We start from the raw sequence: 70,426 nt of genomic DNA, 5'->3' as shown, positions 1-70,426 counted from the left end.
AGTCTCCCTTGGCTTGCATTGGTCGTCTTTCGTAGGGTGGGGCTTGTTGTTGACATGAGTGGGAACTGCTTAGGCTGAAGGCCTATCAGCACCCTTCCGAGATGTGTGCTTGAAGGTTTCACACTACTCCCAGCTCTGGAGCACTGGGTCCTGCCCTTCGATCCCACCCAAGATCAACTCCATGATGCACAGCTCAGGGATGGTGTACTTATTAGCTATTCTCAACCTTCTTCCGGAAACTACTGAGATGTTGATGGCGTACACAATGTTGATAGAAACATTAAAAAGGACCAAATCCGAGGCCTTCATTTAGTGACGCGGGTGAGTTTATCAAAGAATTAGGTGACATCACAAGATTAGTCTGGATTGGTTAAGTAATGTTGTCCTGTCTGAGAATGCAAGTCAAAGAGGAACTAGTTCATCAGTCTTGTTTTGCTACATTGTCCGGCTCTGGATTTTGCTGATAGCAAGATCATTAACCCTTTCATGACATACTTACACAGATGCCTGATTGTTGATGTCACACTCAGTCCAGGGATAAGCTGAATAAAAAGTTGTGAAGATGGACTTGAGAAAGTTGCTGCGTCTTCAGTACAGATGTAGATCAATTGTTGCAAGCAAAATTTTAAAACAAGCCTAGCTGCTGAAAGAAGTTCTTTTTTAAAAGACCTCAGGGGAATGGCAGTGATCTTGGTAGTTTATTGCTGATAAGTCAATGGTGTTTATTTGAAATCATCTCTCTTCCAAAATGCTTGTTGCCTTTGGGCACTGCTATGTAAACATGGTGTTTTTGCAAAGCGAACATGTTATTACTTCTCATTGCTTCAGGGTACAGCAGCAGGGCTGCTCAGAGGAGCAAGATCATGAGCACTGTGTTGAGTCAGTTACTTCTACACCACCTGCTCTTCTTGCTTTGATTTCCTTTCAGATCTTTGAATTAGACCGGCTATGGAACCACAGGCTCATTTTCTCAAACCTATGGGTCTGACCTTTGACCCTCTGTGTCCTGTTGTCCTGCCAGGAACCCCGAGCAGCTGAAGCATCTGCAGGAGCAGATCTTCTTGGAGAGACAGGGATTCACGGCCGATTGGCAGCCGCCACCGCAGCAGCACGCCGCCCAGCCGCCGTCACCTCCCCTTCCACCCCCACCGTCATACCAGGAGCTTGAGAGCAGCACGCAGGCTGTACCCCCCCTCAGCACCCCTGCCGGCATCATGCAGACGGCCAGCACCTTCAACTACGCCCGGCCCAAGCAGTTCATCGCAGCCCAGAGCCCTGGGACCTGTCAGTCGCCTTCCCCGGGCTCATCAAGCTCCACACTCTCCTCCCCGTTGTCCCCACCCCTCGGAAGGGTGGGGCCGCCCCTCTTCCAGCAGCCTCAGCAAAGCGGAAGTGATGCCGAGTCACCTGTCTCTCCCTCTTTCCCTCCCCCTCCCCCGCCCTTCCTTGGCCCCGCCCCCGTAATCTCCCCTGGCCAGGAATTTCCCCCACCACCACCTCCGCCCCCCCCTGCTCCATCTAGCGGGCCCATGTCCCCCACGCCTTCCGAAGGCTCTGTCTTCTCTGCCCCCCAGTCTCCAGCCGGCTTCCTGGTGTCAGTCCTGCCCTCCCAGCCGCAGACCCCCCCAGTCAATGCTCTGGGGCTGCCCAAAGGCAATGGAATTGCGTAAGTGCCTGGCAACCCCCTTCTCACTGGTTGATTGAGGAAGACTTTCATTGGTCCAAAAGCATCAGGTGGTGCAGGAGGGTCAATTTCATTATTTAAGCACATTGTAATATGACGTGCTTCTTTTGCAACAGAAGGGGGACTATGTGTGTAACGTGCTATTTGAACAAGAGCATCTGCTAAATAAAGTGAATATAATGTAAATGTAATTTATACACACACATATTTGCACAAAGGCAAACGTGTGTGAAAACAAACACATTATTATGGAAAGTCTTCCTTTTTGTCATGTGACCTAACCATGATGGGGGATTGATCACGTACAGGGGATTCCCTCGAAAGATGACAAGGACTCCTCGTATTGCCTCTGACTCTGAGATCCAGGGTTCGAAGGATGCGGTCATCCAGGACTTGGAGAGAAAGCTGCGCTTCAAGGAGGAGCGTATGAGTAATGGCCAGCAGGTGAGGTGTGTGAGTGACACATGTCATCTGTCTTTGGCGTGTGAATGTCACACCATCTCTTTTTGATGTGTGTGTGTGTGTGTGGGGGGGGGGGTTACATGTGTTACAATATCAAAAATATCATTAGCCAATGATATATTTTGAATTGTGAGTGACAGCGGAGTGGGCACTCCAGGGGCCAATCAGCATTACCCCCCCCCCCCCTCCCCGTGGCCCGACTCCAGAATACGCCCCTTGTGTGACTGCATGTGTGTGTTTCAGTAACATATCATTAACATATATTAACACTTGTTTTGTGAACTGATCACACTCTCCCAGTCTCATTGGATCCAGTTGTACGGGACCCATGGCATGTTGACTTTGCATGTGGGGATGTACATAAAAGTTCTGGCACTCCCCCATCCAATTTTTTCACATTCAATGGCCCCTATGCTGGGCTCCCTGATTCCACCAGGGTATCCCTGCCCCTCCCTGTCCACATGCCTGTGCGTGTGGGGGAGCTTATGCACTAACTGCTGTCTGACACTATTAATCCGCTTCCAGAAGCTAACCTACGAGGAGAAGATGGCCCGCAGGCTCCTGGGGGCCGACAACGCAGCAACTGTTTTTAACGTGCAGGAGCCAGAGGAAAATGTCACACAGGTAAGTGCCACAGAGAGACACACCTGCACAGGTATCACTTGTACACACAGGGATACACATGCACAGGTATCACCCGTACACACAGGAATACACATGCACAGGTATCACCCGTACACACAGGGATACACATGCACTGGTATCACCTGTGCACACAGGGACACATATGCGCACAGGTATCATCCGTACATATGGAGACACACCTGGACAGGTATCACCCGTACACACAGGGACACACATGTACGATTATAGTGAGACACACACAGATGCATCCCAACTATTGTTCCATTGATAGCTAAACCAGACCAGGCAGAATAGGCAACTGTGTAGGGCTCCCAAATTACCTGTTTTATGGAGGAAGTAAAATGATCATCCCAAGTAAAACTTTACCTATGGCCCCTGAACAGATAGAACTAGTCCGAGCTAAACCACATCTACAACCAAAACCTTGGAATTGTGGTCATATGGTATTGTTTTTAATTAAAATGGCAATCAATATTGAATTCAGCATAGCCATTTAGATTCTGAACATTAAAGTTCAAAATATAAAATATATAAAACCTGTATAATTATACATCCACTTTTGTTAGAAAATTCACCCTAATTGATGAGCAAATATCCAACACTCAGTCTGTTTTAGCTGTTTTTGAGGTTAATGAAAGTCAAGCTGGGAATTCACTCAGTCCTCATATAATCCAGACAAGAACTTTCATAAATAACCGAAATTCATTACTGAAATTCCACAGAAATTTTCTTAAAAATGTATCCTATGAGTTTTGGGAATTTGCTCTTCATTTCTAAAGTTGGTTGGGAAGTGAAGCAAAGTGAAGTGGATGAGTTGCTTTGATGATTTTCGTTGCCCTGTAAGTAGATGTCTGACACTATGGAATTGCTCCAGATCACTTCGAAGCATCATGTTGACTTTGTATTATTGGGTGTGAGTCTCATGACTGGTTGTGACATCCCAGATAATGCCTGCTCAGCATGTTTGATGCCTTGTGAACCCTGCCTGACATAGACCATGCCCTATTGTCTTTTTGCAGGAGGGCAGTCCATCAGACATAGACATTGTTCCTCAAAAGGTTAATCTCTTCCCTCTTCTGTGTGTGTTCTCTCCTTGTGTGACCACACCCACAGCCACAAAAGGACCATTCCAGAAGTGACCTAAACGAGAGGCCACGCCCCTCTTTGGTCCTGTTGTATGCTGGGAACTCGCACACTGTCTCAGACATCACAGTGTGACCACACGTGTGTTTATGACATGAGAATGGGGCACAGATGTTGCACTGAAGCACGCTTTGATTAACAAAATGTGTTGTCTGCCACATTCGCAGTGTGACAATGCCATTCATGAGCACGTCTTTAACAGATGGTGAGCTTAACTAAGCTCAGTCCTACAGCAGGTGCAGTTTCAGAAATCTGTACATCAAGGTGAGGTATTTGTGCACACTCAGTGTCACCGTTCAATGTCTCTGCTGTCCCTGACTCTAGATGGGATACATCTGTATGTAGTAACATATGGATTAGGCCTCTGCTGCATTACGTGATGTTTGTGGTCACCTTTGCAGAGGGTTTATGCAGTGTGTATGCTTGGGAGCAGTTTCAGGTCGTTAACCTCATTTGTGTTCTGTGGACTTTAAATATCTGAGCTGAAGATCATGTCTGGAGTGTGCTTTTTTGCCTGTTGAACATATGAACAAGTATAGTCAGAGTGATTTGAGCAGCTGTTGGGCTCTCACCTGTGAACTGAACTGGGTCAAGATCACTGTACATCAGCAAGAAGTTTATTCCGGTCTATCTGTGGGTGTGTGGTCATTTTTGTGTTCGTAAACATCTGAGAAACTTCCTGTTTTCTTTGTGACCTTTCTCCCCCAATCCTTCAGCGACTGGGTGACCAGTGTGTGAGTGATGCTCATAAATGGCCTCATTTGTTTGTCTACCTTTGTATGTACTTGGATGCAGGAGTACAAGGTATCCAGCTTCGAGCAGCGTCTGATCAGCGAGATCGAGTTCCGCCTGGAGCGCTCTCCCGTGGAAGAGTCGGACGAGGACATACAGCATGACGAGGATGCCCCTGGCCAGAGAGTGGCTCCATTCTTTGACCAGAAGCTCAAACATCTCAAGGTGTTTGAGGGGATGCCCGTCACCTTCACCTGCAAAGTCATCGGTGACCCCAAGCCAAAGGTCAGGACCTCAGCTGTTACCCTTAGTGTCACAATGATGGTGCTGTCCCATTTCTGTGTCCCATAAATGACTCTTTCATGTCCAAATCTTAACATTAAGCATTTTGATTGCGGTATTAACTTGATGTGCATTAAGCTTCTGTTGCTCATTAGAGCCTGTGTGTGAAGTGCGGTGTTGAGGCCGAAAGTTGAGTAAACTGCTTGGTACCTTCCTCTCATGCCCTGCAGATCTACTGGTTCAAAGATGGGAAGCAGATCTCCAAGCGCAGTGAGCACTACCGTATTGGGCGCGAGCCCGATGGCACCTGCACCCTGCATACCGCCGCCGCCCTGCTGGACGATGATGGAAACTACACTATTATGGCTAGCAACCCAGAGGTAGGAGGGCAGTGAGCTGTTACCTGGTGCTAAAATATCTGCTATAAAAAAATGAGTACTGTGTTTTCAAAGGAAGCATGTATCAAAAAAGAACCAACTTCCCAATAGCGATGAGTCGTTCTTCTTTCTAGTCTTACGGGAAGGATTAATAAAACATCAAAGCTGCTCATTTCCCAGCATGCTTTTGGATTGTGCTGCTGAGCAAACGTGCCCCGAGGCTTCTGATGCCGGTGTCGGTTTCGCGGGGCTGAGCTGTCCTGTTCCAGGGCGGACCTGTCACCGCCAGCAGTCATTAGTGACTGAATAATAGCGATGGAGGCAATGGTTTCCAGCCTAGAGGGGAAGCACAGGGCGTCAGGAATCAGAAACCTGCCGGGGCCAGGCCAGGTGTCAAGAGTTCACGCAGTTAAATGCTTTTCCCTGCCGGTCTGGACATCGCACATGGCCATGCAGCGGAAGCCGGGAACAGGCCGAGGCATGTAATTCCAGCTAGCTAGTCTGGTACATCTTTTTGCCTCAAAGAACAGGATGGGCCATGTCTGATTCAGAAACAAATGTGCAGACGAACACCAGCAAACAAAAGACAGGGAGGGAGTGCAACAGACACCCACACATACAATTCCTGTAACAACAATGCACTTAAGGTCACACTCAAGCTACAGATTATAGGGGTTTTTATGTGGGGGTGCTGTGTGGCTCACCAACGTAGGACACTGTGCCCGCGGTTGGATGGTTGCCAGTTCAACATGTATGTTACTTTGGATAAAATGTTAGGTATGGGTATAGCAGGAGAATCAGGAGATCGAATTCAGCCTCTTTTATAAAACACTCAGGGTGGAGGTTCATGGCTCTAACGAGTTTCAGGACCATCATGGAAAACCTGTCTGAGTCCATCAAGGCAGGCAAAGGACACAAGTCCAGCCTCCCCTGTCCAGGGTATGGTGGAAGGGGAGGTCAAAGGTCATGCAGAGATCCCAAGACGATTTCACATTTGGTTTTAGGTACCTCTGTCCCTTCACAGCATATGAAAAAAAGTGCACCACAGAGAACACAAAACCACTACTGCTGATTTCAGAAAACCTGGCATCTTCTTACAAGGGCCTCATTTTAAAGGTGGCTGATCAGAATTAACCTTGTCCCAGCTCTTATGAAATCCCACCAGCCTCAGCTAAGTAGATAAATTCAGGTCGGAATTTATTCCCTGGATGAATAGCAGAGAACAACAAAAAGTATGCTTATCATAAACCAGTATAACCACTGACCTGTTTTTCCACCTCTCTCCTAATGGCCTAGGGGAGGACCAGCTGTACGGGAAGGATGATGGTCCAGGCTGTCAACCAGAGGGGGCGAAGCCATCGAGCCACACCTGGACACATCCGCAGGTATGGGGACCAGCAACCATGTGTGAGTTGATGGAGGGGACGGCAGGGACAGAAGACAGAACAGACAGATGGAAAGAAACCTTGAGGTTCAAATTTCCACAGGAACTGGTTGTTGTGGCTTTGTATACCTGGCTTGAGCTGCCTCTGTAGATTTTGGATCACACAGTCGGTGGCTTTGAAGGACGTCCATGGGGACTGTGGTGTGATTGGTTTTTACCTAAATGGTGATGTCCCATTTCCTGTTGTATGATGACCCGTCTGACCAGTAGACTTGCAGAAATAGTGTGGTAGAGAAGGGTGTGACCTAAGCCAGAGATACACCCCTAGTCTGTAAATCAGGTTAGAACAGTGGGCTGGAGACATGGAGGGATTCTGTAGTGGTTAAGCAGCCGGATGACTGGGCTAGCTAAGAGAAGAAATGCCTTTGTACCCTTGAGCCGAGGATCTTAACCTGAAATCCTTCTGTAAATCTCTAACTGTGCAAGTCAGAATACTGGGATTATCATCTCCGATATCAGTGTGGTCGGAACGTCTGGGGTCATAACCCTATGAGCAGTCACGGGCGTCATGGAAACAGTGTCATGAATGGGTTCCACACACAAGGGTTTCTTTGTCTGAGTTTACTTTCCTTGACATAATTGGGGAAAATGTCTGTACAAGGTAAAGAAAACTCATACAGTTCTTTTGGTCAATGACCCCCACCCCCCTCTTAGGCCCCGCTCCAGGTCCCGCGACAGTGCTGAGGAGAACGACAACATCCAGGAGCGCCACTTCCGACCTCACTTCCTGCAGGCCCCTGGTGACCTCATTGTGCAGGAGGGAAAGCTGTGTCGGATGGATTGCAAGGTAATTTTCATACAGTATAAGCTGATGATATTTGGTCATCCTTCCACTAGGGGGCATTGCTGAGAAATGAAGCAATTGAAGGGTCATCCAGTTCAAATCTTGGGATGGAAGTGCTAACATACTTTAGCCTCGTCCATGATTGTAGATGTATGGGCCATTTCTGTTCTATCCAGTTGACAATTTTTGGATGGGAGAATCATTCCTGGAATGTTACAGGCCTCAATCTCTTAATTTAGGAATGTCACAGGTTTCAGGAATTGCTACAGTGGAGTGAGCCATTAGACTGGTCCTACATATGACCGTTAAAGCAAACAGCAGAACTGGCGTTCCTTGCTGTTTGTGTAAAAATCCTCTAGGGACCTGTTTCTATGCGACCGAGGCAAAACATTTATACTTTATAGGACACGTGAGCCACACGAGCAACTGAGGAAAAAAACGTTTAGACAGGCGTTTATACAATGTTTGCATGTCAGTATGAATTCTAAGGGCAGCAAAGCCTGACCCAGCCACGTCCCAGCAGGGTGGAGAGGAGAATTTTGGATTATGAATAGCTGTGCTCGAATCCCCCCAGAGCAGGACTCATGATTACCCACAATGCACCAAGGCTTCTGTAGGCCCCTCCACCCTAAACGGACAGGCCAAGCAAGTCTAAGAGCATGACTCCACGTGTTGATGAGCCAGGCTTTTCGTGGGGGTGCGTCTGGTCTGCCTGCAGTGGGGTGTGGTCGAGGAGGGCGTGTCTGCCACAATGTGATTAATGAGGGCCGGAAGTGGGTTGGTCACCTTATTAATGGCTGAACACAATGAAAGCTGTGGCTTGGACTTGAGACAAAGAAAACAAAAGAAGTGGAGGGTTTCTCACCACGGGTGCGGGTGACGAATGGTCCACTCCAGACGGGAAGCCTGGATCATGGAAGTCCTTTGAATTCCTTGGAAACGCCTCTTTTTCATCGCTTTTCTCACACTCTTTCCCTCCCCTGCCTCCAGCCCTCTTTGTGTTTAATGTCTTCCTTTGCTTTCTCGTTGAGACCCAAACTGTAGACCAGGAGCTGGAGGTCTACAGTAGTCCTCCCACTTACATTGTCCTGCCAAGAATCCTGCCAAAAATCACAGTACATGTGTCACTCTGGAAAAAAAAAAGTCTTTATTTCAGTGACATTTCTCAGCTGTCTTTAGTCCTGACAACCACTTCAATGCATCGTGAAACATTCTTGGCCAATTTTCTGAATTTCCATGCCAGTTCTGAGGGAGCCTTTTGGGTCTCGCTCTCATTCTGACTATATTATTTGCCAAGAATGTTCTGTTTAAGGCCTAGACTGTATGTTTTCTGGTGTTAATGATTTGACCGGAAATTCAAGTGTTCCACGTCATCCCCTGCAGGTCAGCGGCCTTCCAACACCAGACCTCATCTGGCAGCTTAACGGGCAGACAATCCGACCTGACAGTGCCCACAAAATGCTGGTGCGGGAGAATGGTGTCCATTCGCTGGTCATCGAGCCAGTCACCTCCCGCGACGCTGGCATTTATACCTGCATTGCCAGCAACCGTGCTGGCCAGAACTCCTTCAACCTGGAGCTCATCGTTGCAGGTAAGCAAGTTAACGCCTTGCATTCATTTCTTTCTTACCACATTGTTTCCTGTAACAGCTGAATAGGCTCAGTTATTGACCCCTAAAGCAGCCTCAACCCAGTCTTCTGGGGACCCTCAGACAGTCTGCATTTTTGCACCCTCCCAGCTCTCAGCAAACCTGAACCAAACAATCAAGAATGAATCAAACAATCAAAAACACAGAATACCTGGTTCAGGTGTGTTGAGAGGTGGATTGAACCAAAAATGTGGACTGTTCAGAAACACTGTTCTAGTCTATAATCTATAATAGTAGATACCTACCAAGCCCCGCTTTTTGAACTCCCCCTACCCTGTCTAACTGGCACCCAACCCGTCCTGCAGCCAAAGAGATGCACCAGGCTCCATCCTTCGTGGAGAAGCTGCAGAACACAAGTGTAGCCGAGGGGCACCCCGTGCGCCTGGAATGCCGCATTGCAGGCGTCCCTTTCCCCCAGATCTTCTGGAAGAAAGAGAATGAGTCACTCACTCACAACACTGAGAGGCTCAGGTAGGATGTGCCATGAAACTTGGAGTGCCCTCCAAGAAGCAGGCTGCTTTTACCCTAGAATGGGTCAGAAACTATACTAGGCCGATCTCCTGTCCTGATCTTTGAACCTGTTGACTATTCCTTGGTATCATGCTAGGGCAAAATAAGTTGCTGAAGTGGTCTTCCTCTGCTATTGGTAATTAACTCAGTGTCTGTTTGACTGCTATCCCAGCATGCACCAGGACAACCATGGTTACATCTGCATGATCATTCAGCCAGCATATAAGGAGGATGCGGGATGGTACACAGTCTCTGCCAAGAATGAGGCCGGCATTGTGTCCAACACGGCTCGCCTGGACATCCACAGTGAGTGTTGTGGGGTCATGTTGGGCTTGGGGAGTAGAGGACTATCTCAGTGGTCAACCTCATTCTTTACTGACATACCGGATGCATAGGGACCTCACAGAGGCCTTCAAATGAGCTTTTAATACGATAATTTTAACCAAAAGTCAAAAAGAGTTCTAGTCCTGTCTGTTAAAGCCTCTCATGTTGGGTTTTAGTCCTTATTTGGCCTCTTCTGACATCACTATCTGGTCAGTTAAGTATTCAGTTCAAAGGTTACTTTCATGGTCTTCAAAGTTGCCTTAGCATTCCTTCCTCGTGCCGCTCTAGGCCTGGCTCGCTCTCACTTTGTTAGAATTTGGATGCCGTCCCAAGGAACCCAATCAGCTCATTTCGGCTGAAATATTTACGGGAAGATAGCATGAGTTGGGAGTCTTCAATCTAATGCGGGTCAGGCCCCCAAGCTTTCAGATCCCTATCGTCACCATTTAACTGCGACGACCTGAGTTCCAGCCCGTCACCGGAATGCAGTTGGAAAAAGAAGGTCATGAATGTAGAATAAATTACTAGTAGCAACTCTTCCATTAGACTAAGTTTTGAAACATCAGAAGTCATTCATCAAATCAGCGTTAGACCGCCTTACCCCCTTTAGCGGCTGCCAGAGAAAGCACTCCTCCTTTGGCACCACCAGTGCGGCTTACAGTAACGGCTTATGGAAAGGGCTTGTTATTTTAGTGCCAAGAGCACAGCTCCTTATCTTTATTGGGGGGTGGTTAGGAAACTGAGTTGAGGCCTTTAATAAGAAGAATAGCCGTGCAAAGAAATGTTTGGGCTAGTTGCTTAGCAGAGGCATTCAGGCAAAGCAGCTTTGATGCTTCAAGTAGCTTTTTTTGTATTTACTGAAGCTATTCTGTAAAAGGAGCCTGTAAAGGGGTACGGTCTTTAAGCGCCTAACCTGCAGTGTCATTGGAGAAGTGTCTGTAAACAGCTATGATATGATGCAACATGCTCACTGATGTTGCAGAGCAAGGTTCATCCTCAGTTCACACGTAGCGGTGATACCCTTGGAAAGCGAGACCTCGGTGATTGGATAGCAGAGCCAGGTTGACGCCCACATCTGCTCTCCCTACAGCTCAGTGGCAGCAGACCCAAACCGCGAAGCCAAGGAAGGTGCGGCCATCAGCAAGCCGCTACGCCGCGCTGACGGAGAAGGGTCTGGACGTGAAGGCCGCCTTCTTCCCGGACTCTAGCCCGGTGCACCATCCTGGTGGCCTGGTGGAAAGCGACGATCTGTAGGTTCCAGATGCCCCCTTTTGAGGGGGGGAGGGGCGGAACATACCCCAGCACTCCTGGATGACACAGAACCCTCCCCTCGCCCCTACCAACCCCGACCATTTTGGAAGGAAGAATCAGGAAACAGAAAAATGGCCACTGTCTCCTAGACCTGCCCTGCATCATGTGACCTGAGCACATGACATGAATCAGCAGGACGCCTACAGGCTAAGACTCAAAGTGCATTTTTTTCTCCCCTTTAGATTTCTCTGCTCAGGTTAAACACAACCTATGCACCCATATTTTAACTTGAAGTTCCAAGACGCTATTGCATGGTCCCAGAAATAAAAGGCTGACTTTCATAGACATCTTATTTCATGAATCCTGAACCTTTCAAACCCTAAAGTGTCTTCAACAGAAGCAACAAGTCATGCCTTCTTTCAGACAACAGGGACATAAATCGAGCGGAATGACAAGGTCATTTACACACGTCTAGTAGATTCTGAAAGGAGGAAGAAGCAGGGGCAGGTGATTCTCTTAAGTGCCAGGGCACCTTCAGACTGTGGTGGGCCCCTCTTCCTATCTGCTAAAGTAGTATCTTGTTCAGCATGTTGGCAGAGTGCCTGTGTATGTATGAGTAGTGGTATATATATATTTATAGATGCTATGAACTTGCCTCATACCTTCTCCACGACAAGGAGGTGGATGTTGGGAGGGTGTGGCTCTATACCATTGTGCTAATCCCCGGCATCCAGGCAGTGGAAGATATGGTGCCTTTATGTTTCCAGAGACATGTCTTGGGTGGTTGGTTTTGCTGGGGAACTGTGGCTGGGCTGAACTGGGGGGTGTGTGGCAAACATCATTGCCATGGTAACAACAGTGCGGTCTGGGACATTTAGAAGTTTGGAGGGACTTTGAGTAGCTTTTGCATGTAGAAACCATTTATTTCAGCTCAAGACAGAATCCTGGCTACATCCTAAGATGCTGTACTTTTTACAGAATGTGACATACCTCTACCTATTTAACCACATGCTATGGTCATAGTGACCCAGAAGTGAAGAGTAAGACAAACGATTGGATGGATGGTGAAGAGTAAGGCAAACGACGATTGAATGGACAGTGAAGAGTAAGGCAAACTGTGATTGGATTGATGGTACGCTGTATCTGGATGGCATATGAAAAGTGAACCGGGTTATGATTGGAGGATAAAAATGAGGCAAGCTGTGATTCGACTCTTACATGTTCAGCATTTCAAGGATATCAGGAGAACACAAATATTGCACATTTATTAAAATCTATAAACTGGAGGAACTCCATGTTGTTTATGAATGTCATTAGGAAGACAAGCCTAGCATGAGGTGACAGAACCTGGTTCTGAGTGATGTGGTTCAGCCCAGTCACAATGTTCCCCATGTGTGAGCCAATGTGGTCCAACTTAATCTGGCATTGTTGAAATTCACAGCTTGCTGGGGGCATGCTGTCCGAACTGGAAGGAATGAAGTCGGAATGATAATGATGATCTTTCCAAGATGACCAGTCTCCTGCATTGTTTTCACACCTGGTCTGACAGCAGCAGTGATGAGCTGCTTTTGCATAACAGAAAATGACTCTCCTTTCTTTGTAGTGATAAGTTATGTCAGTGATCCTTTTCTCCTCTGTTGTCAATGTAACTTAAGCCTGGTCTGTATTTAAATTCTTTACACAAACTGCCTTTGCCACTGGCACATTTTAATTATTTATATCTGTGCGCATATTGCATTTTAGAGAACCTTGTATTTGAGTTTTTTTCTAAGCAAAATAAAACATAAAAAAGACTTGGGATACTTATAGGTTATATCAGAGGGTCACAATTATGTTCCTTATGAGCCAGAATGCTGCAGTGTTTACAAAAAGGCTTTTTTTAAAGCAACCAATCAGCACCAGGATCCTCCGGTCCAGTGACTGCTCACTTAAAACCTCCAGTAGCCTGGCTCTTAAGGACCAGGTTTGGGCCAACCAGGTTCTGTGTGCCTTTCAAAAGAAAAAGGGGGGGATCTTTGTACTTATGTAACTAAAACACACATATACATATGCTACACGCATGTAATATGTACCGGGTAACAAAGGCTTCTGTGCTCACCTGTCAACCTGCTTTTGGCACCTGTCAGTGAGACACAACACAGCAAGCACACTGACTTATTCTGACACCTTTTTTTTTTTAATAAACTCACATGACAATCTGTGCTTGTATAAGGATTGTCCTACAGATGGTATTCTTGACCTAAAATTACAATAAAAAGCTCTGGAAGTAACAGACCTTTGAGAGTTTTATGAGTGAAGATAACCTATACCTTTACAGAAAGCAATCATGTTCTCCCAGTGTTCCTCAGAAGAAGGTGGTCAAGGCTTGGGTCTACAGAACCTTCATGGAGAGGCTTGGGCCTACGGAACCTTCACGGAGAGGCTTGGGCCTACGGAACCTAAACGGAGAGGCTTGGGCCTACGGAACCTTCACGGAGAGGCTTGGGCCTACGGAACCTACACGGAGAGGCTTGGGCCTACGGAACCTACACGGAGAGTAACTTACTAAAAAAATCTATATTAAACTTGTTCATGCAGGTGTATTTGTACCCATTCAAAAGCTTGGCCCTCACTAACTAATTCGATGCACTGTTTGGGTGCTCAGGCAATAATGCAGATGTGAAAGGAGGAAATTAGCTTAGCACTGGCTGTGGTCCATTAAACTAGACACATACGTCAAAAACTGGCGATGTAATTGCATGGCTGAGAGAAGGGGGCAGTACCTTGCTTGACCCCTAGTCACCACACATTGCCAATGAGACTATTACTCGATCAAAGAAACCAAGGCAGCAAAAATGGAACACAATCAATGCTGGAAACCAATACATTAACACTGCAGATCTGAAAACTGCAGCTGGATTCAATGACAAAATAGCCCAGGTGTTTGAGGCCGATTCTTAAGTGAACTCGTGAGCCCCATAAACAAATCCTGTCAGTTCATCAGTCCTATTAATGTGAAACGTGGGGGCGTGTCCTACGAGGCCAGTCTCAGTCCACCATCTACCAGCAGCACCTGGCCAGTGACGTAGGGTGTCTCCAGCAGGAAGTGAACGGCGTGGGCCACATCCCTGGGCTCCCCGAAGCGGCCCAGGGGGACCGCCCGTTTCAACTCATCCTCATCCAGAGCTGCCGTCATGTCCGTGCGGATCAAGCCTGTTGGGGATGAAGACAAATAAATACCCTCCAGCAAGTCAACACTAAATGTTAGCTATGCATTCAGTAAACATGTGACGGGTGAAGGGAGTTTTCTTTAGCTGTAATGGGGGCGGGGGGGGGTGTACCCGGGGCCACGAGGTTGACACGGATGTTGCGTGGTGCCACCTCCTTGGCCAGAGACAACGTGAAGCCCTGGAGACCAGCCTTGCTGGCACTGTAGACAGTCTGGCCCACGTTACCCTTGAGACCGACTACCGACCCTGCAGCACACATGGGGATTGGGGGGGGGGGGGGGGGGGGGTGAGACATAAAATGCTTAACTTTGTATATGTTCTTGTCAAGTAAAAGTATTTATCTTTATAAAAGGTAAGATTTGGTATTCTAAGTTTTCTTACAAAAATCCATTTAATATTGCCTGTACACGTACTATACATACTAGGGACACTGTTCATTTAAAATTGTAGAATAGTATAGACAATACACCTACAGGATATCAAAGTTCAGAAACACTTTTAATTTTACTGTTTTTCTCTCCTTGATTTCATGCAGTAGAGACATAAACTAGGCATAATTAGTCATGCTGCCATTTTTCTGAATGGAGAGTTTTCATACAGAATAATGAAGAGTTAATTATTCAGTTAAAAGGTGATGTGTTTTTATTTTCTTCTTAAATATAAAAATAACAAAACCGTACTATTAGCATGGCCCAAAAACCGTGACACATACTGAACCGTGGGGAAACTGCACCATTACACCCCTAGTGTCCACAGCATAGTCAGCCCCGTATATGCGCTGTTTTGGCCGATTTAGTATGTTGAATCAGCGTTGAAGATAGCTGGTGAAACTGAGTTCTCTGATTATGCTTTATGTCAGCTGTCACCTGTATTCGTGCTGGTGTGGGCCAGCACAAACTTTCACAACAGACAGAAGGGGATGGGAACTGTTTGTTCGTCAGCCTTAGTTGGTGCTAGTTTTTTTGCTGTCGGTTTGGTGTGAAACCAGCTTAACAGTAACTGGGAAACCATTTTTTTTTATTCTGGCACCACCTCCTGGTCAAAATGCTTAAATAGGTTTCTGGGAGACAGTGCAAAGAAACTGATGGAATACTTAACGTTTTGTGATGCCTGTGCAACTGATTTATGGTGTATGTACGTACATGCCTGTGCGTCAGGGCTGTACCCTTACCTATGTTGACAATGGCTCCACCCCGGTTCTGGAGCATGCTCCTTAGTGAAGCCCGGCAGGTGAGCATCGTACCCAACAGGTTGGTGTGGAGGATGGACATCATGTCTTCCGGTCTGGTCCGAGCGAGCAGAGCGTCCCTGACAGAGACAGTCCCCAACTCTACATGATGATGCAGACTGCTGGTAATTTAAGCAAATTATAGCAAAAATTGCCATCACATGACTTCAAGTCCCCACCCACCTAAACAGACATACCTACTGATGCCAGCCGCATTGATCAGGTAATCCACATTCCCACACTCGCGGAGGATCTGCTCAAAGGTTCTCTGCACATCCTGCTCACTGGAGACGTCACAGTTCAGGCCAATGTGATCCGCTGTAAGCATAGGACAGTTTTTCATTCACAGTGTAACCCAGACTTAATTTTGACAACATATTTTGATTTAGATTAAGTCTTTTGACAAAAATGCAATTTAGTTTTAGTAATATTTTAGCCTTCTTATTTTTTAGTTTTAATCTAGTTTTAGTCAATGAATTTTACAGGATATTTAGTCAACTAAATCTACATAACATGCAGTAAATGAAAGTTTAATTGTACCAAGTCATAGTCTAAAACATTTTCACAATTATATACTCAGCAAAAAAAGAAACGTCCCTTTTTCAGGACTGTGTATTTCAACAATAATGTTCTAAAAATCCAAATAACTTTACAGATCTTCATTGTAAAGGGTTTAAACAATGTTTTCCATGCATGTTCAATTAACCATAATCAATTAATGAACATGCACCTGTGGAATGGTCGTTAAGACCTTAACAGCTTACAGAAAGTAGGCATTTAAGGTCACAGTTCTAAAAACGCAGGACACTAAAGAGACTTAGAAAGAAAATATATATATATATATATCCAACATAAATGGGAAAAAAATCCTAGACAGTGATATTTAAACTTATCATTTCCTGCTATTAATATCCCTACAAACTTTGGATGCTGTGAAAACGTGCTAATAATTACACAGAAAGCTTGGAAACCAATACAACAACTTTTATTTATTTATGGCAAGTCACTAAGCATAATTTTTGGTGTTATGAGCATGAGCATGAGCATGGCCATAGGAAAAAAATAAATACTAAAGAGATCTTGAAGTTCAGAAAGGGTGTTGTGTGAAAAAGGCTGTCTAATTATAGACGACATGGAATGATTTAAATAAATCGCTGGTTTTGAATGGGTGTTACGGTTGTATTAATACGCCTATGCGATGCGTGTTACCGCCAGGAAGGGATGCGGCAGCCGCACGGGCGGCGTCCAGGTTTCGGGAAACGACAACGACTCTTTGGCTCTTTTCGGCCAGGAGAGAAGCGACCGCCTGCCCGATGCCCCGGGAGCCTCCGACCACCACGCACAGCCGGGACATGGTCCCGCCAAAGTCCCGCAGGTCTGCAAAGTGTAAAAGGAGCATACTTTTAATATTAATTTCTTACATAGAAATTAAAAGAAAAATTCAACACTCACGGGAGCATAAATTAGAATATTAGACCAAAATACAATTTTAAATAAATAAAGCAAGTCGCGGGAATATGCAGATATTATTTATTCTATTTATATATATTGTATTTCTGCTTCTGTATATATCATGGTGTACATAGCGCAGAGTCTCTTATAACTTTATTTTTAGTTCTTATTCTTATATCCTTTTCTTTTATGTTCTTGTCCTGTGTCTATGTGTGACCGTCTGTAGTAACATGAGCAATTTCCTCCGGGATAAATAAAGTTTTTCTGATTCTGATTCTGATATTACCGTCGTGTGGATGTGCTGCACGGACTTATAGTTACAATCACGCAACTGATTTTACTATTTTTCTTGAGAACATTAAAATGGGTTTCATTTGTGATTAAATCTAACCGGACACAGTCGTCCGGTCTAATTTGCATTAAGATTCCTATTGTAATAATATTATACTAATACAATAAATGAGTAACACAGAAGAGCAGCGGCAGCCAGTTGTGATTACACGTGTTCCTACAGGCGGGATCAGACAGGTGTCATTAAACACCTTCAGGTCCAAAAAGCGGAAACTCTCATCACACTGCTCCCGTCTTCTCCAAACAGACATGGGATACACACGCAACCCGCGTTTGGCTTCTTAATTAGCAGTTATCGTTTCATTATCTGCATTTATCAGAATCTGCAATATGCAAATAATTTAACGCGCGGGAACAATGAAAATGTAAAGTCAGACTACGTGCAGCTCAATATCTGCAGATGCAGCTCTTTTCCATTACACGTGCTGTGTAGTTTAACTGTCCAGAAACTTAACCCCACCTTCGACAGAAGCCGAAAGTCCTTTCAGATGTTTAGTCGGCTGTTCGTTAACAGTGACAGGGGAGAAATAAGACGACGTTCATTTTATATTTCCAAAGATCCTTCCTAGGTCACCAATGACGCGTTGCACATTCTTCTTCGGTGACCAGAGAAAATTTCACAACAAACGAGATGCACGACAACGCCGACTACTGAATAGGAGTGCAAGCAGGACAGCTGAATCCGGATCGATCCTCGCTAAAACAACCCGGCAGCGCAAAAGTGTAACCATGTGTCCGGTGAAACGGTCAGTAGTTCAGAAGGGCATTATATCAGAGAAGACACGTTTATTAAATAACTAAATATACAGCATAGTACAGCATTCGTTACAAGCCTGACATATCATGTCTTTCAGCTTCTGCTTAGTGCCGCTAGAGGGCGCCCAAACGCCGCATGTTGAATAACCGTTATACTATTATGGGGAGATGAGTATTATATCGTTAATATAATGGCACCATGTGTTTACCGTATCATAAACTGAAGCGGTCGCCTGCGCTTTGCTTGCGACAATATCCATAATATATCATATATTCATGGGCACAGTGTGATACCGGATCCGCTTTTATAATTTCCAGGCTGAGGGCTACCTTTAGTCAGAATGGCTGACCACATGTTCAGCATGGTTGCAGTCTTAAAAATGGCAAAATTGTACCAATACTTGTTTTTTAAAACTGATACAGCAGTAACATCAAAAATGTCCTCCAAGTATTTACTAACGAAGGGGAAAAAAAAAGTTTACTTGTTGCTGATTTTGTCTTTTTTTTTATGCGATGGGCGGGGCATCGTGCAGGCGGGGAAAGGAGGTGGACGATCCACTTGCGGCTAACAGGATGAACGGGGTTTATTAACAGAACTGAAAACACTGGGAAGACTACTAAACAAACAGACCACGAGGGGTCAAAAAGCAAAATAGGAAAAACAAAGACTAATTACAAAGGTCATAGCAACAAGGAACAGACAGGGAGGGAACCAAAAATCAAAAGAAGTCAACAAGAACTTCAGCAACATCAACAGGATCAGAAACTTAAATACAAAAAGCTAACAAGAGTAATGCAGAACAGGTGAAAACAATTAAGAAGGATTACAGGTAACAGGTGAAACTAATAAAACTAAAATCATGAAACTCAAATTAGGAAACAGAATCTAACACTAGGGGAATAAAAGAAAGGTAAAACACAACCATGGTCACAAAGCCAAAAACCAAAACAGAATACAAAACACAGGAACTAGAAAACTGATACAAATAAAACACTAGGGAACAAAATCTACAAAAACAGAGAAGGCAGGATTTGAACACACGACTGAGTGGATTACAGGTAGCCACATGCTCAGCTCATTGAGCAGAGGAAACACTGAAGACTGACAACAGGGAGGACAGGATGACCAGCACCACCTGCTGGCTAAACGGGGAGAAGACACGAAAGACTCGGACAGACAGGTGCAGACCCTGACACGCTGTGTCTCTTGCTTGTACCTGGGGACAAGCATATCTGGGTTAGTTTCAGCTTCCGTTGGGCAGCTTTTAAGCAGACCTTGGGCTGCAGATTAACAGACACAGAGCGGAGAAGCACAGCATGACTTTGTGCGTAAACTTAACTCACTGAAGACCTCGTATCATAACCAACAGTTAATCAATAAAAGGCTATGAGAAATGGTGGGATTTAATCATCTCATGTCAATTAATTTTCATAAAGATTTTTTTTTTTGATTGTGCAACTGCAACTAGCTTGGTTAGTTAACAGTGTAGCACAAATAGCAACGCTGAAAACACAGCGGTACATAGCATTTGTGTCAGTCACAATCCTCGTCGTACTGCGGTTGCTGTTAGGGTATAAGAATGAGTAAGAAGCCCATCAAAAATATTATTTATTTGGAAAACACCATAAAGTTACTCAGTTACCAGAATCATGATGTTCATAAACACTGCTGGCAGAAAGTTCCATTTATTGCTAAGATGAGATTCAATAAATCCCCTGTATTAACTTTTATAGGTCTCCTAGTCAGAATTCTACGTGTGTTGTTTGTGCTCGTGATTTTCTGGAAATTTAGGATGTTTGTGAGAGAAGGCAGAGTGCAGGAGAGTGACATGGCTCATTTTTCCACAGTGCATGGCCTGACATTCGTGGGAGAATCTCGCGATTTGTGCGTAATTTTAATAATTCCCGCAAATTCAGTGTACATAATGTGGGACAGTACCACCCTTAAACTGCTGTATTAGTGAAGATCAGGTTGGGGAGCATGAACTGGTATGGCGTGTTACACAACGAAGCATGAATCAGTGGAAATGGAAAGATGAAAAAAAATAAATAAATAAATAATAATATATATATATATATACACTCACCTAAAGGATTATTAGGAACACCATACTAATACGGTGTTTGACCCCCTTTCGCCTTCAGAACTGCCTTAATTCTACGTGGCATTGATTCAACAAGGTGCTGAAAGCATTCTTTAGAAATGTTGGCCCATATTGATAGGATAGCATCTTGCAGTTGATGGAGATTTGTGGGATGCACATCCAGGGCACGAAGCTCCGGTTCCACCACATCCCAAAGATGCTCTATTGGGTTGAGATCTGGTGACTGTGGGGGCCATTTTAGTACAGTGAACTCATTGTCATGTTCAAGAAACCAATTTGAAATGATTCGAGCTTTGTGACATGGTGCATTATCCTGCTGGAAGTAGCCATCAGAGGATGGGTACATGGTGGTCATAAAGGGATGGACATGGTCAGAAACAATGCTCAGGTAGGCCGTGGCATTTAAACGATGCCCAATTGGCACTAAGGGGCCTAAAGTGTGCCAAGAAAACATCCCCCACACCATTACACCACCACCACCAGCCTGCACAGTGGTAACAAGGCATGATGGATCCATGTTCTCATTCTGTTTACGCCAAATTCTGACTACCATTTGAATGTCTCAACAGAAATCGGGACTCATCAGACCAGGCAACATTTTTCTTCAACTGTCCAATTTTGGTGAGCTCGTGCAAATTGTAGCCTCTTTTTCCTATTTGTAGTGGAGATGAGTGGTACCCGGTGGGGTCTTCTGCTGTTGTAGCCCATCCGCCTCAAGGTTGTGCGTGTTGTGGCTTCACAAATGCTTTGCTGCATACCTCGGTTGTAACGAGTGGTTATTTCAGTCAAAGTTGCTCTTCTATCAGCTTGAATCAGTCGGCCCATTCTCCTCTGACCTCTAGCATCAACAAGGCATTTTCGCCCACAGGACTGCCGCATACTGGATGTTTTTCCCTTTGCACACCATTCTTTGTAAACCCTAGAAATGGTTGTGCGTGAAAATCCCAGTAACTGAGCAGATTGTGAAATACTCAGACCGGCCCGTCTGGCACCAACAACCATGCCACGCTCAAAATTGCTTAAATCACCTTTCTTTCCCATTCTGACATTCAGTTTGGAGTTCAGGAGATTGTCTTGACCAGGACCACACCCCTAAATGCATTGAAGCAACTGCCATGTGATTGGTTGATTAGATAATTGCATTAATGAGAAATTGAACAGGTGTTCCTAATAATCCTTTAGGCGAGTGTATATATTATATATAGTGATTGTAACAGCAATAGTTAGCAAATAAAAAAACCTAACCGCCACTACAAAATCGCCCTATGAAGCGACATGATGTCACCGCTGACTCTGATACACCCGTCCCCCGCCAAAGTTAATATGAAACCTATGGGTAATCATTGCAATGTAATTCAAGTCATTATTTCTTTACTTCAATGCTCCATTTTGACTTAGAAATTCCATTGAAATTGGCCTTAAATAGGTTCAAAAAACGAAAAAGACAACAGTGAATTAATTACAAACTGAAATCTAATTTTAATAAATCATACAAAAACATGCATGAAAATAACACAGAAACACGTCTATCGAGTGCGCCGCTTATTCTCCAGTCTGACTGCTGCGATCCGCTTATTGCATCTTTCTGTGTCAACTGGAAATCTATGAAGTGTTATAGCAGGTTTATGACCTCTCCGGGGTCTCAGGCATATTTAACAAAAAATCTGCTGGAAAACTACATACATTTTTCTGCATTGTAAAGCTTTTTCAGTTTTTTTGGAAAGACTACAAGTACACTGCTCAAAAAATTAAAGGAACACTTTTTAATCAGAGTATAGCATCAAGTCAATTACACTTCTGGGATAGTGATCTGGTCAGTTAAGTAGCAGAGGGGGTTGTTAATCATTTTCAGCTGCTCAGGTGTCAATGACGTTAACAACAGGTGCACTAGAGGGGCAACAAGGAGACGACCCCCAAAACAGGAATGGTTTAACCGGTGGAGGCCACTGACATTTTTCCCTCCTCATTTTTTCTGACTGTTTTTTCACTAATTCTGCATTAAGCTAGGGTCAGTGTCACTACTGGTAGCATGAGGCGATACCTGGACCCTACAGAGGTTGCACAGGTAGTCCAACTCCTCCAGGATGGTGCATAAATATGTGCCATTGTCAGAAGGTTTGCTGTGTCTCCCAGCACAGTCTCAAGGGCATGGAGGAGATCCCAGGAGACAGGCAGTTACTCTAGGAGAGCTGGACAGGGCTGTAGGAGGTCCTTAACCCATCAGCAGGAATGGTATCTGCTCCTTAGTGCAAGAAGGAACAAGATGAGCCCTACAAAATGACCTCCAGCCGGCCACTGGTGTGAATGTCTCTGAGCAAACAATCAGAAACAGACTTCATGAGGGTGACCTGAGGGCCCGACGGCCTCTAGTGGGCCCTGTGCTCACTACTCGGCATTGTGGAGCTCGACTGGCATTTGCCATAGAATACCAGAATTGGCAGGTCTGCCACTGGTACCCTGTGCTTTTCACAGATGAGAGCAGGTTCACCCTGAGCACATGTGACAGAAGTGAAAGGGTCTGGAGAAGCTGCGGAGAACATTATACTGCCTGTGACATTGTTCAGCATGACCGGTTTGGTGGTGGGTCAGTGATGGTCTAGGGAGGCGTATGCATGGAGGGACACACAGACCTCTACAGGCTAGACAATGGCACCTGACTGCCATTAGGTATCGAGATGAAATCCATGGACCCATTGTCAGACCCTATGCTGATGCAGTGGGTCCTGGGTTCCTCCTGGTGCACGACAATGCCCGGCCTCATGTGGCGAGAGTATGCAGGCAGTTCCTGGAGGATGAAGGAATGGATACCGTTGACTGGCCCCCACGCTCGCCTGACCTAAATCCAACAGAACACCTCTGGGACATTATGTTTCAGTCCATCCGACGGCGCCAGGTTGCACCTCAGACTGTCCAGGAGTTCAGTGACGCCCTGGTCCAGATCTGGGAGGAGATCCCCTAGGACACCATCTGTCCTCTCATTAGGAGCAGCCCCCATTTTGTCAGGCATGCATACAAGCACGTGGGAGCCATACAAACTACTGATTAAGATTATGTGTTGCTACAGTGAAATGTTGGTAAAATGGACTAGCACTGACAAATCCAAATGTGTATATTTGACAAATTATTCCTGCAGATTATTTAAAGGTGAACGGGCCCTGGTCCTCCCCCTGTCACCCATAAGCCGAATAACGAAAGTCGGACACCGTCAATAAACATTGGTCTTGTCAGGAGACCAATACAGATAATCAGGCCCTTCAATAACACCTCAGCTTTGCTAGTGAAGGGCTGGTTATCTGTATCAGGTGTGTTAAATTAGGGCCTCAGCTCAGCTCTGCAGGGCGGTGAATCTCCAGGAGCAGGGTTGGGCAGCTGTGTGCCTAATGTATAAAAGAAATGAGTAATACGAACTCAATATTTGGCAATGAGTTTTACACATTCAATTTTGCTAAACAGAACTCTATTCAATGAACAGAACTCAAAATGATCAATTGATGCAAATAAATCAAGTACTCAAAAACTAGAAACTTTGTATAACCTACTTGGATTTTTAAAGCTTAGTATAATTATGTAGTCGATTATTTTTTTTAGTACAAATATTTAATGTACTCATATTTTGAGGTAATCGGTTTCTACAAAAAAAGTTTTGAGTACTTTGAACTTATCTGGTTTTACAGTGTACATATTCGTATAGTTTTATTCTCTGGTTAAATCTTTTTTTGATTCGTAACTGTATTATTGTTCAGTGGGTTTGTCAGCACTGCGACCAAGCAGAGCAGCCGGTCCCATTTAAAGGCCAAATGAATCACACCGAGGTTTCGCCGTGTCAAGCTTTATTTCTCAAATGAAATGGGAAACTGCCGATTTTTGCAAAGAAATTACATAGTGCTGCTTACTCTAAAAGAATGTGTTTTTTTGTCTGACGTATAATGGACCATTATAAATATATATTTGACATTTCTTAAAACGTTTTATAGTTTTCTGACATCAGTATACCCCATTTTATAGGCCGTTCCACCCTTTTCAGAATTTTTTTATGCAAACCATAGTTCTCAATGAGCAGTTGCTGCGCTATTTTAGAAATGACATATTTCGGAGTGTAAGATAACATAAACCCCACATTCACCCGTAACCCTTCTGAACTACTGACTTATAATTTCTGTCGAGATAAACAAGTCGACGGGCCGCTGACTGATATCACTTCAGAGGAATGTAATGGTTGTGATCCAGCAGGCCAGTCCATCTACAATCAAGAAAAGTTCACCCATCTTGGTCAACAATTTTTTTTTTGGTTTTGCTGGGCCATTACGAAACAGCAATGGCAGAACTTTAAGCCATCTCCTGATCTTGATCTCCCGAGGCTTTCTGCGATTCAAACGAGCAGGGCTACCATACAGAGTGCTAGTGGTAAACCTGCATGCGCGCCAATTTGGCGGCTTCGGTGGGAGCACACAAGAGTAAATTGCAATTACAAACACACCCGAGTCATTCAGCAGGATAACTAGACTGGATGCCGTTGTAACCAGGCATCCTGCACATTTATAACCCGCACAAGAAAGCTGACCCCCGCCGTAAACCCAAGATGAGCTTAATCACAGTTCGACTAATGGGCTATTTATTGCATGTTGTGTTACCTCTTGAAACGTGTTCATAAATAATCAAAATCAAATCAGAGTATTGTGGTAATAAAATAAATTAGGATAAATTGGTCGACTGGTGTTAAGTTTGGCCAGGATCAAACAGGCTGCCGTTTCCAGTCCCAGTTACAGGGCTGCCAACTCTCACGCCTCTGGTGTGACACACTCACGCAAAATCTTACTGAATCTATATTATTCCATTATAAACCTAAAATTAGCTACATCAAAAGTGTTGGGGTAGTTTGCAAACCCTACATACTATTTACAAGGTAATAAAATTGTTACACGCATGTAAAAGACGGTGCAAACTCAAATTGAAAACCTCTCGCCAGCCAGCCGAACAAAGTTGGCAAGCTTGCAGAAAGGAAAATCAGCATTTTAATCTAAAGTTAAGTTTATTGTATTTATAACTAGTTTACTTTGCTGCCAGACACTTTTCTCTGAAACAACTTACAGGCAATTATCATAACAGAATAATCACTTTATAGGCATAATTCATTCAATGAGAACAGATTAACTGTGCATAGTTTCAAATATACAAGCATGGTGCAGATGTTACATTTGCAGGCAGACGGTTTACAGGAGTTGCTAAATCAATAAAAGAGTGAGCTACTACAAACTTTAAAGGGCAAAGAAATCAACCAGGAAGCTCTGGGTAATTGTAATGTTTGACAGAGCCGTTTGCCTTTCTCCAGCTTAAAGCGCTCAAATCGAACTGCAAAAGTACTGCAAGATGACGTCTCAAAATTGAGCTGCATTGTCTAGACTATCCTACAGGGGGAGCCCGAGTCTGATTCTGAAACAAAGCACTTTGTTTTCACGCCTTAATCAATAAAGGCACAAACCCTAAGTTAATGTTGGCCCAAGTTCTGTTCTGAAGTAGAAAAGGTTTTCTAATTGATGTATTCTTTTCTATTAATGAGCAACTGACTGGGCACCTAAAATTACTACAAAATTTACAACACTTTGGAACCCAGGGTATTGACTAGAATAGAATATAAGGGCGCAAGCAAGAAACAAAGAGCTATAATTTTTTTAATTGCTCTAGTTGAGGCTTGATTGTGAAACAATCAGAATGAAAAGGAACATTTTACAGCTCGGTATGCTTGTGAATCTCAGAGGAAACCACAGTCACTGACCATCACGGGCAGTTACTCGAAGACACTACAGTTGCCAGTGGTGCCGAGAGGCTGGTCAGTCACCTTCCTGTTCCTGTGTGCATGTCAAAGTTCTTTTGTTCCCAGAATCCTCAGCAACGCTCCCTGCGGAACTTAGAAGGGCAGGCAGTGGCTCCAAATGACCCAGCATTTACACAGCCCCTCCCAAAAAACTCGGGCTTCTAACACCACATTAAAATGTCAACAATAACCGCAAGAACACTCTCTCCACCCCCAGTTAATATTTAGTGAATGTTACTCTGGCAACTGAGTATTTTTGGGTACGTCTCTCCCAGATTACAACACCAGGACAATGGCGTTTCTCTAAGCACTATTTACCTGCTCAGAGACCGATGAGACCTTTTCCAACTATGGTACAGATCTTACAGCACATTTTTGATCATATGCATCTCCAGCCTTGGCCACTGGGGGCCGACGCCCTGTATAAATGCGAACAAGCCCGGCATGATTTGTTTAACTCCGTTTTAACAGCCCTGCTCTCAGCTTGAGAACCTGTCACACAGACGAGGTCTCTAGGCTAAGCTCAGATTTCTTAAGATGTTATAATAAACTCCCATGACTTTCGCTATATCTTCATGTTCACCAGCCTCATTTAATATGTATTCTCCAAGGTGAGCACCCCCCCCCCATGATGTGAAGGGTTAAATGCACCACATTGAAATTAAAAAGTGGTGTCACCTTTGCTGTATAATGCTCAATTTGCTCCCCTGTCTCTTCCCCTCGTCACTCATTCATTCTCCGTGCCCGGGGGGCATCGACGGCACGCGGAACACGTCTGTTAAGGATAATTGGAGTCGACTGGATTTTTATTGCACCCCTGATGTTCCAACCTGTAGGCTGACAGAGTGAAATATATTATAACCACCACCCCCCCCCAGGAGGCTGAATGGTGGTGGGGGGGGGATGATGAGGGGCCCCAGCCGTCTGCTGGACCGAGCCGGTCTGTCTCGGTTCCAGATCATTAAGCAGCTGCACGCTCCCCCAGGTGCGGTCTCGCCAAGCGCCGTCACATGGACAGGGCAACGGGTAACCTGTCAATCAGAGCACAGAGCATGACACGGATTAGCGAGGGGGGGGCGCGTGCCTTAGCGACGCTCTGGATTAGCCGCTGAACATGCAGACAGCGCAGGGTGGTGCTGCCTCGTGGCTCTCAGTCTTCAGGCTGCTCCCAGGGCAGCTGTACAATCAATCCTAAATGCTTACAGGCTGTCATGGTGGCACTGCAAACTTGCAGACTAAAAGGCTGGGAGACTATATAGCACGCCCCCCCCCCCCCGGAGAGAAACCAGCCCCAAAGAGCTGAATGCAGCTTCAGAGAGAGACTGATCCCCCAAGACTGAACACAACTTCACAAAAGACCCGACCGCCCCCCCCAAAAAAAGACTGAATACAACTTTACAGAGACCGACCCCCCCAAAGACTGAATACAGCTTCACAGAGACCGAACACCCCAAAAAGACTGAATACAACTATAGAGACCAACCCCCCCAAAGACTGAATACAACTTTACAGAGACCGACCCCCCCCAAAAAGACTGAATACAACTTTACAGAGACCGAACACCCCAAAAAGACTGAATACAACTATAGAGACCAACCCCCCCAAAGACTGAATACAACTTTACAGAGACCGACCCCCCCCAAAAAGACTGAATACAACTTTACAGAGACCAACCCCCCCAAAGACTGAATACAGCTTTACAGGGACTGATCCCCCCCCCCAACAAGTCTGAATAGAGTTTCACAGGGATCGACCTCCCCAAGAATGAATACAGTTTCAGAGTGACCAACCCCCCAAGACTGAATACAGTCTCACGGAGACCCCCCTTCCCTCCTAGGGGCTGAATACAGCTTTACAGACCGACTCCCCTCCTTTGTGTCCAGGAGCAGCTGAAGTGGCATTCTGCACCAGTGCAGTGACAGTTTCTGCAGTGCCGGCTGAGCCCACGCCAGTGAGGAGCCAGAGCAGGAGGCACCCAGGATGTCAGATCCGGAGGCCCAGCTGGCAGGTGTCTGCGTCGGATCCCGGGGCTGCCGCCGCTGCCACAAAGCGGCCCGGGGTCTTGCTTTTACAGCTAATTGCTTCCAGATCAGATGGCGCATGTTCACATGCAAGGGAAAAAAAAACAATAAAAAAAAAAAAACACCCCCCTCTGTCAGTGTGACGCCTGCCATGAACAGGACGTACTCGCTTGCCCCCCTGGCGACCCCCCTCGGTCGCCGCTGTCAGCATTCATTGGTGTTTCCCGCCCAACCGTCATGTCGAGACAATTAGCAGCGTAATTAAGTGCCCAGGACACGTTTTAATATGGGTGGGTGGGTGGGTGGGGGAGAAACAGGAAGCACTGGCTGCCAAGAGCTGAAAGGAGGGGGATTACAGTCATATGGGTAACTTAGAAGACCCACTTACAGACTACACAGTGCTCAGAGGTTCGAGGAGGTGCTGTTCAAGGTGATGACGAGGCCAGTTGGTAGAAGAGGGCCCTGGTTGGGGTAGCTGTAGAGAGAATTGCCTTTCGGGACACGGAGATGAACCCCAAATTCCCAGAAGGTCATGCTGTTGTACCTTTGTTCATAACATGACTTTCGTTATTAAAACATATGAATGTATAAGCCAGAAAAATACCAGACAGAGCACAGGAAACAGTGAGAACATCTTAATGAAATAAAGAAACCCCAGGAAACCATTAACCTTTTATTACCATCATCGTTTACAAAACATGCCGGGTCTTTCCGAAGAACCAACATGTTCCAGATCAACACAGCTAGGGGGCTGCAGCGACACGGAGGCTGCCAAGCTAACGAATGGCCGACTATCAAAGCTACACAGACAGAGTAATGACTAGAAGGGTCTGCCCGGCAGGACCGAGTTAGAGCAGACACCAGAACAGCCTCGTCCTCCTGCGACATTTGTTACAGTGAAAGCCTAAGCCAAATGCTGTTTTTCCTCTAGGAACAACTCTAGATCTACATCGACTAACATCCCACAATGAGAATGACATCATCTAGTCCTTCACGGGACAGACATGATAACGGAGAGCTTGGTGCACCAAAAAGAAGTTTCATTGAGGATTCTGATTCTCGGGCTGGGGGGTTATGGGTGGCCTGTTGGGCAGGTAGAGTGGAACAGCAGCACAGTCAGGTATGTACATTTTTTTTTGGGGGGGGGGGCTCATGGACTCATGACGCCAGAGGGAGGGACAGTCCACCATGTGATGTGTGTCATACCTCGTGTAAGTTTACACCAACCTCCCCTTCCAGGTACAAACATATTGAAATATAAAATACAACAAACCCACAATATCACACCAACTCACCAATATGCCCCCCCACCCTCAACACGAGCCAATGTGCCCATGTGCTCTTCGTAGTGCCATCTGGTGGTCCCATTCCTGCTCTGACCCCCTGGGTGCAGAGCTTAACAATGCCAGTCCAGGAACGCAAGATGCCGAATGCCCCATGGTCATGGCTCTGACGCGGGGATGTTTCATTGGCTCAACCCCTTGATGCCACTGGCCAAAGGAAACCAGGGCACGGCCTCTTGCGCCCCCATGCTCTCAGGACGACGAATGACAAACACGCTATTTGCCACATATTGTGCTTTAAAACAAGAAATGGATCAATCCAATACCCATCTTATTCAAGTCTACATCACGAGTTTAGCTTCACGGACGTTATTGCAGCATAAAAGTAACCAGCAAGCCCAGACCTCGGGAAGGGAAACATGTCCTTGTGGCTACTCAGTCCGACCACCAGGGGGCCTCAAAGGGAATCATCCGGTTCTTGAGGAAATGTCAAAGCAACAATGGAGAAACCATTTCCCAGCTATGGGTGGCCTCAGCTGTGGCCACCGACATCAATGCCATCGGCAAATGCTCAAAATGTTCGAGAGAGCTGTGGAAAACCTCACAGCTCTTTGCTGAATGTAGTAGTATTAAAGACCTATCCAGATTTCCAGAAAGTTCTATTCAGTAAAAATCAATGCGAGTATAAAAGTAAATATATTAATATTTCTTTCTCGGTGTTGGTTATGGTGGTGTGATTGTTCCTGTGGCTCCAGTGGGAACTGGAGCTTCGTCAGCAAGGATAAACAATTAACAATAAGCAGCGAAGATTTGTGCCTTACCTAACATTAACCATAAAAATGTACAAAAAATATACCAGCTGGAACTGAGTGTAAGAATGTGTGGAGTGTGCACTGGTCTTCATCTTAAGAGCAGCGAAGTAGCTTAGGAATCTTTGCCTTCATTTACAGGACTGCCTTCAACTCCTTGGCAACTCCCCAGATGACACCTCAGACCAAATGAGGATCCTGAAAAACAAGGCCGTGTCCATTCAGCATGTCAGACGCCAGGGAGAGGTGATGTCATGCAGCCACTGGCCTTGAAATGTCATTGGCCGCTGCATACGTTGACCTTTTTAAACTGCGGGGGAGTGGGGCTCTAGCAGCATGACCTTTGACCCCCCCGAATTGCCAGGGTCGCCACAGCCAGATGGCACAAACTTGGCTGCTTTCTGCTGACAGATGACACTGTTCTGATTTCGTCCTTGATCACTTCTCTCTGTTGAGGTGGGGGACGTGGCACCAACATCAGGTCATTGGGTGACATGGGGTGAGTTTGCGGAAGAAAGGGGAGAAAATAAGTTAAACTGACAGTATTGCTGGTTACCGGTCACTCATGCTGCTGGATGCATCGCTCCGCTCCAAGTTGAAGAAGATGGAGAGATAAAGGCACGCTGTGATGGGAGGAATTCACTACACGGACAGTGGAGGACGTTCTCTCTGTGGCCTGCTGTTCCTCGTCCCCTTTTCGGCACAGTTCTCCCAGTCAGATTTCCGGTCGGCCGTTAAAGACTGTCAACACGCCGTTTGTGGCTCCGCCTCCCACCCAGGACCCGTTCCCTCTCCCCAGCCGGGTCAAACGCTGTCCACGAAGCTGCCCGGGAAGAGGCCAGTTCTGCCGTTCCTCTGCAGGGTTCCCTTAAACCAGCCATCCTCCCGCTTCTTGTGTACAAAGACAATGTCGCCCTCCTTCAGCTCCAGCTCCGCCTCGCTCTGGGGGGGGTAGGACACCACCACTCTGTACCTAAGAAGGTTTGTTGAGGGGGTGGTGGTTAAGTAACAGTATAATGCAGACAACACCAAGGCGAAAATCGGTGGGGGGGGCACAACCTACCTCTCGCACACTATGGGCCGGGAATCCTGGTGCACAGACATCAGGGAGGAGCATGGCTGGCGTGGCGGGGGGGCAATCGGCACCATGGCCTCCAGGGCGGCAGTCTTGCGCTGGCTGGACTCGGTGGAAGGGGCAAAGCTGGACGTGGACGGGACAGAAGTGGTGCTGGACTCCGGCTCGGCAGCAGGGGGGGACTCAGGACCCACAGCCCCCGGGAACAGTGTGGATGCTGCCTGTTCCCCCTCCAGAGAGGGCGACCCAGGCGGAGACGGCCTGGGCTTCTTCTTGTTGGAGGAGCCAGAGAGCAGCTTCAGCAAGCCCTTCTTCTCCTTCTGGAGAGAGGGAGAGAGAGAGAGAGACAGAGAGAGACAGAGACAGAGAGACAGAGACAGAGACAGAGACAGAGACAGAGAGAGAGAGAGAGAGAGAGAGAGAGAGGGAAAGAGAGAGAGAGAGAGTCACTCTGTGGTCAAGGATGCGGTCACGGACACTGATGGCCACGACGGACACAGGAATCTCTGGTCCATCCAACAGGATGAGCCATTAGAGGTTTAACTGAGGTTCCCATTTGGGTTTAAGCAGCACTCGTGGATGACATTGGCCCCCCCCGCTCACCTTGCTGTCCCTCTCCAAGCGGCAGGCTAAGACGTTGTTAGCCGCGATCGAGCCGTTGGCAGTCAAACTGTTGCCAGGGACGCCGTTGCCTGGGGCCACTGGTGCGGGAACTGGCCTCGGGGGTGTGGTCTCTCCATCTAGGGAGGCGGCACTGACGTTGGGGGGAGTCAATGAGGCAGCTGCACAGCCTATGGCCACGCCCCCAGCTCCACGGGAGGGGCCAGATGGGACGGTGGGGCCCGACTGGGGGGGCAGGTGGACCTGGACAGGCATTACGGCGGCGGTGGGCCGGTCCTGACTGTGACCGGTGGCTGCGGAGAAAGAAAAAAAAAATGAGTCCAGCACATTCACAACAGCAGGCCACAAGGGGGCGCAGTGGCTAAAATCACTTTTCAAGCAAATTCATTGTAGCACATAAGACAGTTTCCTTAGGAAGAGGCATAAACAAGCAGGCACATCTATAGGAAGAGACCTTTACAAATAAACTTGCACACACCTGTTCTGACGGCATTGCGGGCCTGGTTGACCGTCATCTGCCCGCTGACGTGCATCAGCGCCTTGGCCTGTTGCCCGGCCTGGATGTGAGCAGCAGGGACTACGGCTGTGGGCAGAGACCCGGGAGGAATGGGGCTAGAGGGGTCTGGTCCCAGGGAGGAGGTAGGGCTTAAGAGGGGTACACCTCTCCCAGCCGGGGTACACATCGTCACTGGTACCTTATTCTGGGTGCCACCTGTCCCAGTCCTGAGGAATGGAAAGCATGCGTGCATCTGTGGCCACAAACTCAAACAATGGCCAGTTTCAGGCTCCAATCAAAATGTGTCACAGCAGTCAGATTCAGACTGAGTCCAGAAGGGTTAAAAATATATATATATGCAGTCACAGGCACCATAAGCTCTTCAAATCAGGAGAGAGAGAGAGAAACAGAGGTTTGTTTGTGTGAGAGATAAACCAAATCGTCCTGGAGGCGTGTGTGTGTGTGTCTGTGTATGTGTATGAGTGAGTGATCCTCTTCAGAAGACTGGCTCCATTAGGATGATTCCAGACCGTTCCCTCATGCCCTGCCAAACACGTCACCGTGAATCACCTCGTGTAGGCGTGTGTGTGTGCAGTATAAACACCGACCTGGCGACGGGGGCCATGTAGTTGCCGGGGAAGACGCCGATCTTCCCTGTGAGCATGGAGGTGCCCTTGAACCAGCCGTCCTGACACCGCTCCAGCACCAGGAACATCTCCCCTTTCCGCAGCTCCAGCTCGTCCTCCTTCCGGGGGCTGTAGGGGAACATGGCCGCGTACCTGGGGGGGGGGGGGGGGATACAGTCAGGACCTCTGGCAAATGCCACAATTAGCAGTCCATCAAAATGGTACTTCTGCTCTTGGCAGGAGCGTTCTTGCTAACTTGCCTCCCAAGGACAAACTTGGGATGCAATGAATCATGGGATTGCAACCCAAGCATCCATGATATTTGGGACAGGAGCATCATCTGGGATTTTTTACCATCTTCTTTACTGCTGCCCTTTGTATTGGAATTGTTCTTCGGCAATGGAAGGTGACACCAAACGAATGCGCAAGAGCTCAAAAACGGTTAAGTACGCATATTGCAAACACTATTTAAATTTGTTCGTAGATCCATGTACCCCAGTACCCCACTCCCAGAGCCCGGCCCGCTGTGTCGTCTCCGTCCCCTTCAAGTCCCTGGCACTCTCCATGTGCTCTGGGGCTATCCTCCACTTGCTGCTCTTTGGGATTAGGTCACCAAATCACACTCATCAGTTCTTTCCTGCTCCATTCCCCTGTCAGAGCTCTGCAATCCTTCTTCTTCTGGACTTCTCTTTACTTTCCCTTTCTTGCTCCCAGCAGAGGCCGTTGATATTCGGCTCCTTGGTGGCTAAGATGTTAGTGCCTCACTGAAAAACTCCTGCAGTTCCCTGTCTGGAAGCCTACCTTCTTTAATCTGACAGTGCTTGAGTTGTCTGCAGCCCAGTTCTTCCAACTCAGTTTGCTTCAAGCCGTGCAGCTAGTCATGGGCTGGTTGGGGGTCATTTCTTGAGTCCAAATGTCTTGAATTAAACTAGTTGACTTTGTTTGTTTATCTATATTCACAATTTCCACTATTACCGTTATTTTTTACTCAGCCTTTCCTGCGTTCTCTCCAGGGCAGGGTGTAACAGTGTCCTCTTCCACTGACTGATTTTTGTTTTTCTCATTTTTTTTAGTGCTGTCTCAGAGAACAGTGGGGGGAGGGTGTCTGTTACGTTCTGTGTTAATACTTGTTCATGTTAGTCTTCCATTGCCTTTCAATAAATATTTGATTTAGAAATTTTGAAGAAAAAAAAAAAGAAACATAGTACGCATATTGATAAACACCCAAACACAAGCGACCTAACAGTTAATTAGCTGCTTTGGGCTGCATATCGCCCAGGTTACAGACCTGTCATTGTGCTGAAGGTTTATGACATAGCTGCTGGTCTTAATCAGGTACTGGGCAAAGTGACGGTAAGGTTATAACAGTAGTTTCCTGGGCCCCTCCCCCCTGGCGAAGGGAGGGGCAGTTATCAGGAAAGACTAAAGGCAGATTTATACTTCTGTGGGTAACCCACACCATGGTGTGTGTGTCGATCAACAATTACACCCCCAAAATGATAGGTGACACAGATTTAGATGTTGCATTTATTGTCTTCCCACCCTGCGACATATTCAGTTGGTGAATCACACAACTGAAACAGGAAAAAAAGCAAACAAACATATCCACTTATCCAATCCTGGTTATACACTATATGGCTAAAAGTATTGGCCCACTCTTCTTAACCATTGAATTCAGGTGTTTCATTCAGACCCATTGCCACAGGTGTATAAAGTCAAGCACCGAGCCATGCAGTCAGGTTTACAAGCATTTTATGGAATTTAAAGAATGGGTCATTCTGAAGAGCTTAGTGATTTCAAGCACAGTACTGTCATGAGATGCCACCTTTGCAATAAGTCAGTTGGTGAAATTTCCTTCCTGCTAGATATTTCATGGTCAGCTCTAAGTGGTATTATTGCAAAGTGGAAGCTTTTAGGATCAACAAACTCAGCCACAAAGCGGCAAACCATTTAACAGAGCGGGGTCGCCGAATGCTGAGGTGCATAGTGTGTAAAAGTCACCAGTGCTCTGTTGACTCAATAACTGCGGAGTTCCAAACTTCCTCTGGCATTAACCCCAACACAAAAACTGTGTGATGAGAGCTTCGTGGAATGGGCTTCCATGGCTGAGTAGCTGCATGCAAGCCTCACATCACTAAGTGCAATGTCAAGCGTAAGATGGAGTGGTGTAAAGCACGCCGGCACTGGACTCTGGGTGCAGTGGAAATGTGTTCTGTGGAGTGACGAATCACACTTTTCTGTCTGGCAGGCTGATGGATGAGTTTGGGTTTGGCAGATATCAGGAGAATGACACCTGCCTGACTGTAAAGTTTGGTGAAGGAGGGATAATAGTATGGGGTTGTTTTTCAGAGGCTGGGCTAGGTCCCTTAATTCCAGCACACAAAGCAAGGTCCATATAGACATGGGTTTTGCGTGGAAGAAGTGTCCTATACAGAGCCCTGACCTCAACCCCATCGAACACCTTTGGGATGAACTAGATTGAAGATTGTGAGCCAGACCTTCACATCCAACATCAGGGCCTGAGCTGACAAATGCTCTTCTGGTTGAATGGGCAAAAATTCAATTCAAAATTCCCAGTCACATTCCATAAACTTGTAGAAAGCCTTCCCTTCTACCATTAATGTCTATATTACTTTACTTTCTTTAGTTTTGTAAAGTACGAAGTGAAACTGGTGTTGTCATCCTAAGTGTTTTGTAGACCTGTTGCTATGAAGCCTAGGGTGGGATATTTGATGCTAGATATAAATAGCGCTTCAGTTTCAATCAGCAGTATAAGTACACCTGTGATGTGCGCATTCTTTGCACAAAAAAAGGAATGCGATCTATCACAGTTTTCTGCGTCTCCCCAAATTCCCAAATTGCAGTTACATTTCTGTTGAGATGCATGTCAGTCTTTGCCGTAGGGTCTGCGGCTACGTAGTTCTTACGGGGTCGATTCTATGTAGAAGTATTAAAATCAGCCTTAAGATGTCAGAGGGCTGACAGTAACAGGCAATCAGAACAAACATTATGAGGCTATACAGGGAGTGAGGTTGCCCTTCTAGTCTCCTAGCTCTACAGCAGCAAGTCTGGACACTTCCTCTATCTCTAGTCGCTCCCAACCATTAACCACATGTCCACTGGTCTTTCCTCCCTACCACTGACCACCAGCACTATGACACTGACCATAATACCCTCCCCCCCCCCAACACCTTCCTTTGGGTACACTCACACTGTGGGTCTCTGTCTCCCACCCTGTTCGCTGGCTAGAGGGGCGGGTCTCTGACCGGAGACCAATGAGGCGGCAGCTCCGATGGCCAGGATCTGAGGAGGTGGGGGTGGTGGAGGGGGGAGGCCGTCCTGCACATGCAAATATGGGGGTGGGGGTGGGGGGTGAGAGAGAGAGTGAAGTTCTCACACACAGTCACACAAACTTCCACAAACAGGCTCTGCACCCTCTGGGCAGACAGAAACAGAATGACAGCTGAACAAAAAGCCAAACTTGAAGCAGTTGCTGTTGCACAGTGAGCCGTTCATTTTTATTGTAGCAATAATTGCGTAAGCAGACCCCTCAGGTTTGTTCCACAGGCCCCCGATATCACCCAGAGCCTGATGCTCACATGCAGTTTTCAGCACCCAAAATGCATTGCAGCTGAAGACATGGATGACTGCTTTACTTACAGTCAAATTCCTCTTAAAGCTAAAATTAAATATATGACTACTCTTCAAAATCAGACTGCTTCCAATTTGTAGTTTCAGTTCTACTTTGCCCATCCAACAAGATGGCATTTTAGTAAGGTACTCTGCAAGGTATGAGTTCAAGGTTCCAAGCACAAGAGCAGATTTCCTAATGTGACTCGAACCTTCATTTTAGTTAGTTAGTGCTTTGGGCTGCCAGCGGCTCCGCCCAGTGTTCACTTTAGGTGCTGCTGCTTTATAAAAATACGTATTCAGATCAATGGAGAGATGGAAAAAGAGCCAATAGCAGGGACTGACTGGATGAAAAGGGCCGCCCCTCCCACACCACAGCCTCTGTGACATCATCGCAGATTCCTAAGTGAATTATAGGGGTCAGGGAGAGAAACAGACCAAAATGAGGTATCTGAGGTCAGACACACTCCTCCTACCTTGTGAAAAGCATCATGGGAACAAAAACAAGCTCTCTTTATGATTAGTTTTAAATCAGTTCTAATTGATTCTACTTATGTCCAACATTTAAAAATGCCTGCATTTTGTCCAGAAAACAGACAGAAATTTCTCTCCCTTCCTCCCGTAAAGCTTTCATCTGTCACAGACGGGCCTGAGCAGCAGAGGAAGGGGCAGCGGCCATCTTAGGGCGAGCTTGGGGGGTTAGGGTGCCGCTCTGCTAACAGGCGGGCTGCCCCCCTCCTGAGAGACCCTGGGCTCTGCTCAGATACCCTCCCCGTGGTACTTTTTCCACTCCTGCTCGGTGTTGGGGTTCGAATAGGCAGCCAAACCTCAATCTCTCAGCCGGGGAGGGGGTCACAGGCGCCGCTCAAGTCATACACCCCACCCAAAGGTACAACAGAAATTCCCCTCCCTGGCTGCACAAACACCGTCTGCTTGGTGAGGCGGCATCGCCCACGCCAGGCTTTCGGAGGTCAGGACGCGACCAGCTGCTGGGCGGGGTCCTGTCCTCAAACACCCCTCAGCTGTGCCACCAGCTGTTTGCACGTTGCTTAGCGACAAGCCCGGGCACATTTTGCAAACCGCGGTCTGGCAAAGCTGCACTGGCAAACAGCTGCCGCTTGTGCGTCACGTGAGCGAGCAAAGAGCCAGGGCAACCCTGCCCCTCCCACCAGCAGGCAACCCGGACACGGACTTCAATGAGGAAACCGGGGCTGTTCTGGAAAGTTCAGAGGCGGTCAGTAATGACAGAAACCGAAGCCTCGTCTTTCAAAGTAAAAACACTAAGGAAAGGCATCCATGAAGCTGGAGTAACCAGGCACCTATGGAGGTCAGAGGTCTTACCACTGGGATGGAGACATGGCTGGTTTCTGTCGGAAATGTGAACACCGTCGCCGTGGTGACAGGGCTGCTGGGAGGAGGAGTCACGATCAGTCCAGTGGTGCAGATGTGGACCTGCGAACGGGAAGAAGGGGAGGGTCAGGGTTTCTCCGTCCGACTCGCTGACGTTACTGGGGTGCCGGAAATCAGACCACAGAAAAACTCAAATGGGACAAGCCATTTGGAAGCCTTAAGGCTGACAGAGCTTCAGCTAGGGCATCTTTCCACTTTCCATCTTTGGCACCAGGTACCGTACTTTTGGTACTTCAGAAAGTACGGTACTTTGAGGTGTTGGTTTTTGCACTGGTGTAAAAACTGGTACCGGTGGCGAATGACATCACAATGCGAGGCTGGGTATTTTGTACTGAATTCAAAAAATGGCCGTAGTATATTATAGGGCTGGATGATGTGCGATATTAATACCAACATCGCATTGTTACAAGGTCCACCCCAAAGTACCGGAGTACCAAAGAAGTAACCTAGTTGGTCTGGAACTTTTGGAAAATGGAAAAGCAAAAGTAGCAAAAGTACCAAAAGTACGGTACTTGGTGGAAAAGCACCCCTAATGTAAGGGAGGTACGCCTGGATGTGTTCGAGCTGCAGCTTGGGGGGAGGGAGGGCAATTTTCACGGAGGCCCCAGGCTGCCTTGGGCTCGCATCACAACCACTGGCTCCGACATGGTGATCAGGGGAGGGGCGGCACTCCAGGTGCAAGACATTAATCAGATGGATGTATGACAACTTGGGGCAGAGGGGCACGTGGGGGTCAAATTCAGCAATCGAACCCCTTCAGAAAAAATGGGGGGCTCCCGAAAGGCTCTGTGTGCCCTTGACCTCCAGTGAACCCAAATATCCTACTGCGCTGCCCCCTGGTGGTGTAACAGGACAAAGAATACCCTAAGCTCATAGCCCAATGAAAGGAACGTGGATCAGAACCGCCCAGAGCAACAAGGGCCACAGTGCTGTGGACTTTTCGGCCAAGGGACAGGCATCTGACAGGAATAAAAAAGCAAGGGACGACAGACAAACGCTCCACCATGGCATTCGAGATGCTCTAGAACGGACACGGAGCTCATCTCAGACAGTTTCTGGCTACTGAGACCCCTCACATTATATATGAGAACTTGGGCAAGACCGTGTGTGTGTGTGTGTGTGTGTGTGTGTGTGTGTGTGTGTGCGCGCGCACGCAAGAGCAAACCCACTTTCACACATCGCCTCAAGGACACCCATAATCTAGCCAACATTCCCCACTGCAGCTGCAACAATTTCACGGTTGAAGGCACCAGCGCCAGGTCATCTCTCCGATGGGCCAACGGCCTGCTAAGAGCACTATGCCTGCCCCCCTGCCCAAAGAATACAGGAAGAGGAGGAGGAGGAGCAGCAGGCCCAGCCTCCCAACCATCCACACCATCAGGCCCTTGGGGACAAAAACCCTCTCTGGCGCCTAGCAACCACAGAACAGCTGAGAGCTGCTGATGGATCCGGGGTTGCCGTGGAAACCCCCCAATGAGACCACGTGACCAGAGTGGGTGCAACTTCAAGACTCTGGGCAGAGGTGACAGTCTGCTTGAAAAGCTGGAAGTATCGCTAATCTCAGTAAACTGATGTGAGTGCGTGAGTGCCCCCTACCTGCGACGGTGCACTGCATGACAGCCCCCCGCTGAGCTCGCCGATGCGTGCCGCGGCCGTGGGGTTGCTGGAGCTGATCAGCACGGGGCCGCTGATCTCCATGGAGTGGCGCTGGGGGGGAGCCTGGGCGGCACGGCCTGCCGTGCTCAGCGACGTGAACGAGTGCCGCTTCTTGGCGTTCTTCTTGGCCTCGCCTGCCCGCTGGGGCCCTGCCTCGCTGCCCGCCTCAGCTACCGCCTCCGAAGCCGGTTTATCCAACTCAATCAGCTGCCTGGCCGCCGAGTTGAACTGGGAAAGAGATGTGGGGTCGGTGAGTGGGCGGGTCACGTCGGCCAGCTACTATCAGCATATTGGCTGAAGAAGCACGAGCGGTTGGAGCAAGTCTGTTGGATACTATCAAGGCATTGGCTGATTGAGTGATAGTGGGCAGGGCACATCCGCTGGGTACCGTCAAGGCATTGGCTGGTTCAGTGCTAGAAGGAGGGGCAGGACTTCTTGCTACAGTCACGGCATTGGTTGGAGGAGTGGTAGAGGGAGGGGCTTATTCACAATCAAATACAGCAACAAGTAAGACAAGAGAGAAATGGGAGGGAGAGTCAGGGGGTGCATCCAATGGGAGTGCCTCATAAATATGATCAACCACCAGCAGTTACTGGGTGTGTTCTAGGGGAATAGGCATGTAGAGGAACACATGATATAGGTGGGTTCCAGCACTTGGAGGGGGGGGGGACAAGGGGGCCAAGCAGGTCCCTATAGCAGCGAGGGGGGCTGGTCTTCAGCAATGCGTCAGCGGAATTGTGGCTTCAGAGGAGGCCTCCATGAAGGCTTTCATCTTCACACACACAATCAGGGAGGCTTTTAAGCTTCAAATCACGCAAGCAGAGTCTTTAAAACACAAAGCCATGAGGGGGTGGGGGGGGTGGACAGCCAATGTTTAGCCTTGCCATTCAAGCCAGCGGGGGTGGGGGGGGTGGACAGCCATTCAAGCCAGCGGGGGTGGGGAGGTTCCTTTTTAGCAAGTGGGCCGGAATCAGCTTTCAGTACGTCCCACGTGGCTGCTACCAGCTCTGGGGCACCCCTAGTGAGTCAGGGAGGGGGGGGACACACTTGCTGAGAGACCATGCAGGACCGAGATGGAATCCTTACCTCAACATAAGATATGGGGAAGATACCGATTTTATCCCCCAGCATGCCCTCTGCCCAGTTCTCATCCACCCGCCGGATCACAGTCAGGATGTCGTCCTGGAATGCAGAAAGCAAAGCTCATGTCAAATTTGACCTAGCCCCCGTCCCAGTGCCACCCCCAAAAGTGACCTCCCCTACACAGTGGTGGAATGTAACGAAGTATTTGTACTTCGTTACTGTACTTAAGTAAATTTTTACGTATCTATACTTTACTTAAGTAAAAAAAATTATGCATACTTATACTTTTACTCAAGTAGATTTTTCAGCAATTATCTGTACTTTGTACTCCACTACATTATTAAAATGCGTGTCGTTACATCCTTCCGAATCTTGCATAAAAAAATTTTGGTCGACTGACGTTTTGGCGTTGCTGGCCAGTGCACGTTGAAACAGATCAGAGATCTGATTGGTCAAAGAACTCACGCCGAAAATAGTGAGCGCGCGTTTTGAAACAACACAAGCGGAACTGATGTAAATCGAAGAAAAGGACACCAAATATCAAACATGGACGAAGAGCCAACAACGTCGACTGAGCTTAAGCCTGTGCCCTGCAGCTCTGATTCTGAGAGAAACCCCTGGCCTTATTTAAACAAGTTATTTGAATTTAAAGGTTCAAAGAATGACTCCTGGCGTTTTCAATGTGTCAAGTGCCTACCTCAACGCAAAGAACTGTTGGCGTTTAAAAACTCCCCTTCAAATTTGAAGAAACATATAGAGGTAAGACATGCAATGCTAGTTATTAATATTTAAGTTACTAACTTGCTATGACATGGTGCTATGACTGTTATAGAAAAACGGATGTCAACATAACAAAAATATCACACCAGTATAATATTTGTTTGACGTAAGTTAGTGGTACCCTAACAGGGCAACTTCATTAGCTGGTTATTAGCACAGCAGGGACGATAGCTTGCTAGTACGTTACATTTTTGGAGATGAGCAAACTACTGCTATATCTGTACATTCGTAGTTGGCTAAAATAGATGTTTGTTTTGACTCGATGAAAAAATGTTCAAACTTTTTATACGGCCCCTAGCTTCTTTACCATTCAACACTGGGTATTTAGTTGACATTCGCAAGTAAGCATGCAGTTAAAACTATATCTAGGTTTGATTCGATTGTGAACAATTTTGCACTATAACAGTTGTTTTTCGTCAATATCTTTTTTTTTTTAACTGCTCTTAATAGTATAGTAAAAATAAAATAAATTGTATGTCATAATTGGCTTAGCTTAATTATTATTTAATGAGTAATAATAAGTAAATAACCAGATTTTTACAGTGTGTCAGTATTGCAGAGAGCTTGCACAACTCCCCTTTCCAGTACACAATAGAAATTGTTTGTGATTATTACAATTGAACAGCCCAGACATTGAGACAACCGATTGTGTACTTTTACTTAAAAAAATACTTTAAAGTAAATTTAAAAGTATGTACTTAGGACTTTTACTTAAGTAAGATGTTGATGTAGTAATTATACTTTTACTTAAGTATACATTTTGCAGGGTAGTTGTACTTTTACTTAAGTACTAAACTTAAGTACTTCCTCCACCACTGCCCCTACAGTCCTCCACCCCCCCGCCCCCTAAACACCCACCCCAGAGATGTGTTTCCATTCCTCATCTTACTGTCCTCCCCACGCCATTCTTTCCTCGACTCAAGGAATGACTTCAAAGCGCCCTTTTTGGCTGTCACACTCAGCGGGCAGATAACAGCCGATTCTCCAGCGGCCAAATTCCGGGGAACCGTCTACGTAGGACCAGGTCCAATAGAAGTTCCCACAGCAACAATGGGACTGCGACCCGTGCCGCAAACACAGAGGAAGGAGACCCAAATCCCGTCTAGCTGGCAAACAAAAGGACCGCAAGAAAGAATGCGACAGCTCTGACAATGCGAGGTGGACGTTTATTAACGACCGGGAGAGACCCACACCGTCCCGGTCTGGAACAGGGACAAAGTGTGCCTGGCTGAGGGTGCTCCGCTCTCCCGGAATGACCCCGAGTGCCAACCAAGCCTCAGCATCACCGTCTAGTTTTACCGGAACATTCCGCCGGCTTCTTGGATGTGGGAAACTGTTGAGGCGTCCGGAGCTTGGGGGAACCCTTAGGGTTGGTGGGGGTACAGATGTGAGCACAGAGGCGTGACAGCAAAGGCGCCTGCCGCATCGAGCTATTCTCGGCCGGCCCCGTGGGCGCATGCACACGAGACGAGCAAAACGCTAACGAAGCACAGATTCCCCAACCCCATGGAGGCTGCAGAGGCAGAGGAGAGTGGCAGCAGGGGCTATTTATAGCACGTCTCTGAGGATCTGAGCCCTCATCAGCCCCGGTTTTTGTCTCCCAGAGTGGGTAATAAGCACAAGCCCCGCCCCCTCCAACAGTCCCCCCCCCCCCCGCAGGGCTCCCCCACCACTGAGCATAGCCCAATCACCTCTTACCTTCGAGAACGGCAGACAGTCCTTGTCAGCCTCCTTGTCCTTGAGCTCGAAGTCATATAGCGCCTTGCACTGGGGCGGAGGCTGGGGGAGGGGCTTGATCACCTGCACAAAGCTGGAGGGGAAGAAGCCATGAGCCCCCGCCAGCTCGCCGTGGTACCAGTTCTCATCCACCTGCCGGCGCAGGATGATGATGTCGCCTTTGCTGAACTTCAGGTCGCCAGGTTCCTTGCCGTCATAGTTGTACAGAGCTTTGGCGCAGGGTAGCTGGGGGACGCCCTGGGGGTGGGAGTTGAAAGAGAGATGGAGGGGGGGAGGGGGGGGGGGGGTGAGAGGCAAACAGAGCGAGAGAGAGATATTTTAGGTCAAGTAATCAGTCACTGCTGCATGTGTTATTGCCCAAAGGAAATAATTAATATCCCATACAATTATCTCACTTTATCCTCTTTGTTCTAATGCTCCATAAAAAAAAAATCTGGAAATGTATATTAATATGCATTTCACATCCATTCTGAAATTAAACCTGTTGAGGGCTCAGCATGAAGAGATCTACATCACTCTCACACACACACACACACACACACACACACACACACACCCTTCTGGCTGCTAACTCGCTTCCGGAAAAAAACCCCCACACTTCTTCCCTCATATGACAGCAGAACAGCAGAATGATTGGGGGGGGGGGGGGGGGTTACTGCTCCAAGAAAATCCTGTCGCTGTGCAGCCATCCCACTCCACACCAGCCCAAAGCTCCACTCTGGCTGATACCCATTGACAGGTTCCTCAAACCAGATTCAGTCGCCATGGATACTAGGAAGGTCAGACGTTCCGAAACTCCTGAAGTTTTCACAGCCCAAAACACAGTAGAGAGGCGGGAGCTGATGGTCAGATTGAGGTGGCAGCTTTCATAGGAGTCACAAGATGAAAACATCGCAGGCTGATGTCCCAGGGGATCCTGGGGGGGCTCAGGATCCGAACGGCTTGTGGGTGGCCCCATCCAGCACCCCCTCCCTCTAGCTGGATGGGAGCCAACCTGGACCCCAGTGCTGAAAGGAGCTCATTGAGATGGACCCAGTCTCCTCGGCCCCCCGACAGCATCCTGCACCCGGAGCCTTTTCAGGGGCTTGGGGTGACTGGGGCCGTGCCTGGAGTTACAAGCGGCCCTCCACACACAAGGCCCGGAGATGAATGGGCCCGAGTCAAACCTGAGCCTCACCTTCGACCACAGGCAAGGTGTGGTGCTGCAACCAAGGAGCTCGAATCAACCTAAAGATACCCCACACGGCTGGGGTGGGTCTGGATATCGGGGTCGGGTCTGGTTAGCTTCTGGAAACTTCCGTAATATGCCGACAACGGATGCCTTGTGTCTCCATCCTAAACCCCCCCCCCCCCCCAGCTCTGACACAAGGGACGCCTATTCCCTCCACTCCAAAGAGACTCTGCGTTCCCGCCTTGGCTGCCTGGGGGGCTTTTAAGGAGAGCGCCCTCTGTCCCGTGGCCAAAATACGCAAACAAAGGCGGTCAGAGAGGCTGAACCCAAACACAGCCTTCGTGACTGCAGAAGTCACGCCCCCGGACGGCGCTCGGAAATCCCAGGCCTTCGGTTTGCCTACGGGCTGCTTTCAAACAGACTATATATAGACGAGCGTCACCACCTCAAAAAAAAGAAAAGATCGAAAACAATATTTACCCAGAAACCCACGGGTGTGGCTCCATAACAGAAAGCCTGGATGGGTTAAGCAAAACGTCCACCTGGCTGACCGGCTCACCCTCAGACCTGCGATTCTACTGGCTGAGCTGGTGTACGAGGAAGACACCCACTAAACGACAGTCAATCACTGCTCGAGTTAAAAACAACAGGCCATAAAAGACAGCGGTGACCTCCGACCTGTCTGGTCCCGCCCACCCCGACATGTCAGACATGGAATTAAGAAGGATCAAAGTCCAAGGTGTTTATCGAGAGGAAACTGGTTTCAGAGAGAAGACAGTGGGGGCAGCGACGGATGGAGTAAATCACGGGGGGATGAGAGGAATGCAGAGGAAGGACTGTGTCGCACGCAAAGGGTCACTCCCAGGCCCCGAATGCAAAGAGCTGCACCCCCTTCTCCCAGACAAACAGCGGGACAGAAAGGCAGCACTAGGAGGGGCACTGTGCACATATTGCGACAGAGCTGTTAACCACGTGCGCGCACACACACACACACACACACACACACACACACACACACACACACACACACACACACACACACACACACAGAGTGAGTCACCCCCATGTGCAAACACTGCGTAGATGCACAGAAGTGCGTCACAAGTGATCGCAGTCGCCTGCAGCGTCTCCCCATCCTGGCATCAGGGGCGAGCGACAGACAAGAAATGACAGGGAGCCCAAGGGTGGGGGAGGGCGGCCCACACAATTACGGTCTCAACAAGTGACTGACAGTAGAGGGAATTTTGTGTGCGCTCCCGGGGATTTGAACCTACAACCCTGTACTTGTCGAGCTCATAATGGATGTCATGGGCTTCTGACACCCCTAACAAGAAGTAGCAATGTAGCCAGTAAGGAGCCCTTACTGGCTCATACCCTAATAACATGATGACAGCAAAGACCTGGACTCCCGAGCCGAAGGACTACTGTTCAGGTCACATGACGGCCAGCTTGGTCACATGACGGCCAAACAACAGTGTAGATGGGTAAAAACAGTATGTCAATCTGACACAAATAGGCCATGATATGGACAATACACCTGAACACTCCTTCTACTGGAGATGCGCAGTGTCTTTGCACCATTTCCCCCCCCCACTAACTCACTCTCTCTCTCTTTTTCTCTCCTCAGAGGGCAAACACACCGACACGCATGAGGAGAGTTCGGAGGGCAGAAAAAGGAAACTTATCAGTCAACTTTAGTCCCATCACCAGAGCGTGTGACTGCACAGGCCAATCAGGATGAAGCAAGATGGCAGCCAGGAAAGGACGGGGGGGGGAGGGGCAAAGGGAGAGTTTAGCAGGGGCTATGAGCGAGCTGGCAGACTGTGCAACACATGGGGATCTGGACCACACATGGCAGCAGGCCCCCCCCCCCCCAACCCCCCGAGGTGCTGTTACACTCTCACTCAACAGGATGGGCAAGCGGGTAATCGGAGACAGAAGCCAGAGCTAGTAAACAGGCCGTAAAAATCGATGTCTTTAAATCCATCTTCAAATGATTCCACTTAAAGGCAAACTGTGTTAAAATGAGAGGCTCTCAGGCAAAGTCCGGGGGGGGGGGGGGCGAACTCTGATCTGGAGAAACGGGTGTCAGCAGGAGCGGGGGGGGACCATCTCTCATTCGTTAAAGGAGAATGAGCGAAAAAACTCAGGAGACAAGGGCTATGGTGGGGGGGGTGGGGGCTGAGATTCATTGGAGGATTAACCAGAATGAACATCCCCAAAACCCGAAATAAGGCAGGCTCTAAGGTTTTTAAATCGGGCCCTCAGGGGCCTCGTCACCTGGGTCGGGGCCCCTGAAGGCTTGATGTGTTCCACTTTCCACATTAAAAATGGCTTGACGTGGAAGGGGGCGAATTCAGGTTACGAGCACAGGAAGGGGGGGGGTCGATAAAAGTGATGACACGTCCTCCCCCGGCCTGTCGTAAAATATTCATGGCACCCCACAGCCTGGGCTCCCTGGTCCGGACGCCCCTCCAAGCCAGAGGTGTCACTGCGGGGGGGTGCTGTCCTGGGGGCCTTGCTGTGACACTAAACCACAGGACCCCACATTTATAAAGACCAACCCTCAAAGTCTTCAGAACCAGCACTCCACCTGGATCTGGGTCAAACTGAGCCCAGCCCTCTTTTATGTTCTCAAAGATAAGGATCAGGACCGACAGTCTTTGTGCTATGGCTAGATACTTGGGGGGGGGGGGTTGCACTGTTAAGTGGGAAGGATTTGAAAGTGTACATTATTCATCGACACGCTTTTACAGCGGCCGCTCGACTTCACTCACGCATCTGCTGGAGCAATTCTCCTGATGCAAGCTCCCTGCGCACAGGTGCAATGGGGAGGGGGGGTGTAATGCATGGTTAGAGAGGGGGGGGGGGGGGGGCAAAGATGGCCGAGAGCCAACCCACCCAGATCATGGGCGAATGGATGACGGGCTGGGCGAATGGACGGACAGACAGACAGACAAAGAATGTCACCACAGTCCCCATTAAGAATTATGTGCTTCATAATGGACACACAGCTGTGAATTACCGCACTTGGAGAGCTCCATCTGCGGTCGTTAAACTACATACTCTGTTAATTACCTAAAATCATCCATAATTAAAACTGCAGAAGTGTCCGACCAGTGTGACCTGGAGCCTAGAATCACAGAGCTCTGTTTCAACCACAGAACCTTATGGAGCCAAAAGCCCATCTGAGTGCCGGGACCCGGAGGTGAACCCTGCATGTGCGTGTGGGCAGGCTGGCCTTTCTAAATGAGCCACACGGATGTTTATGCTCTGGTCTGCAAAACTCTGAAGAGTTCTTTCTGCTCCCCTTGGTCCCGGGGGGGGGAGGGGGGGGGTTAATCAAACAGATATATTACACCAGGTACCGTATGGTACTTAGAATGACTGGTTTTCCACTGGTGTCTAAACTGGTACTGGTGCTGAATGACAGCACAACGTGAGGAGGGATATATTTGTGCATCATTACTTGCAACTTTTTTCAAGACATCCAGTGTATTGTGTTTCAGAGGCAGACTATTTGCATGACCAATCGACAAAGAAAGCGCTTCAAGTCCCACCTCAAAGTACCAAAGAAGTACCACAGTTGGTTTAGCACTTGTGGTGCTGGTTCTGTAGGGAATGTAGGGAAAGTACCGTGTTAAAAGTACGGCACCTGGTGCGGTGGAAAAGCACCCCAAAAGAACTGTGGCGGGGTGGGGGGGGGGGAGGTAGGGTTGATCAGACAGAGATGTTACATTTGCAGACTGGTGTCAGGAGTCAGCTCTGGGAGGGAGGGAACATCTAGAACCTTCTCATGCAGGACACCCGTTCATTTTGCACATTCAATAAGGAAGGGAAACGTACAGATGAGCGGCATGACCTCCCCTCACTCCCATTCCACCATGACCTCCAACAAGCCCCTCCCAGACACCGTCGTCGATCACCACCCAAAATCCACTACACCTGAACCAGGTCACATGAGAACAGAGAAACAGACTGGACAGGCCAAGAGTGACTGACCACCGCAAAATCCCAGTCATGTGTCACAGGACACATTAAACAGCAAATTTAAATGGTTCTTGCATAAAAATACAAATTTTCATCATACCCAAGGGACATGATACTGACACATAACTTCTTCATTGGCAGGGCTTGTGAGGGAGCCAGATCTCACTAATAACAGTAATACAGGACGTTCAGTGACGTTCAGGGACCGTACTGCAGTGCCCGTGGGGGGGGGCCTTCAGAGGGACCCAGAAACAACAAGGCGGGGGGGGGGGCAACCTTCTGGGCAAGTGCAAAGGGGCCATGTTTGCCTTGGCAGACGAGCTGACTGGGGGGGTCAGAGGTGTGAAACACTAGTCTTCCAGCAGTGTGCCCCCCCCCTCGGCTAGAAAAACATGCCGGTGCAGCACGCCCAGCGCTCCCAGGCAGAAAGCAGCTGACGGAAAAGCGAAGCCAGACACCTTAACACAGGACTGCCGCTTTAACACAAACATGCTCACGCTCCACCCTTTTCAGCCAGCAGGGGGCAGACCAGCCTGGGACATGCTGTTGTACCATTTAATTATCTAAACCTGAATCCTGCCAGCAAAAACAGCTATTTAAATGAATAGTTTAATACATGAATTAATACATAAAGTAAAAATTCAAACTCTATATACAAATTGTTTATAAATACAGCCCTGCAGTCAGTGTATCTCAGCCTCTTCCCAGCACTTCCGTAAACAGGCTCTAGACTTGCCCTGACACACCGTCTGCTAAGCGTTACAGAAGATGGATGTGCGATTAATCATATCATACAAAGGCGGCATTCGTGACCCATCGTCAGCACCATGACACGCCGGCTGCTCGCATTTTTAAACATTTCCAGGGTCTCAGGTCAATAGACAGTGATAGAGAGTGTGAGAGAGAGAAAGAGAGATGGCCCCTTAGGCCATATGGGCCCCCCCAGCCAAGGCGTCCCAACACATAGACCCCTTGCTGTCACAGTTAAAGCCACCATCCGTCGCATTCAGGGGACGCGACGACGCATTCGCTCAAAACGCTCCTGCGCAACGCAGACGGACGCTTGGCAAACAAGTCCGTCGTTGCCATGGTGATCACCAGCAGCCGCTGACTGATGGGCGAGAATGGGGTGGGGGGTGTTAAATCCACTCCACCCCTGAAACTGGCAAGCCGGACTGGACAAAGATTTCAGGTCTGTGATCGAAACCCAACGCCACGGCGAAACTGCATTAGAAGACAGCGACTAAGACACACACACACACGCGCACACACACACACACACATATATAGACAGTATAAAGGCCCCACACCCGCCCAGAGGAAACACGCACACTCTCCGTCACACACACACAAAAAAAACAAAAAAAAAAACACACAGCCGCCTTTCTGGAAGCTGATACCTGATCTCACCTGAAGCTCTCGCACGCACACGGCCGGGTGGATGGGGGCCGACAGCAAAATGGCTGGTAAGCCCCCGCCACTTTGATCGGGGAGGGATAGGGCTGCAATGCCGTCAGAACCCCAACTTTGGCACCCACCCAAAAAGAGAATCACACACACACACACACACACACACACACACACACAGCTGTCCTGCTAGCTCAAGGAGGAGTTACACTTTCAGTGTCGATCTGGGACTGGGACTGGCGCCTTTTACTCCCAGCACCTTGGTGGTGGTGGTGGTGGGGCAGACACAAGGTCAAAGGTCAAAGCTCTAATTCGGGACACCCCCACAGCTGTTCTAACAGAAGTGTGAGCCCCCAGGTGAAAGGAGCAGACTTCAATCCAGAGAGTTCTGGGTGGACACTAAGAAACCACAGTTTGGGAGGTCAGAGGTCACTCCCAGCCAACAGCGAATCAAAAAAAAGGTGCCACAGAAAACCAAGCGTGGAGAGACGACAAAACAATTACCAATTACTTTGGGAGGGCACCAGTGCCTCACCACCCCACCTCCTGTCCATTTCTGGGAGAAACCTTCAGGGTATAACAGGAAGGTCCCGTACAACCAGTCGTTCACCTCAAAATATTCACCCATTGTGCCCACCCCCCCACCAACAATCACCAGCATTCCACACGCATTTCACTTTCCCATAATGCCGCTGGCTCAGGCAGTGTTCCAACAAGCCCCACATACCCTCCAGTGCACCGCCTCCTGCCAGAAGCTGCATCGCACACACATGCGCACACACACCCACGTGGACGGTGATCGCCTCTCTGACGGTCCCGTGCAGACATACCTCCCTGGAACATCCTTATAATACACGAGGGACCCCCCCTCCCACCCCATGAGGCGTCGTCACGGTTACTGACGGGTCACGAGCTTCGGATGACAAACTCTACGTGCTCGGCTTCTAGGACACTCATAAACGTGGGGGGGGGACTGAGCGGAATGAGTGCAGATCTGACCCCCCCCACCACAGGAAGGGCTTTCACATTCCAGACAGGTGGTCCGAGGCTCCATGCTAATTAGGCCAGCGATGGCACTGAGGTCACACTCGAGATTGGCCCGGTTGTCCCGTACCATGCCCGAGCACAACTGCCCCCCCTCCCCACTCCCCCGCTGGTCTGCGCTCACATTGCACTTACCGATCCAGGCCTGGGCACGCTTTCATCGTCACCATGCGACTTTTTTGTGTTGAAGAAAATATGGGAAGGAAAGTGCTATCGCACAGCAAAATGGGATTCATGATTAATGTCCTTATTTCATGGCTTATTTGGAGTTCTTTTGGGCACAGCGACACACAGAGTATGCAACTCAGCGATTTTTATTTATTCATGCCGCTTGTATAAGAACGGAGTCCCACATTTGACCAAATATCATTCACCAGTTTGTGCAGGATAGCGCTGCTTGGTATTGCATTTCTTTAGTACTGGTACTTATTACGCTATTACAGACATGTGTGGTGTGTCAGTCACACCAGTGACGTCATGTATGTGTTCCATACTCTGGCACGGTTAGCGATGACGCTACATCCGTACTGTGCCCGATTCCGACTAATCATGCTCCTGTCCACCTCTCCAAGCAGGTCTGGGCACGGTACGGAGCGATCACACTAGTCAAACGAACAGGACCTTGGGGGTCAAATGTGCACGGCACAGTGTGGATTGGCTGGTGGAAGTTCAGCTTAAGGCACCTGGGGCCCACAGTGTGTGAGAGCAGTTTCCTGGAGTGACTGGGAGGTTGGGGCTTCGCCCTGAGGCCGAACTCCTTCCATCTCCTTGAACCCAAAAGGTGTCATAAGTTCCCATAGAGATAGCGGGGTCTAGGATCCCACCCCCCCCAAACCCCAGTAATCACACCACCACACGTCAGATTAACAGATTAGCCGTCGCTTAGACCCACCCCCCCCAGAATGCTCACTAGAGCCCCCCACCCCCCTCCTGCGGACGCACACATACCTGCGCTGACGCCCACCTGCTTGTTGATTGGCGGGCGGCACGCTGAGGACCGCAGGGAGCCTCTCAAGCAAGCCTGAGCGCGCCAGCTGGCTGGGGGACAGGGCCGACCCTATAATTACCCCCCCCCCCCCGCCAACCCACCCTCAGCTTCCACAGCCGCACGCAGAAAACGGGCGGATAGCATGCACACGCACACCCCCGCAAGGTAAAGTTACAGTCCACTGACAAGGTTTACAAGAAAAAAGAAAAAACAACACACTGCCCTAACCCCACCCCCATATCTCGCTGTGACCAATCAGAGAGCAGATGAGGGTGGCCACATTCTACCCACCCCACTAAGCCCCACCCCTCTGAAGCACACAGCAGAAGTGTTCCAACAAGCCCCACCGGACCCCACCTGAAGCTCAAGAGGTGGCCTGGCACCTTCAAAAAGAAGACACCAAAAGAAAAACAAACAAAAAAAAAAAAAACAAAAACCCACCAAAGCTGGAAACAAACGCCCGGAACGCAGCGGAGTCGTGAGCATACACCCTCACACACGGACTCCCCCGCCTGCGGGAGCCGGAATATTCACCTGGCGCTCCCCTTCTCGAATCCACAGCTGAAAATGCTTCCGCTCTGCTAAAATAGAACGGAACCCTTAAGCAGGACATGCAATTGGCTGACAGCTAGTGAGAAAATGCCACTCGTAAGAGACTGGCTGGCTTTCCTGGCACCCAAGCTCAGGGTCAGTGGGAAGGTCCGGGTACCATCCATTTGGTCCAGACAGGTGGAAGTTCATTATGAGGAACTCATCAGAGACTCCGCAACTCATGACACACACACACACACACACGCACGCACAAACATGAGGGTGCAGAACACAGAGAATGAGATGCCGGAAAGTTCCATTTCTAGGAGCCAATCTGTCCTAGATCGTGCCATCAAACCACCAGACCTGTCTTCTGAACTTCGCAGGATTCATCCTCCAGTGAACGGCAAGACTTTCAAAGTCCACTCTGGAATTTTCATCAAATATTAATCTCTCTGAGAATGTTCTAGAACTGGACTGCCAGCTCAATGTACACAACCTGATCCCATTCTCTCCCGGGGCAGAAAAGCATACCCACACACCCATGATTTAACCCAAATAGGCAGGTGTTTACTCAACCGGCTTTGGTAAACGTTACCTTCCCCTGAAGGACTTAAATCTGAGAGCTTTAGGTCAGCGGCAGGTTGGCAAGGCTGTAAAATCCACTGTGAATGGAGGAGCATTTTGAAGACTCAGAAACAGGACTAATATACTCACTAGACCGAACATGTACCCAATCAAAGGCCCAGTGCAAACTGGGACATGGGGGCAGGTCATGGTAGCCAGCACAGCGCAGGGTCATTTAGGCAAGGATGCCATCTCAGGGGGCAACTGGGGAAGCTGTGCATCATGGAGGCCCAGGAATTACGCGGGGGGGCTGCATTTAGGGGGAAAAGGAGGATCGGGGGCCGTCAAGTACCCTTCCAGATATGACCCCGCCTGCACCACCTATTCACAAGGGGTGTCCATGGGCCCCAATTCCGGCCCAGAAGGGAGAGAACTGGACAAAAAGGTGTGTGATACCAGAGGCCAGGTGCTCATTCCACAGCGGCCCGCTAACCGGTCGCCAATCGCAGGGCGGCCCTCTAACCGGCCGCCAATCGCAGGGCGGCCCGCTAACCGACACTTGTAACCAGACCCCAATCACACAGTAACCTGTTAACCAGATGCAATCAGGCACACAGCTAACAGCCAATCAGAGGAGGCCATCCAGAAGCCCCAGCACCCCCCTACCCCGACTCACCCGGACCGGGGTGCTCTTGGCCTGTGCCCTCTGCAGCTGCCCGGGGCCGTGGCCCTGCTCCCGGGGCCGCCGGGGCCTCTGGCGGATGCCGTCCAGGAGGCGCACCAGCAGAATGTTGCTGGGCAGGTCGTCAACGGCGGTGGGCGCCAGCGTGCGGCACTCGGGACAGCGGAGCTCACCACGTGACGCCACAATACCCGCCAGGCAACGCCGACAGAAGGTGTGCTGGCATGGCAGCACCTTGGCCGTGGCATCCAGCCGCTCCAGGCACACGGGGCACTCCAGCAGGTCCAGGAGCGCCGACTCGTCCATAGCTCTCACTGGCTCTCTCTTCTGTCACTCAGGGCTTGGGGACGGGGCTTCTTGGGCGCATGGCCAGGTCACGCCCATGCCTCTCCTGTCACCATGCTGCCTGCATTCTGCTGGGGGGAGATGACAAGTTTATCCCAAAGTTAGTCCTCTCTGTGCACGAATACATTAAGTCATTCCGTGCCTTTAGCAATGGTACAACTGCTTCCTCCAGTGAGATCTGAACCTCCACCCACGCTGGCCCCAGTACCAACAAAGAGGGACATTAGGGGTGGTTTGTTTAGCGGCCTCACTCAAGCCTGGTCTGTTCCCGGCCACATTTACCCCCCGCCGGTCCGAGCTGTGCTTATGCTCAGCCCACTTTGTGAGAAACAGCTGGACAGACAGGTACTCCGTATTACAGCCTATCCGTACCGATGGCTCAACCCGCTTATTTCAATGGAGATTAAAAACTACTGACGAGTGAATAACTGCATATGAAGCACTAGCAAAAAAAAATCGACAAAAATCAGCTGATTATCCAGTGGCCGTTATAGTCCGTTTAGGGCCGCCGGGCGTCCAGCGTCTAGGACCCGACAGACCGACCCGGTCAAACCCTCCAGGCACCTCCGTCGGGGCGTAAGCCGGCTTCCCCCTGCCCCCCACCTACATCACGTCTTGTGACACGTATTTGCCAGCAATCGCGCGTTTGTTTCGGCAGATGAAAAGTGCCGCCGAGCAGAAACGGGACAGATGTAACTGGATATCCCAGATGTAACTGAATAACTGGGAAAGCATGCCGGGAGAGTGCACACGGGGCCAGTCTCGGAAGATCAACCGCCTGGAAACAATACAAAAAGGAGGCATGCAAAACAAACAGCAAACAAAAGGGATAGATAGAGGCGCTCCGGTTCGTACGGAGCTGCATTTCTGCCCTAAAAGATCACCAGTATTCACATGGCGTAGTACAAACGGGCCCCGTGGCTTTCCGGCATCTCCGTGTTATGCAGCAAAGCCAGTTAAGAGCTGCTCACGGTGAGCAAGGCGAATAACACGCAGTGATCCCAAGTCACATTTTTACAAGTAATAAAGCTTAAATGGCTTGTTAAGTGACATAACCGAGGCGCCAGGAAGGAATCGACACATAATGGAACACCAACATTCACATGTTTGGGGCAGAAACACCCGATCCGCTCCAAACTCAAATGTCCTAAGTTTTATGCCCAAATGACAAACTAGTTGGCTGGATTTACCATTGAGGCGAAAGCGCCAGATGAGTTTCGTACAAACTCAGCAACATCTAAAAGATAAATCGCACCGCGGCTCCTAAGATCTAAATAAAACATTTGCATGCTGAATAACCACATTTCAATAAAATCTGGAAATCCTACCTCCAGAAAGCACCCCCCCCCGGATTGCTCCTTACTCTCGCCGAACAATTTCTCCCACTTCGGTCGGCTTGCAACTACTTAAGAATCGCATCCGCTGAAAGGAAAAAATCTCCGCAGGGTCGTTTCCGGCTTCAACAATGTGAGGACGGTGTGTTAAAAATGAATAACAAAAATGCACGTCAAGTACTGGAAGCAAGGCGCTGAAATCACGGAGACGAGGAGAAAAGCGAAGGCAGAGCGGAGGCTGGATGCCCGTGTTCCAGCGCCATGATGCGCCGCCGCCGCGTTGACTCCCAGGGACACTCCCACGGTCACATACCGCCACGTTATCCGGGCGGTGGGAAATTGTAAAAAAATCAAGACATACGAATTTCAGCACCCCGCTCACTCTGCTTCAGTGCTTAGTACAAGTTCGCAAAAGCCAGTGGTTTCATGTTTTTTTAAGGTTTCCTAAGTATGCTCTGACTTCGAAGTCTTTTAGGCATCACTGGATTAATCGACCTTCGCACTTAAGTAAATATTTAAGTTTTTGGCCCGACGTCGATTCCAATACACAAGTCACTCGCAAGAATGTTTTTGGTATATCGCAGCCGCCCGCATGGATTATGCTTGAGCCTCAGACGTGAACCGAGGTTATGGCATTAAAAACGACTTAGACTCATTTTAAGGCGGAGAGGAAGGCCGATCCGGGGAGGTGCTTCAAGAGAAAACCGGGGGAAGGGAGACTGTCGTGGGACAGACGTTTCCGTGATAGATCAAATACGGAAAGCAGCGTTAAAGCAATGCCAACCCGAACGAAGGAGGCGATCAGACCACGCAGAGAGCTTTATGAAGTCTACAGCACCACTTTCATGAGAAAGTCCAGCTTGTCTAGCACCTATTCAAATACTCCGATCAACTCCCATACCAGCTCTGAGCTGTGGATTTGTGTTTGGGCTATGGTTGGTGGCGGCCAATATTTATGTTAAAAATATAATCGTTCGCCATTCATAAATAAATCGCACCCTCGAAATAAATAAATAAATAAATAGTCATTTCCACGACCCCTCATTTCTTGGCAGGTGCTAATTTTATATTTGGTTCCGATGCAAAGGGCGTAATTAAATATTTACAGTATAATTATATAATATTTCGCTTGACTACTTATATCTAATACTCCTGATTAAACATAGCCTGAAAGAGTACTTTTTGTAAACAACGACCTTCTCATAAGACCGGGGAACGAGTGCCCCAAGTGGACAAGCATCACGCTGGGATTTTCTTTGACCCGCTGCTGAACCAGAAATGACACACTGCTTATTTTCCATGCGGAGAGATATTGTCCGAGTTTGTAGCCGTGGTATTTACATTTAAAGTCACTCTGGATATTGACTTCACGCAAAGCACTCAGCTGAAGGTTCATCCCAGGCTTGCACTTGTGGGATCTTCTCTCTAGACTTCATCTGGAGACAATGGATGGGTCTCTGTCCATCTAACACCAATGCACCACCTCCTGCACTCGTGACTCGGTGAGACACATACAGTAGCAGCCTGTGCCAAGGTCACTCAGACACGACGGTGCCACACGTTTCGCGGCGAGTCACTCAGAGGCCAAACTCACACACACATACATAATGGATCGAAGGTCATAGACGCAAAACTGTCGCCGTGTGGGTTTGCACGTAAACAATGGATGTTTCGTAATCGCAGGCTAGGACAATCAGGGCAGATTAATGCATAGGCTACCCTAGGCAGTAGCTTATGGCCCTGGCAAGCATGCAGTATTGGAATGTCCATACTGGTGTCAGCCTAGGGCACCCAGAATAAGTTAATCCACCCCTGAGGTCTCTGATCGGAGCTGATTAGCTGGACGTGATTTGATACACAGGGTCTAACTTTTAATTTCTCGATATTATTCAGTACTCTCCTTAGTCGTGCGCTCTCTCCCTTTCTTGGCGTCTTTGACCCTAGTCCCTTGCGGTTACGTTTAATGTTAAAAAGCTGGGTAGGCATGTAGCCTGTGGATACAGCAGCTCTATTCTGTCAGTTTGGCTTCGATAAGTGGCTGTAGGTCACATAAGGATTTTGGATGCACTTCAACCTGCTGAATCTTCCGCCCCGGGGTTTGTGAAACTGCCGCCCTCCCAGCACCAGCTGCAAATCTTAATGGCTTCGGCTAGATCACAAAGGCCATCTTCAGGTCTGTATCCGCGTGCTAAGCGCACGGTGTCTGTCGGCCACACACATACATGTTAATGCTGAGTCTCTTCAGATGAGCGGGATTCCCTTCCCTGACACGAGGAAGCTGGATGAAGGCATGAATGACTGCAGATGGAACAATCTGCTACCAGCAGCTGGTTTCTGTTCTCCTACAGTGTGCAGGGCAGCGCCGTCTTCATGTTTGCCTCTGCATCACACAGCATGTGTGAATGGCATGTACAGCATTATGTCATAAAAACAGTGTGTGCATGCATAGGAGGGAGGAAGAGGGTTAATAAGACCATGCGGAGGGGAGAAAGGCAGTAAAATCTTTGATTTACAGGGCTGAGCTCCTCTGTGGCGGCTCTTGGATATAGAGGCAGAGAGAGACACGCACTCGCACACACAACGCGTGATTTATGTCATTTTTTTCCCCCCTCCATTGCACCTGGGTCCAATTAGGGCATCGCTCATTTTTCTTTCACTGTTACGGATGACCCCCACCACCCTCCCAGGACAGGTGTTTGTGTGGAGGTGGGGGCTGCCCCTGTTTTTTATTCCTCTGACCCTTTATTATTCCTCTCTCGGGGGGTGGGGTGGGGGCATTATTCTGACAAGAGATTCCAAATGCTCCCCTGTGGGACTGATTGTGCCGATGTAGAAGAAGGTGGCAGGGGGCTGGGGGGGGGGGGGGGGGGTTGTGTTTTGTACTGTAGATGTGGGGTTGGAAATCAAGAAGCAGTCAGGGTAATGCATTCAGGATGATTATGGTGATGCATTTGTGGAAATTACTGAGACAAATACAATTGCAGAAAAAACAACAACAAAAACACAATAAGCAAACACGACGGCATCCTCACTCCATTGTGCTGCAGGTTATTGTTCACCATTAAATTAGCGTCCATTATATTCTTGGCTCCTTTACGTTCTGTCCTGACCGCAGGCCGATGGCGTGCTGGCAAGAAGATGAAAGCGGAGTCCACACCGCTTTGCTCATTCGCCCCTCAAAGCGACGGTGTCTGCACTCGCTGGGCTGCCTCATTTTGGAGGGGACTTTGATGGGGACGGGAACAGCGCTCATTGGCAGCCGTTTGAAGTCCACCGGTCATTTTGAGCTGAGCTAGCCAAGGGCCACCTTTTGTACTGGTGGCTCTTGATTCGAGATTAATTTGAAATGTGTGCCGCAGCTTCAAGCTGAGCCACAAGAATCATTTACTGAGAGGAACCAAAACCAGGCAAGGAATTTATTGAACTACAGATGTAAAAGCCTGCAGGTATGGAATAAATTAAGCTTAATGTATCCAGCAGTTAAATTCATTGTGCAAATAAAATGTTTGATGCTAGAAATACGATCAGATATCATATTGATTGGTCCAAAGTAATTCAGAATACGACAAGGTTTGGAAGGTTGGCTAAATTGTGCTTATTCTTCCCAACATGTTTGTGTGGGTGTGAGATCCTCCAGGAGCAGCACTGAGGAATTCTGCTGGATGATGTTCCCCTGTGTTTTTCTGCAGTGTGGAGCACAATTTACAGTCCAAAGCTTCTAGGGAAGAGTTCCTGGGAATTTAACCAGGAATTATTATAACTGTGTGGTTTTTGGCTAAGTAGTGGATGACAGATGATGGTGGGGAAGTTCTGGATGGTTCCAGACCTTGCAGACCAGAATGTGTGCTGGTTTCCATTCTCACTGAGTTTGACTTAATTAGCCTTGCATGAGCAGCTGGCTGAATTAATTGTAAGATTCAAATTTGATAAAAGTTAAGGCCTTAGCTAGGAATCAAATGAGAATGTTAAGATGAACCTATGATCTTTCCCCCCCATTTTCACTTGTGTGCATTCTTCATCTAAGATAATTTATAACAAGACCAAAGAACATGATCATGATATATTTGGTTGAACTTAAATTGCACAAATTCGTTCAGCCAACAGCAAATCAAGACTAGTTAATTAAGGACTCAGTAGGACTGCAAAATCGCCCAGCCTCCAGGCTGTAAGGTCTGGAGATGGTCACCGCTGATCTTGGGAAAAGAGCTTCTGTGAATAATTTATTCATTGTACACTGATTGATTTTCTTGGACCTTCAAAAGCCTTGAGACATTCTCCTCATTCCCTTAAAAATTCACTTAATTCTAGAGGACAAGCAAAATTTGCTAGTCCTTTTTGGTCCTCTCAAGGCTGAAGACCAAAGGCTGAGGAAGCATCTCCTTCTGTTTCATCAGACACCTGAAGATCTCTGAATAATTTCAGTTTAAAGGGATGGGCCTGCCAGCTGCCACCAATCTGACACTCAGTTTTAGCATATCCAGAATAGCCACCGAAGAATGTCTGCAGATGTCACTTGGAATAGATATAGTGGTGACCTCAGTCATCAATATCAACTCTACTGTCAAGCTATTCCACTGAAATCTGACATTTTCATTCGCCGAAAATTAATTATGCAGGGTGGTAAAGGCAATTTTACAGGTACAGTGGAATGGTTTGCTTCACTGACCCCATCTTCCTCTACCTAGCTTGTGGGTCACAGCACATGGTCAGTAAATCTGTGGTGTCCCTGGAGCTTAAGGGCCTTGCTTAAAGGCCCATGGACATGTGACTGTTCTATCACAGCCAGGGCTTGAACCAGTGATCTCCTGAATACAAGATACTTAGCCCCCTGAACCACTCATCACCCCACTTTCACATGCTTTTGTGTCAATCATTATTTCCAGTAGGTCTCTATCGCTGGTTAACACTGGACCTAGGCCTAACATGACTGAAATGAGGAATAACTTGTTTTTGACTTCAAAGCCAACTGGTAGCCAATGAAATTGCCAGTTACTCAAAGGACTCCAAGGGATGTTCCTCCATGGCTTGCTCCTTCATATCAACCTCTGATGTTTTCTCCAGTGGTTTGCAGGTTAGCAGGTACCATGTTAGCGTACTGCAGGGCGGTACATGAAATCCAGCTAACCGCTTAAACGATAATGGTGATCACATAGACATGGAAGCTCACCAAGGGGTAACTCAATCGAGCAGTAACTTTATATTTACTAAAGAATGCCTTTTAAAGCTGCAAAGCATATTACAGTAGGCTTTCCAAAGGAATCTGGAGGCTTAAATATGGGGGAAAACTTAAAAATTTTCCCTCAGGGTAAGAGAAAATCTAAAGCATTTTGGTCTCAACCACCTGCGGATCTACGCTATTATTTCCATTTAAACGGGGAGATGGTGGAAGAGCTGGATTGTGGAAAATGCTGAGGCCTCCATTAGGAATGAACAACCAGCCTAAAGCAGAGCATTGCTCCTTTTCCGATCTTGTAAGATAAGACCAGTGGGAGGTTGAGGATGGGAAGAAATCTGAACATCGATCATGGTTAATGCAAGATACAGGGTGTGATTATGCTAACAAACGGGGTATATTATTTCTAACAAAGCTGACAGATTTTAGAATATTATCAAGGGTGGATCTAAGATTATCCCTGAAAGTCTCCTCATAATCTTATCAGTGGTGACAACCAGTTATGGGAAGAAAGTCATATATAAAATCACAGGAAAGGCCAGGAAGCCAGAAAACACAAAGAAATAGAAAGGACTGTGAGATAGTAGGATGCTCATCAGTACCAGAGGCCTGAATCATAAACTTCAAGAATTTAACTAGTATAGTTATTGGATTTAAATGGAAATGAGATGCATAAATTATTGCCGCACCGGCTCCACAATCAGTAAAAGTAGAGCCTTGATTGAAGGAGGAAATCAGTACAAAAGCGCAAATGAGTGTTATCAGGCCTAAATCGATTTCATGATCACTTAACAGAACAGCAAATGCATTGACTGATTTGTCTGAGTCACAGATGATTTGAAAAGGACCTTATTGAAGTTGAAGGTACTGGAGACCAACGGAAAGCCAATGACATTAAAAGTTCAAACTTGGAGTATAATCTGGAATTTTTTTAACAGTAAACTACAATTTGAGAAGTCTTTGTAGAGCTTGATTAAGATGCTTAAGCAAAAATAAAGGTAGTTATGTTAGTGAGATGATAATTCCTTTAGCAACCAAGGCACCATAGGCCTGGACAATGCAGTACAAAATAAATACTTTAAGTCAATGAAATGTCAGATGATTTCAACACGGGGTCACCATTCCAGCACAACCAACGATTGTTCCAGCAGAGAACTCCTGAACCCAACATGGCTGACCGTGGAGGAACAGAACGAGCGTTGCAATCAGGCTCATATCTTCAGAGGATCACCTTCAAAAGACACTTCCAACAGCCCAAGCATGGGCTGCATTAGTCTTTTATCCTTTCAGACACTGCATGCATATAACTGAAGAACTTTCAAAGCTTTTCTTCACTGAAGCACCCACTACACTCCTTTAGGGAGATCTCGTTTTGATCTTTACAATTAAAAATTACAACTACAGGCTTTAGTAGTTTAGAAAAATACTCTTAAGTAAGACTAAGAAAATGTAAAATTAAATACATATCTAGATGCTAATGATGATGGCTGTTTCAAATGACAATTTGAAAACATTTTAAAAAATGTGGGAAGCATCTACACAAAACTAGGATATCGAGGACTGTGGCTGAGATGTGGTGGCATTTATCCAGAGAGCTGTGTCCGTATAGTACAGCCCTCAGATAAACTGTACAGAAACTTGGCAACGTCTCCCCGTTAGCTCATCACTCCACCATGTTCTCAAAAACACCACTTCAGCAGAAAAAAAAAAAAAAAACATAGAATCGCTGTGCCCAGACACCAAGCGTAACAAAATGTCAGCCTTTATTTTTATCCCCATTAGAAACATACAGAATATCAGAGTCATTATCAAACAGAAAACAGCTTGAAGACGCTGATCTCATTGCCGCTTTGAGATGCCTGGACATCTGCGTACAGGACGACACTGTGGCATTCTGAGCCTAGCTGGAGAGGAGCGCGCACCTGCGGCACAAGGTTCTCTTAGCAAACAGCAGTTAAAAAAAACAACAGGTAAAAAGTATGAACGGTACCTTAAATCACCTTACTTTTTTATTTAGTTGTAAATCCACTGGAAAAGTGCATAACTGAGTGGAAGTGCGGATGCCGGAGGCTAAAGTCTCCGTTTGGAATGAACACCTGATACTGGGGGGCCACCTGACCCCCCAGGATTGAAAACAAGACTACACACACATATTATTCAACTGGCCAAGCCAATGGGACTTCAATCATCTCTGAGTCCACATGTTTTGCTACTGAATTTCAACATACCACATTCCTTCAATTAACATGAAGAATTTTTTTAATATATGTATAAAATAACACTCAGAGTGACATTTTTTGGTTAAGTATTACTCTCTAATTACTCTACATATGGCATTAACTTCTCTCCCTACATAGATTGGGGGGGGGGGATTTTCCCAGCAGTGACTGTTCATTGGCTGTGTTGTATGCCAGTCGGCATGCTGACCACCAATGCGACGCTGCCCTCGGTCTTGTCCCACCTCTGCCCCACCAGAAAGGCTGCTCTGCTGCCCGTCACCCAGTACATCCCGGTCAACGCCAGACCATCTTTGGGGTCAAAGTCCCCTGGCGTTCAGGAAGATGTTCTTCTATTCGTCGTTGTCTAATGGACACAGGAGGGGAAAAGAGAAAGTATTAGTGTTTTTATTCTACTCTCACGTATCCGGCCATGTTGTAGGTAATCAAATCAAATGGCCTTTTATTGTCAATTCACTATATGTCCATAACATACAAGGGAATCGAAATGCTATTTCTCTCTCCTCTTCGCAGAGCAATATAAAATATAAAAGTATATTATATAAAATATAAAAGTATATTTTATATTGTATATTTTATAAGTATATTTTTATATTGCTCTATGAAGAGGAGAGAGAAACAGCATTTCGATTCCCTTGTATGTTAACTGTGAAGCAGGCGCGATTCTAGGAGGGGCCATAATTCATACAAAGGGACCAACCTTATCTATACCCAATGATATGTTTTTAACTGCTGAGTGACGAGGAAGAGGGCCGACCAGGAGCTTTCAGCAGGGGCCAGTGTCCCTGTGGCCCCACCCCTGTGGTTAAGGTTTTAGCTATTAGGTCAGTCAGCTAATGAGCTGGCTGGGACCCGGAGTTGTGTCACAACAACAGAACATAACATCTAGTTGAGGTAAGAATTTTTAAAAAGTTAGCAGGAAGTTGTCAGGTGGCAGCTACAGCAGCAAACCCCTGGGGGCCAACCCAACAGCTGTGGCCTGTCAGCAATGAGGAACAGGCAGTCGGTGCTACCTGCTAATGCTGCCCCAGCTGCTACCTGTGGGGGGGGGGGGGGTGTGCTCTTCCAGCTGGCTAGCCCCTGATTAACCATAGCCCTGCGCATGGGGAAGCAGCGCATCATCGAGGATGCACCTGCTGACATTCTTCAAACCACAAGGCTTTGTGAGGGGTGGGGCGCCGGTCGAAGACACCTGAGGCTTCAATTTGGGAGGGGGGGGGGCTAGTATGAGCTCGCTGTTGCATCTAGCTAAAATCCACGTTCGAAACCTGAGCTGCAAATGCTAAACGATTTCTTAGCACGAAATGGCTCGGTGGCAGTGCAGCCAGTGAAACGCACATCAGTCTCGCTTGCCTCAAACGTCAACCCAAGAAGTGGGGGATCAGCCACATCTTATGCCCGTTCGCAGCCGCCTGTGTAGCAGCGAGGCTCCATTTTCACAGACACGGACCCTTAAGGGACGGCTTCGTATTAAACCCGTCCCAAGACTAATTAAAAGAGCCGCGAGCCATTACGTATGTACGGGATCGGGTAGATTAAATTAAAATCAGCTTTATCAGCTTATTACCCATTTGGTGCCTTGGGAACGGTCTTCCGTCTGAACGAGCTAGTTACCAAACAGGACGATTAAGCAGCTTGACACGAATTGATAGCAGGGGTGCGGGGAGGAGGAAATGAGGACACTGGGCTGGTGGGGGTAGGGGTAGGGGGGGTGCTGGGACTGAACAGAGCTGTAGGTGGAGCTATGGAGTGTTAGGATAACTTTGCATGTGGGGAGACAGCAGGGATGCTTCTGAGGTGCCGGGTGGGGGGGTGGACTATCGCTGACGGGATGCAGTGCATCTACTGCCCGCAGAGAGGGGGGGAGCAGGTGTTGATGTCAAGATGAGCAAAGAGGACTGCTACCCCGGAGAGTAGAGCTGAGAGATGGGCCGCTATCTTAATAGCGTGGCGAGTGCACGTCTGGCTGTTTCCAGCATCTCTAGGGGCTTTCGGCACGGGAACAACACTCTACTTATAACCCAAACCCACAGCATCATTGTCCTTGTGTCCTCCATGATGCTCCCGTGTGGTCGCCGTAATGAAACAGGACGCCCATGCTGGGTCGTTGCAAAAAGGAAAACGGACCTGCTAGCTGACGGCTACAGGACAGTCCCGGAAGGAGTGCTACTTTTAATTCATTTTTCCACCGTTTGCAAACCCGAGCTGGAATTTTATGCCAGTTCCATTTAGTGTACTTTCAGGAGCTTCACCATGAGAGGGAACCTTAAGGCTGTTCTTTTGTTTTATATTAATAAAAAGAACCATGTTGTTGCACACACAAACACGCACACACAGGCACAGGCACACACACACACACACACACACACACACACACACACACACACACACACACACACACACGCGCACACACGCACGTACATGTAGGGTAAACATATCCTTATGGGGACCGCTCATTCATTTCAATGGGAAAAATGCTAATGCTAACTATGACAACCTTAACCCCTACCCAGCCCTAACCATAACCATAAGTAACCTAACAAGATACAAGAGTTTTTTAGTTTTTTCATAGCACTCACCGATTTTTATAAAATAGAGTTTTCCCTTATGGGGACCAGGAAACCGGTCCCCATAAGGGAAAAAAAACGGATATTTATCACGTTATGGGGACATTGTGTCCCCATAAGGATAGGTAAACCCGCTCGCGCACACACACACACCCTTCAGCGACACACCAAGCTTCACCTTAAGGTTTGTAGCCAGTTGGAATTTCTGTAATTATATTGGCAGTGAGTTCAGAATTACTTCATTGGGTTGTGGGGTCACAACATCTCTGTAGAGTTTTGTTTTGCTTGTTATTATCATTGGAGATCTGGGGGTGGAAAAGGAACACTGTCAAAACTGGTGCAGGAGGGAGGAGGGTGGAGGTGCAGTTGCGCCGAGCGGCAGTGACCGGCTCCATGCCCCCCTTGAAATCTTGGGGGAGACACACAGACTCACGGCCGCACCAGAAACAACTAGAGGTCGGGTTTTGCTGTTCTTCACAATTAGGCCAGGCTTTCAAGGCTTTCAAGGCTTTTCCAGCCCCAGGCGACTGCTGGCTCGTCCGTGGAGGAGGACACTTGGGCTGAATCAGCACGATGCAGCATTTCAGGGTTGGCACGGCAGTAGACAGTTATGTTCTGATGTGCTCTTCTGCACACCCCCACCCCCAATAGCCATGGTGACGTTTTGTCTCTCTCAGCTGATAAATATTCTCTCTCACCTTGGTTTACCAGGAGGCATAAGAGGGGCCATACTTCATATGGGAGGGCAACCTTATCGTTAGCCAGTGATAGGTTTAGAATTTCTGAGTGACAGGAATAGCCAATCAGCTTTCAGCTAGGGCCAGCGCCCCTGCAGCTCCACCCCTGACACCACTGTTCCAGCAGGATAGTGTTTAAGAATCACAGACTTAGGGGACAGCGTAGCACTGATCAGGGCGCATTCAGAATGTGTTAGAGACGCAGCCATGTGATTAAGAGACCATTTTGCTGTGTCGCTGATCAGGAGATACGTTTGCTGGTAGCCCTGGAGAGGCCTTGAGCCCTCACCCTCTTGGTAGGCCCCGTCGGCCATCACCAGGTGCAGTATTTTGGGGTAGAGGTGCTGGTGCTCACTCCCCAGGACACTCTGGAGCATGCTGGAACCCAGGTCGATGTTCTCATCTTCGTCCTCGTGGATGGCCTGCGTGCCAGATGCAGACAATCAGAATACAGTACTGTCATGAGACCAAGCTGGCAGGGCCTCTGGTGGGGACCTAGACACAATGACTGCTTACGTCAATCTAAAACTGACTGCACTACTCCTGCAGATATCCGAGATGTAACACAAGCTGGACTGAGGCTATTGAGGTTGAGATTTGGGTGTGACGGAGGTCTGGATGGCAGAACCAGACCTTGATTTTGTTGTAGGCCTCTACGAAGCATTCAAAACCCATCTCCTGCTCCAGCTTGAACCTGAGCTCTTCTAGGCGGCTGAAGATACTGTCCTGGTGGTCGGTGTCACTCTCCTGCTCTTCGTCACTGTTGTCTGTCCGAAGAGTATGCAATAAAACACCACACAACAATAAAAAGGGCTGCAGTAGTATGTTGTATATAGTATAGTTTATTACATTATAGAGATATGCAACTACTCTACTGTAGTATTAGAGTACGTAGTATAGTTTATTACAGTATTGTGACATGTACCTACAGTACTGTAGTAGCTTAGTGCATATAGTTTATTGCAGAAAGTGGTACCCGAGTGCTGATTAATAATCTGATTGTACTATGCTGTAGAATAATGATGTGTTTACCTCACTGTAGTAATATTATATATAGTATAGTTTACTACAGAGAACAGTACCTGAGTGCCACTCCTCGTTCAGCTCATTTTCACTGCTGGGAGGGTCCTCGTCTGGGCCAATGCCGTTGCTGAGCAGCCCCTGAGACTCCCCCACCTGTTCCTCAGGTGGACTACCCGGAAAGCCGGCCTCCTCTTCCTCACTGTAGTCCTCACTGGGCTCCCTCAATAAGCGCTCCATGGAAGCCCTGAGCTGCTGGAGGTCCTCATCCCCATCTTCATACACACTGGAGACACACACACACAGACACACGATGAACAAATGTCATTGCAATGTGAGGACTCATACATGCACAGCACTTACATGTCCTCGATCTCCGCATGTTCCTCCACTTTCATGGGCCTGATATCTTCGATATCCAGGTTGTCTTCGGCCGCTACCACGCCGTTCAGCCCTTGGCAGTCCTCGAAGGTCCTGAAGAGCTTGCTGAGGTCTGGGAGTGAGCAGGTACGCAGCATCTGCTGGGGGAAGTGGGGCATTGTAGGTCACATAAAACGGAGCAGATTCGACACGAAGAAACAGAAGACAGACACTGACTCGTAGTATCTGGGCTGAGAAGAAAAGCTTAAGATATGGAATCAGAACTGCTCAGATGGGCAGTAGATTTGCAAGATCTCCATGCACCAGGACTGAAATGCCTCGACTAAAAACATCTGACTAGATTATGCAGCAGCTGGTACACCCCAGAATACTCACAATGAAATGAAAAGAGTAAGATCAACTGGCAGTAGAGACAGCAGCCTGACCTTTGGGTTATTGGCGTCAAAGAGGCCGGTGGAGAGCCCAATGAGCAGCGCGTCCTTGCCCCTGGGCCCAGAGGGCGACACAGAGCGGGACCATGAGGGTATTGAATCATCCTGGGAAGACTGATTTGATAAAGCAGCCAAGGCAGTGATGGGCCGGCGTGCGGGAGATGACAGCTTGAGAAACAGGGGCTCCTCAGGTGTGCCCTCTGCACCTGAGGGCAGCAAAAAAATAATGCTTGGGAAGGCCATTGCATCAACAATATAATTCTACAGAAATGCGAACCCCTAGCTTGAATGGGCTCCCCAGAAATGCTAATAGATATGCTAATACAACACAACATAATATGCTAATAGGGTAACCCTTCATACCAGCAGATGTTACAACCCTACCGTGATGAATTCATGCATTTTAAATACTAAACGACACTTAGGAGTAAAACAAAACTGGACTGAAAAGGAAATGCAAAAGAAAAGGGAGGCCACATGTGTATTGACCTTGATTCTATCGGCCTCAGATGTTTTCACCCCACAGGGTTGCTGATATAGGAAAACTGTCAGCCACAAGTATTTTAATTAAAGAGGCAGCAGCAGAAGCCCCTGAGACTCCATTCTTCAAACAAGCCATCATTACGAAGATATTGCATCTCAACATACCATCTTAAAGCGATACTACATCACCTTAAAGCCGATTGGACGAAATGCCAAAGACAGACACTGCTGGCTATTAAGGCATAAATAAATAATTTAATGACTGCATGCTGCAATGATAAATTTTGCAATAAACTCCCCAACAGAGAAAACTTGCTAGGAGTCTGTCTGCTGACCTGCAGAGTCTGTGTGTGAACACTGCTTCTCCAGGCTGGAATCTAGAGGTGGAACACTGCCCTCTGCTGAGCTGGAATGGAACACAAAAATGAAAAATAAAAGCACAATATTCAAATGCCCACCTGTTTTCTGAAAAGAAATGAAGACTTGCCAAGTAATAAATCCTCCCTGATAAAAATTCAGTTGATCACTACAGTAAGAACTTCAGAAGCTAAAGCACCTTTGATATGCAGAGATTTTTAAAATGAAAAGGTAAAATGTACAAACAAGTGAAATCTCTCTTTCCTCAGTAAGGAGACATGTCTGACTAATGTACTCTACACCCCACACTCACCTGGGCTGGGGGGGCTGTGGGGGGGCCTTCTGCTCCCAGGCCTGCACTACTTCAGCTGGGGGGCCCAAGGCCTGTTTTGGACACTCCTCCACCTCCAGCACCTCCACATCCTCATCCTCATCTTCATCCACATCCTGTGCTTCTGCTCTCCCCACACACAGACACACACAGGATCCAGGTGAACATACCATAGCGATATGGGATCTCCATAGGGTCACCACCTCCATCTGCACTACAGCAAGTTTCCTGTGTGTAGCATTCATATCCTGCACCTCAGACCAGGTGAGTCTATCCACAGGATTTGTTAGCAAACCCTGAGAGAGGCACAACCTCACAAATAAAACGCTTTTTAAACTTCACCTACTTTTTCAAAAAACATTTAACAGTTTGGGTTCTGTCACTTTGGAGTTGGGTTTGTCAATTACAGCAAAATGGGAGGAAATGGGATAAATAGTGTATATGAGTGTGTGAGTGTGTGAGTGAGAGAGGGTCTGTTACAAAAGACAGACACTTCACCTTCTCCTGCCATCACAGGTGTGACTAAGGTAGGTTCTTCAGCTCCTTCCTCATCTGGTTTGGTTTCCTGCTCCCCCTGACCTCCAGGTTCTGAACTCTGACCTGGAGACCCGGGACTCGCTAATGCCGAATTCGCCAGTGCGGCTTCGGTAACATCAGCTAGGCTGTCAGCTTTTTGGCTTTCTGCAACGAAATGTTCGATACGTTGCTCACACAGCAATTGGGGGGTGTGGAGATATTGCAAATGAGGACAAGCATGTTGCAAGCTCAATGAAAGCTTTGACGTGTTTGCAAACCATCACTGCAGTCCTGACCTGTGGAAGACATGTTTGACTGGACGCTGGAATCCATCAGGGTGAGTGGCTGCAGCTCTGCCTCCTGCAGAACCTTGAGCACCTGGGTGTCTGGACTCCGCCCCCAAGCCCTCCTGGGGACCTCATCCAGCCCCACCGGCTGAATCACCTCTCCTGCTGTTATCTCTACAGAGACAGATGGGCAGAGCCTTTCTGAATGAGCCACTTACAAAGATCCAGGGGTTGTAGTTCAGGGCCTGGACCCTCCCAGGGACACTAACAAATCCACAGATTGGCCTATTCTGGCATCACTCACCATCAGAGCCAATGTAGGTCTCCTCCAGAGTCAGCTGGGCTACAGGGATCAGGGGAGGATCCCCAGGCTCCCACTTCCTCCTGTCCCCAGCAGATGTCACTCCGTCCGAAGGGGAGG

At 47.9% G+C, this 70,426-nt stretch overlaps 4 protein-coding genes across 26 annotated transcripts in view; 1 reads left to right on the top strand and 3 right to left on the bottom strand.

Annotated features, from left to right (window-relative positions):
* Positions 1-13,556, top strand: part of palld (palladin, cytoskeletal associated protein) — a 57,910-nt gene extending 44,354 nt beyond the window's left edge. For 9 of the 11 annotated variants that reach the window (XM_023823498.2, XM_023823499.2, XM_023823503.2 and 6 more), the window contains 12 exons: positions 1,022-1,666; positions 1,993-2,128; positions 2,672-2,770; positions 3,811-3,849; positions 4,730-4,951; positions 5,179-5,328; positions 6,622-6,710; positions 7,424-7,556; positions 8,937-9,144; positions 9,507-9,672; positions 9,884-10,017; positions 11,126-13,556. In XM_023823498.2, coding sequence (XP_023679266.2) covers positions 1,022-1,666; positions 1,993-2,128; positions 2,672-2,770; positions 3,811-3,849; positions 4,730-4,951; positions 5,179-5,328; positions 6,622-6,710; positions 7,424-7,556; positions 8,937-9,144; positions 9,507-9,672; positions 9,884-10,017; positions 11,126-11,289 — 2,185 coding nt within the window. In that variant the 3' untranslated portion in view covers positions 11,290-13,556. The remainder of the gene's footprint in view (positions 1-1,021; positions 1,667-1,992; positions 2,129-2,671; positions 2,771-3,810; positions 3,850-4,729; positions 4,952-5,178; positions 5,329-6,621; positions 6,711-7,423; positions 7,557-8,936; positions 9,145-9,506; positions 9,673-9,883; positions 10,018-11,125) is intronic. The other 2 variants (XM_023823500.2, XM_023823502.2) reach the window with 2 other exon arrangements.
* Positions 13,441-18,157, bottom strand: cbr4 (carbonyl reductase 4). Its single transcript, XM_023823505.2, has 6 exons — positions 17,987-18,157; positions 16,933-17,100; positions 15,921-16,041; positions 15,667-15,803; positions 14,607-14,741; positions 13,441-14,478 (listed from the first exon to the last, which is right to left on the bottom strand). Exons 2-6 carry the CDS (start codon positions 17,075-17,077, stop codon positions 14,300-14,302), a joined length of 717 nt encoding a protein of 238 aa, XP_023679273.1. The 5' UTR covers positions 17,078-17,100; positions 17,987-18,157; the 3' UTR covers positions 13,441-14,299.
* A 10,723-nt stretch (positions 18,158-28,880) lies between these two features.
* sh3rf1 (SH3 domain containing ring finger 1) lies at positions 28,881-56,640 on the bottom strand. 4 transcript variants are annotated; one of them, XM_023823716.2, is made up of 12 exons: positions 55,480-56,640; positions 53,801-54,222; positions 43,388-43,663; positions 40,913-41,008; positions 39,767-40,054; positions 38,102-38,212; positions 36,342-36,469; positions 33,113-33,283; positions 32,487-32,731; positions 31,991-32,301; positions 31,376-31,704; positions 28,881-31,285 (listed from the first exon to the last, which is right to left on the bottom strand). In XM_023823716.2, the coding sequence occupies exons 2-12, from the start codon at positions 54,110-54,112 to the stop codon at positions 31,117-31,119; spliced, it is 2,436 nt and encodes an 811-aa protein (XP_023679484.1). In that variant the 5' UTR covers positions 54,113-54,222; positions 55,480-56,640; the 3' UTR covers positions 28,881-31,116. The 4 variants fall into 4 exon arrangements, with proteins under 4 accessions (XP_023679484.1, XP_023679481.1, XP_023679482.1 ...); XM_023823713.2 differs by having other exon boundaries at positions 31,376-31,707; positions 55,480-56,636; XM_023823714.2 differs by having other exon boundaries at positions 31,376-31,707; positions 53,801-54,219; positions 55,480-56,636.
* A 5,764-nt stretch (positions 56,641-62,404) lies between these two features.
* The window catches only part of nek1 (NIMA-related kinase 1), a 29,084-nt gene continuing 21,062 nt past the window's right edge, over positions 62,405-70,426 (bottom strand). For 6 of the 10 annotated variants that reach the window (XM_023823755.2, XM_023823762.2, XM_023823761.2 and 3 more), the window contains 11 exons: positions 70,310-70,426; positions 70,015-70,179; positions 69,701-69,883; positions 69,185-69,326; positions 68,850-68,920; positions 68,026-68,237; positions 67,583-67,740; positions 67,282-67,505; positions 66,833-66,966; positions 66,489-66,621; positions 62,405-63,241 (listed from right to left, as the gene is read on the bottom strand). The exon at positions 70,310-70,426 is cut by the window's right edge and continues 12 nt beyond it. In XM_023823755.2, coding sequence (XP_023679523.1) covers positions 63,228-63,241; positions 66,489-66,621; positions 66,833-66,966; positions 67,282-67,505; positions 67,583-67,740; positions 68,026-68,237; positions 68,850-68,920; positions 69,185-69,326; positions 69,701-69,883; positions 70,015-70,179; positions 70,310-70,426 — 1,553 coding nt within the window. In that variant the 3' untranslated portion in view covers positions 62,405-63,227. Of the gene's footprint in view, positions 63,242-65,640; positions 65,768-66,488; positions 66,622-66,832; positions 66,967-67,281; positions 67,506-67,582; positions 67,741-68,025; positions 68,238-68,849; positions 68,921-69,184; positions 69,327-69,700; positions 69,884-70,014; positions 70,180-70,309 lie in introns of all 10 variants that reach the window. The other 4 variants (XM_023823760.2, XM_023823763.2, XR_002839724.2 and 1 more) reach the window with 3 other exon arrangements.

The sequence above is a fragment of the Paramormyrops kingsleyae genome, chromosome 1 (genome assembly GCF_048594095.1).
Source record: "Paramormyrops kingsleyae isolate MSU_618 chromosome 1, PKINGS_0.4, whole genome shotgun sequence".
Taxonomy (NCBI): Eukaryota; Metazoa; Chordata; class Actinopteri; order Osteoglossiformes; family Mormyridae; genus Paramormyrops; species Paramormyrops kingsleyae.
Note: the sequence above shows the minus strand (reverse complement) of the source record. Positions and strands in the feature narration are given on the sequence as shown.

Coding starts and splice junctions, on each gene's coding strand:
- cbr4 (XM_023823505.2), bottom strand. CDS start 17,077: ATGTCCCGGCTGTGCGTGGTGGTCGGAGGCTCCCGGGGCATCGGGCAG. Junction 15,804..15,920: donor AATGCGGCTGGCATCAGTAG/GTATGTCTGTTT, acceptor TGTCTCTGTCAG/GGACGCTCTGCTCGCTCGGA. Junction 14,479..14,606: donor TGTCAACCTCGTGGCCCCGG/GTACACCCCCCC, acceptor CATCCCCAACAG/GCTTGATCCGCACGGACATG.
- sh3rf1 (XM_023823713.2), bottom strand. CDS start 54,112: ATGGACGAGTCGGCGCTCCTGGACCTGCTGGAGTGCCCCGTGTGCCTG. Junction 43,664..53,800: donor CCAAGAGCACCCCGGTCCGG/GTGAGTCGGGGT, acceptor TCCCACCCCCAG/GGCGTCCCCCAGCTACCCTG. Junction 31,708..31,990: donor GCTTGGAGAGGGACAGCAAG/GTGAGCGGGGGG, acceptor CCCTCTCTCCAG/AAGGAGAAGAAGGGCTTGCT.